General features: G+C 39.2%; 1 protein-coding gene across 1 annotated transcript; it reads right to left on the bottom strand.

Moving 5' to 3' along the window:
- Positions 1-23567: 23567 nt before the first annotated feature.
- LOC110739398 (ribosome-binding ATPase YchF-like) lies at positions 23568-51715 on the bottom strand. Its single transcript, XM_021919858.1, has 11 exons — positions 51404-51715; positions 49584-49772; positions 49409-49462; positions 48264-48374; positions 44785-44847; positions 44429-44683; positions 43605-43751; positions 43490-43517; positions 30820-30890; positions 25190-25249; positions 23568-23915 (listed from the first exon to the last, which is right to left on the bottom strand). Exons 1-11 carry the CDS (start codon positions 51632-51634, stop codon positions 23847-23849), a joined length of 1278 nt encoding a protein of 425 aa, XP_021775550.1. The 5' UTR covers positions 51635-51715; the 3' UTR covers positions 23568-23846.
- Positions 51716-72089: the final 20374 nt, after the last annotated feature.

Below are 72089 nucleotides of genomic sequence, written 5' to 3'. Positions count from 1 at the left end.
TCCTTTGTGGGAAGGTCTTAGAAGCATCTCTATTCAGCATTCTCCTTGGCTTTGTGCTGGTGACTATAACTTTGTTCTTCATACTTCAGATAGGCTTCATGGTACTGATGTTACTGATTATGAGACTAGAGATTTCCAGAGTCTGGTTGATGATTTGGACCTCACTAAGATCAAGAGCAAAGGAGCCATCTACTCTTGGTCAAATAAGGCTCACACTGGTCCTAAAACTCTTTCTAGGATTGATAGAGTCTTTGGTAACCAAGCTTGGCTGGCCTCTCATGGGCATGTTGAGACTGTCTATCTCCCCCCTCTTTATCTGATCATAGTCTAGTTTTGTTGGATGTATGTTCTGCCCTTGCTGGGAGAGGTAGACCATTCAGGTTTCTAAACTGTATTGCTAATCACCCTGATTTTCTTGATACTGTTTCTCTTGGGGTTCCGGTAGTTCTGTTTGGCAGAAGCTTAATTCTGTGATGTCTAGTATTAAGTCTCTTAATAGCAAGCAGTTTGGCAACATTGAGGAAAAGATTGATCAAGCTAATATTGAGCTTTCTGGAATTCAGAATTTAATGGCTCAGAATCCTGATGATTTGGATCTTTATGCTAAAGAATCTGATGCTATTAAGGTTGTCAAACACTGGAATGATATTCAGGAAAGCATCTTCAAACAAAAATCTAGGATCAATTGGATTAAGCTTGGAGATGGCAATTCTCATTATTTCTTCTCTGTGATGAAGAGTAGACAAGCAAGGAATAGAATTGACTCCATCTTTAATTCTAATCAGGTGTTGCTCAAGGAGCCGGATGCTATTTCTCATGAAATTATTTCTTTCTATAAGTCTCTTTTAGGGACTCAGGCGCCTTGGCTCCCTACTGTTGACCTTGTCACTATGAGGAGGGGTAAGCAGCTTAGCTCTGCTGCTCAGAGCTATCTCATTAGGCCTATTTCTCATGATGAAATTGATCCTGCCCTTAAGGGAATTGATAACACTAAAGCTCCTGGTATTGATGTCTTTAACTCCCTTTTCTTTTAGAGAGCTTGGCATATTGTGAAAGATGATATTTATGCTAGTGTTATTGATTTCTTCACTAAAGGGACCTTACCTAAGCAATGGAATTGTACAAATATCACTCTTGTTCCTAAAATCCCTAATGCTTCTCAGGTTAAGGATTTTAGACCTATAGCTTGTTGTACTGTGGTTTATAAGCTCATTTCTAAGATCATAACTGCTAGACTTGATGCTATCATTGGCGAGGTGATTGATGATGCTCAGGCAGGGTTCATTCCAGGCAAGCACATTGGTGACAATATCCTTCTTGAAACTGAATTGATCAAAGGCTATGATCACAAATTTATCTCTCCTAGATGCATGGTTAAGGTGGATTTGAAGAAAGCCTATGATTCAGCTGAGTGGGGATTCTTGATCACTGTTATGCAGGAGCTTGGTTTCCCTCAGAGATTTGTTAGCTGGATCTAGATTTGTCTCCTATTCTATTCTTATTAATGGTTTTCCTGCCCCTCCCTTTGAAGCTAAGAAAGGCTTAAGGCAAGGTGACCCTATATCTCCCTTTCTTTTTGCTATTGGTATGGAATACCTCTCCAGATGCCTTGATGAGCTTAGGTTAACTCCTGATTTCAACTTTCATCCTAGATGTAAAAAGTTAAACCTAACTCACATGATGTTTGCTGATGATCTACTGATGTTTTCTAGAGCTGATAGTGTTTCTGATAAGCTCCTCTTCCAAGCCTTCTTGAAATTCTCAGGTGCCTTTGGGCTTTCTGCTAATCTTGATAAAAGTGAATTCTATTTTGGAGGAGTTCCTATTAATGTTCAGACAGAGCTGAGGGAGCTTCTTGGTGTTTCTCAAGGTACTATCCCTTTTAGGTATCTTGGGGTCCCTCTTTCTTCCTAGAAACTTACTATTGCGCAGTGTAGGCCTTTGGTGGAGAAGATGACTGCTAGAATCCAAGGGTGGATGGCTAAACACTTGTCTTATGCTGGGAGGCTTCAGTTGGTGAAGAGTGTAGTGTTTGGTATTCAGACATATTGGGCTCAAATTTTCATCTTACCAAAGAAAATTTTAAAAGAGGTTGAGGCTAGATTCAGATGCTTTCTTTGGACAAGTTCCTCTGCCCCTGCTAAAAAATCTTTGGTGGCTTGGAATAATGTATGTCTCCCTAAAGTTTGTGGTGGCTAGAACTTGTTGTCACTTCCTGAATGGAATAAAGCAGCTGTCACTAAGTTACTTTGGGATATTGCTCACAAGGCTGATAATCTTTGGGTTAAGTGGGTCCATATCTATTACTTCAAGCATAGAGATTGTTGAACCACCCCTACCCCTGCTAAATGCTCTTGGTTCTTGAAGAAGATTCTGAGTTGTAAAGATGTTGTGAATGATCAAGGGGGATGGGATGGTTTCATGCAGGGCAACAAAGTGAAAATCAAGAAGCTTTATGCTGCTATTAGACCTCAAGTCCCTAAGGTTCCTTGGAAGAGAGTCATTTGTCATAACTTGGTAACTCCTAAAAGTGTTTTTATCTTGTGGCTAGCTTTGTGCAATAGGCTTGTCACTAAGGATAGGTTGCTCCAATGGAACATTGCTTGTGATCCAAGGTGCTTCTTGTGTTTGAATAGCAATGAAAGTGTTCAACATCTATTCTTTGATTGTGAATACTCTAGACAGGTTTGGAACAAGGTGTTGGGTATTTTACATGTTTCCAGGCCCGTTCAGCAGTTTAGTGATGAGATTGATTGGATGAAGAAAATCTACAAAAGTTCCAGATTGAAAAACAAAGTGATCCATGTAGCCTTCACTGAAACAGTTTATGGTATATGGATTCAGAGGAATGCAGTCCTGTTTACTGGGTGCTGCAAATCTGTTGATGCCCTAGTTAGGGATATTGTCTTTCATTCAGTCTGTAGAATCCCGGCGGGAAGCAAATTTTTTATTGTTTAGGAGCTGCTTCTGCTTCTCTGGTTTTCTAGTGTTGTTACTGGTTCTTGATGTTTCTGATTCCTAATTTCTGAGTGTTGATTTTTAGTTTTGGGATTTGTTTTTGCTGGTTTTGCTTTTGTTGCTCTTTTGGGTTATTGAGTGCTTTGTTGTTGCTGCTGGTTTGCTCTTTGATGCTATTTGTTTCAGTCTAAAAAAAAAAAAAGCTGCTTGCTGCTGCTACTCTGCTACTGCTACACTGCTACTGCTACTGCCCTGCTATTTTGATGCTCTACTACTGACTGCTGCTGCTCTGCTATTTCTGTTGTCCTGCTGCTCTGCTGTTCTGTTGCTTTGCTGCAGGTTGCTGCTACTTTTCTGCTGTTGTTGCCCTGCTGCTTTGCTGCTGCTGCTGCTGCCCTGTTGTGCTGCTGCTGCTGCTCAGTTGCTGTTGCTGCTCAGCTGCTGTTGTTGTTGCTGTTTTCTTACCCTGTCTGTTAAGCTGCTGTGATGGTCAGCAGCTGGTCTGCTGTTGCTGCATTCTTGCTAGCTGCATGTTGTTAAACTGATGTGTTGCTGCTGCTTAGTTGCTGTTGCTTACCCTGTTGCTGATTTTACTGTTCTGGCAGCAGGTGTTGCTGCTGTTGTTGGAGTTGTTGTTGTGTGTTGTGCTGTTTGTGCTGCAAGCCTGTGTTGCTGCTTTTTGCTGCTTCTGTCTGTGGTGCAAAGTGATGTCTGTTTTGAGTTCTGGTTTTTGTGTTGTTTTGTTGTTGTCCCTAGTTTGGTGTTTTTACCCTCTTTTGTCTAGTCCTGTTGATTTTGCAATTGAGTCTAGGAGGAGGTTTGTTTTGTAAAGTTTACGGGGGTGGTGTTGTTGCTCTTTGCTTGTCTCTGTGTTCTTGGGCCTTGTTTCCAGAATCCTTCCTAGAAGGTGGTTGGAAGCTTGTGTTCATGATGTTCTTGTCTCTTTATCCTGTGCCCTTTCTAGAAGGTAGTAGGAGATAGAGCTTGAACTGTTTGGTGTTGGGTTGGCTGGTTTGTTTGGTCTTGTGGTTTTGGTGTTTGTTATAACTTAGTTTTGTAAGTTGTAACTTTTCCTTTTGGTAAAAAAATTTCTCTTATTTTCCAAAAAAAAAAAAAAAAAAAAAAAAAAAAAAAGAAGCTAATCAAAACAATAAAATAAGACATGATGGAAGAATTAAAGAAAATAACTGAAATTAAAAGAGAAGAAATTGTTACCAAAAATAATCTGGATTAAGGAATGGAATTAAAAACAAAGTTGAGAGAATTTTAGAGAGAAAATATTCTAAGAAGAGAGAGAAAGTCTAAAAGAGAAGGTAATCAAAATTACGTACAAAAATCGTACTTAAACATCCCTAAAGCAAATCCTAATTGAAAACAAAAATCTCGGCAATCAGATGCCTCCAAAAACACGCGCCCGATTGGGCAAAGGGCCGCTCGATCGGGCCCACCTTTTTCTTCAAGGTCTTCCTGGGCAGCCGCGCCCGGTCGAGCTAATTGCTCACCCGATCAGGCGCGCCTTTTGCTGGTGCCCTCTTCTACACGCCTGCCCGATCGGGCGCAAGCTTGCCCGATCGGGCCCGGTCTCTTCCTCGAGGCTTGGACTTCGATTAAGCTTGATTCTTCATCCCAATCCGGATTTCCTCTTCGGGTCTTGAATACTTTGTCCAAATTCCCCGGTATCACACACCAAGCCCTTAATCACCGTATCTAACCAGTCTTGGGCTTCAAAGATGGTCGTGTCCTCTCAATGTTCGTAGTTGCTCCATGAAAAACCCGGAAAACGCTCCAAATGTGCAATCTCCTACAAAACTCAAGCAAAACTACAAAAACACTAGAAAACAACAATTAGTAATAAAAGTGGCTCTAAAGATCCAAAAACACTACTAATTATGACCAAGGGACGGGGGTAAAACACTATATAAATTGGACACATCAGCTTCCAACGTGGCGGCTTCCACTTGGCGTTTTTCCATGTGTGCTGCCACATGGCACACACCTATTGGGCGCACTTTCTTAGCCTTTCGCGTGGCTAGGATTTTACTTGTTACTTGAAGCATTTTCCCGTCTCGCCAATTCATAAATTTTGGCTCGACATTTGAGATTCTCCGACGCTCGGTTTTGACGCTCCAAACTCGAATTTCCGACGTCTAAATATTTAACACTCAAGCGACGAATTAATTTCTTCCGAATCAATTCGTCGAGTCGGTTCGTATATTTGCTTGGGTGTGACCCGAAGGGTTCAGTAAAGATTAAGTTGTAATATTAATTATACATTAATATTACTGATCTGAAGCGGCCTCCACCCAGGCATTCCGATCACTTGACCTTACTGAATATATTAGCTTTCTAATAATTCTGAACCCGCTAACGGAATAGTACACTTGTTCAAAGGACACCATTCCTTTCATATTGATGTTTCCGAAAGGAGGCATGGGGTTTATCTTTTATTGATGTTCCAAATGGAACATGGGTTGGACAACCTTGTCTATTGCTAAATCCAATGAAATAAATAAATGAGTTAGTTAATATTAACAAGTGAAGTCTTAATAAATTTGATAGTTGAGTCATGTGTTGAGTCTGCAATTTAATGATGCGTATGCTTGATTGTTAGTAGCATGTTAGGTATTTCTTAATTTATTTCGCAGCTTTTATGTACTCAGTTTTGCTGATTGGGTGCTTTTGTGCATGTCTTTCTTTAGTCATGGCCTTCGCCTTTCAATGATCTTGTGACGATCCAATTTTTACACTTGTAATATTGGGGAGCAGATTAACCACAGGTTCTTACACATGCAACCTCTGTTTCTAGATGGTGGGATCTTGAGTGGAGAGTTGGTTACTTTTCTTATTTTTGTTGCTATTTACATTTAAAGCTACTTAAACTCAACTTTACTTTCATACTATTTCTATTGGTTTAAGTTTCGAATAAGGGCCTTAAGGGTTCCAAGTTGTAAGATTTAATTTGGTTTTGGTTATTGATTTTGAAACTTATATATATTTGTTTTAGTTTTTCCGCTGCTATTTTCTGAAAAAGCCTTAACGTTTGATCACGTAGCGATAGCACTTCAGTAATTCTCTTGGAATTTTTCAGGTTATTCGCAAATTTTTAAGAGAGAATTATTGGGGTGTTACCTACGACCCCTATTTATAGAAAAAATAGCACCGTATCAAAGAAAATCATATTTGGAATAAAATATCTCCTCTCGCAAACGACAGGAGTCAACGCCAGACAACAAGCTCGTCGCCAGACGACAAAGGTCAACGCCTGGCGATAACTCTGTCGTCTCGCGTTGATTAAAATATACAACGCGCTTTTACACGCGTAATTACCTTTAAAATCGATTACAAGTAATTATGCATCTAAGCAGTTTTAAATTCAGATTTTATATATTTTATTCAAAATAAAACATCTTTAAAAAAATATAATTATCAATCCTAACCTCATTAGAATTAAAGAGAACCTTCTAGATATTCCTAAAAGACTAAAATCGATCCTAATCACTTTAGGAATAATAATTAATAGGCCCTCCTCTAGATCATTAGGCCTAATTTAATTTAATCCATAATTTCCTCATAATTCATCGGAATTGGACTTATAATATATCATTGGAAAGCTCTTTTCGAGACCAATCCAACAAAACTATTATTAGACCCTTATCATGAACCAAAACAAATTAGAATGGCTATTTTCCATGAATTAGAGTAAGAAAAGAAATATTTTTGAAAACAGAAAGAGAAATATTTTAATAAAAACATCCTCATTACTAGACTTTCCACACTTTCACTTTGTTCGATAATCAAATGACGTGAAAGGTATTCATCACTGGGTTTGGCTTTAGGGAGACACATTTGGGTGTCTACAATGGTGATGATGAGGATTTTGGTGGGTTGATGAAGAAGTGTATGGAAGGGGTCAATGGCTATTTCATGGTGCAAGAAGGCTTCCTTTTCAAGGGAAACAAGATTTGTGTTCCGAAATGTTCTCATCGACAGTTACTTGTTAAAGAAGCTCATCAAGGAGGCCTAGCCGGAACTTTGTGGTTACAGCTTAATCCTAGCTTTACTTTGTGTTAGCTTGATTAAGAATCCCCTATTTCTTTTATCTTGGTGATTGTTGAGGTAGGTTTATCTTGTTTTTTTATTTTGAAGTTGTGGTTACTTGAATATTCCCCCTTTTTCTTGTTTTCCTTGGTTTTTTCATATCATTTGGCAAAGGCTTGTGTGTCTCAACCTTTGATACACAAGGAATTTTTAAAGAAGAACTTAAGTTGGATGTTCTGAAAGCTTCTTTTAATGAGCATGGTGGTTGTTCAATGACTTCAAATTCTTATGAACATCTTAAGCTAGATTCTTGTTTACCATATGTTCATGTTGGTAAAAGTATTGCAAGACAACAATTTGAAAGGAATTGTTTATTCTATGGTGTGTTGATTGGTACATCTTCCATTGGTTCTACATTTAGTGTTGGATATTCCTTCAATGATGTTTTTCAATGTGATTCTACACTACTTGTTGGGTCATCATGTGTTGGGCAACCCCCATGGTTATCGTATTGCTCTTGTTTTGGGTGCTTGGGGTAAAAGAATCAATAATGTGAATGGTGATATTATTGTTCTCCTGTTGCTCTACACAATGGTTTACTTGATTTTAATCCTCATTTTGCTCAAGTTCGTCATCTTGAAGTTTGATCCGGGTAGATACATCGGTTGAATGAATTTTGTAAAAGCCAAGTAGGATTTATTTCTTTTAATAATGAAGTCATTATCCAAGGTTTAATTTGAGTTTTATGTCATCTCTAAGAATTGAGGTCAATTCCTTGAGAGAGGGTTTGATGCGGGAGCATCATTGAAAACTACGAGTTGTGTGACTATATGATCCATTTAGTGGCATTTATGGCTCCAATCTACTTTTTGGATAAATTCTCTACTTTATGACGTGACTTAAGTGAATAAAAGTAATCCTTGTGTCTTCATTTTACAATTGTTGATTGAAGATAAAGAATGGGAACAAGGATGAGAGGGAAGAAGCTTATCAATATGTGATGCAACTACTTCATTAAGCCATATCTCCTTTGTTACAAGGAATTTTAAGGTGATTCAATTCGGAGGTGAAAGTAGAGTTCAAGAGCTTTCCAACGACATCACATGCCAAATTTGAGCAAGAAACGAAGAAGTAATGAACATTTGAAGTTGAGCTATCCAGGTAATCGCGAGGAGCAGAGAAGTTCGAACGAACCGAGGCGAGTCCGACTGAACCTCCACGACAGTAGCAAACCAAATTTCAGCATTTTTGCAGGAGAGGTCGAACTCCAAAAGTTCGACCGAACCAAGAGCAGGGAAGTTCGACCGAACCTACCCAGTAGTCTGACCGAACCTACCCATTGTTCGACCGGACCTTTTCCCGTTTTCAGCCAGCTTTGTACGGACTATTTGAGTTCCTTTTTAGAACGTTTTGCACTTAACTTTTGATGAGATTTTTGCTTGATTTTGTAATCAAAGAGACTTTCTCTCTCTACCATAATCTTTGTGATTATTTGGTTTTCTTTGTGATTGCTACTTTGTAATCTTTGTGGTTACACCTTAATCCTAGATTTACTTTGTGTTAGCTTGATTAAGAAATTCCTATTTCATTTATCTTGGTGATTGTAGAGATAGGTTTATCTTGTTTTGTTGATTTTGAAGTTGTAGTTACTTGAATATTCCTCCTTTTTCTTGTTTTCCTTAGTTTTTTCATATCAATTTAAGTGATGAAAATGTCCCTCTTGTTGATGATTTTGATATTTTAAATTGGTGGAAGACAAATGCAAGCAAATATTCTATTCTTCAACAAATAGCAAGGGATATCATGTCCATTCTCGTTTCTACAGTCATATCTAAATCTGCTTTTAGTACTAGTAGAAGAGTTCTTGATCCATATGGTAGTCGACTTTTACCGAAAACAGTAGAAGCTTTGATGTGCACTCAACATTGGATTTGGTCCAATTATAAACGTAATTATTTGGCATATCATATTTTATAATTGTATAACATATGAAAATTACTAATATGAGTTATATATAATTTTTTAGGTGAGTTGAAGGAAGTGCATCATCAATGGTTGGAGGAACTAGAAGATGGCAGTGATACCAAAGTAACCGTAGTGACTGATTAATTTTTCATTTGTTTAGAACTTTATAACTTTGCATAATTTAATGGACTTGGATTTGTGAATTTTTTTAAGTATGAAACTATTTAATTAACGAGTTTGTAATTTTTTGGTGGACTTTGTAGTGTTAAAATAGTCGTTAGTGTTGTATAATTGCAATTTTTGTGAAATCACACATCATTTATGACAGCAGGTTTGGGGTGGGTATGGATATCAAAGTAGGTGGTGGGGCGGGGATGATGGATCCTACAATGTACCCGGCAGGGCAGGTATGGGTGTGGGTATTAGACCCGCCATGGGTGATTGGGTGGTGTGGCGGGGATGAGTATAAAACTTTTAGGCGGGTACGGGTGTGGAGGTACCATCCTCCGCATCTCGCCCCGTTGTCATCCCTAGTATTATTCAATGAATAATAATATGTAAAATACAATTGCACTCTACATTTTTGTTATAAAGTAAAATTGCTAAGCTATTGAACTGTGCAAATTAATATCCATTTTCATTTGTTGGAGTGGTCGATCATGATGTCATATTAGTTTTAGCGCACGAGATATTTGTATCTATGGAGAGTTGTCGATAATATACTTTTTTTTTAGTTTAGTTTTACACCCTCCTTTTTTTTAGAGATATCATCATATTATATATAACTAATATATAAAGCTAAACTTTTAGCAAGGTCACGAGATAGTGACACTTGGAATTGTAATTTTTCTCCAAGTGTCACGCCACGTAGGAGACCATTAGTTATCAGTATAACACATAGTATTTATTTGTATATATTTTTTAAAAAAAGATTAAAAAAAATTGGATAGATATATAAGGATAAAAAGAAGTTATTTATTTTTTTATTTTCAATAAAATTTAGATAGATTTAGTAGCCTAAAAAATTATTTTAGAATTTTTTTTAATAAAATTTTTGGTTTAGAATTTTATTTCTATAACGTACCAATATTTCTATAGAAATGGCAGATACAAAGTGGTACAAGGGGAATATATATATATATATATATATATATATATATATATATATATATATACTCCCTCCGTGTTTTTTTAAGTGTTGCAATTTAACCGGCACATAATTTAAGCAATTTTATTGACTCAAATAAAATAAGAGGCATGTAGGGTAGTTGGAGTATTAAAAAATTGTAAAAGAAAAATACATAAAAAGTAATGAATGTGTGAGGAAATATATAATAAAAAAAATAGTAGTGGGTTTAGGTGGGGACCATGAGAGGAGAGATATATAATATTTTAATGTAGCTTTTTGCCAAAAAAAGGAAGTGTAACACTTAAAAAAACACGGCCGGAAATGGAAAGTGTAACACTAAAATAAAACATGGAGGGAGTATCATAAAGACATGTACTAAGTTGAATTAAAACGTTCTCTTACTTAAGTCTTAACATGCAACCAACCTTACTCTAGATGTTCAGAGAAAATAAAAAGAGATCATAGTTTTAGACAACCGTTCTTTTTAGTTGTACATTATTACTTCTACATCCCTACATTACACTTATGCCAAACTCGGCTTTTTACTTTAATATTTACTTTCTTTAAATTACTATGTATAGCTTTATTTAAAAATAAAAAATGTTAAATAATAAATTTCAATAATCACAAATTTTTATATGTGGTTAGCCATATGTAAGGATTAGTGATTAGTGTTACAGATGTTACTTAGTTAGTGTTATAGGGGTTACTTAGTTAGTTCTTTAGTTTAATCAGTCAATGTATATGGTTTACTTGGTTAGCATTAAAGGGGTTGATTTGGGTATTTTTATACCCGACCAGGTGGCCCAATCAGAAGCCGCCACGTGTCATTGGTAGAGGTGCCACCTAGACCTTTGAGATGGTGACACGTGCTAGGCAGACATTCCTCCGTTCTGGGATGATTGATGATCCAACATGGACCATTAAGAGGGCGACATGTGTCACCTTAAGAGATGCCCAAAAGCCTTTTGGGCTCAGTGACACGTGTCACTCAGACATTGCTTCTAGAATGGCGGCCTTCAAGGGCCCAAACCTTGAGGCGCCGTTTTACGGCGTGACCTAATCCCTAGGTCACCAGATCTTAAGGAGGGCACACTTTTCAAAAAGACCCTATAAATAGGGACAGTTCCTACATTTATGGGAGGAATACACTGAATACGAGACAACACGTCACTTTCACAGTTATTATAGAGCTGTTGTTTTCCGGAAACAGACAACACCTTACATGAGCTTGGAATCCGAGCAGATAACTTTATTTCCGCACGTTTTACTCCGAATACTTACTAACTTAATCTTCGGAGGCGGATCACCGACCAACCAGCGGTCCGGTTGCTTTGCAGGTACAGGCGCCCTTTGCTGAATCCAGTCTTAGTGTTGTAACTCTCCCAAGGGACAAAAACCCCTGAAACATTTGGCGCCGTCTGTGGGGAGAGTACCTCTGAGATGGCTTAACAAGTCCCTGTACCGAATCCTGAGACCAATCGGCCTCCAGAAGACATAGTGGTCCAGACGAACCATGACTCAGGGGACGACGCTGACGTCGAAACCTATGTGGATCCTAACGGGTCCCTCATCACAAGACGCATCCGTAGTAGGGAAAAACGGGAGTGTCACACTGATCAGGTGGGGCCAAGCAAAACTGTTGGTCAGCCAAAAAAGCCCTCGGTGCGGATGGGTGATCCTTCCCAGGCGGTAGGATCGACTCCCGTCACTCGAGATGAACTAATGAAACTCCTGAGCAGTCTTAGGGGTGAAATCAAACAAATCGCCTCCAAGAGGTCGCCTACTCCTAGAAAGGAGCAGTCGGCCAAGAAGCCAGCCCAGACTGGCAAACAGAAGTCGGTCAGGGACCGCCAGCCGACTCCTCATCCTGCCCCTACGGAGAAGGCCCGGACCCAATTCGACCTCACCAGGCTCCGTTTCCCAGAAACAGGCACAAGAAAAGCCATCCGGCACATACAGCCGGATGGTAGCAAGAAAACATTCTCTGATGCTCGACATTACATTGAGCAGAAGAAAACCCAGCTATCAGAGTCGGCTTCAACGTCGACCTACCATGATAGCTTTCGGAATACCTCTATGAGGTATTCCAAGTATGTACATGAGACCCTAACAAGCAGCCCACGGGTTCACTCTAGCCCTCATATGATCCAGTCGGCCCAGTACATGGCTCCGCCATTGTACCAGTCACTGACTTTACCTTACATGCAGTCTGCCCTCTTTGGAGGACAGGCGGCATACGGTTATCAGCCGATGGACTGGCAGCTCAGGCTGCAACACCTTGGAGATCAACCCTCTGCCTTCTCCAGGGAAATAACCGAAGCCGAACAGCCGAGCAAGGTTAAAAATGTTCTGGTTGGAACCTATGATGGGACCTCCAACCCAGAAGACCACCTGCTAGCATACACCCACCTCATGTATTTACAAGGGTTGGATGATGCTGCATGGTGTCGCTGTTTTCCAGCCACCCTGAAGGGCATAGCCTAACAGTGGTTCTGCAATCTGCCGGCTGGTTGTATTAATAGCATCAAGACGCTTGCGTTCTTGTTCGCTTCAAACTTCTGTATGAACATCCCTGCAAAAAAGACAAGCCTTGATTTGGGCAATGTACAACAGGGAGATAAAGAAGGCCTACGTTCCTATGTCAGGCGGTTCAATCTGGTATGAATCCAGATTCATGGACTGTCTAATGAGGTCGCCTTCACAGACTTCTTTAAGGGTCTGAAGGACGGGTCTACTTTTAAGTATGAACTCGTCCACAAATAAATTTTCACTCTGCAGGGAGCCTTACGACAGGCGGAAGCCTATATACAGGCGACCGAACTCTGCTCCTCCAATAAGTTGTCGGACCCTAAGAAGTCCGACCGATAGAAGGAGAGTCGGCATACTCAGCCAGCTCCTAAGCCAGAAGAGAGAAAAAAGAAAAAACAAATTTGGGCCATTGATAACTCTGATCTACCGGCCCAGAAGAAGAAAAAAGAGTGGAAACCGTACGTTCCAAGGTACGAGTTCCACAAGGACTGCTGCTCCATCCTCTTGGAAATTAAGGATCGACTGACTCTTGAGAAGCCGACCCCTATGAAAGGTTCCGCTGAAAATCGGAACAAAAACAAGCATTGCGATTTCCATGAGGATGTCGGCCATGACACGAACGACTGCTTCAGTCTCAAGCGGGAGCTCGACCGTCTGGCCGACAAAGGACAGCTGAAATCCTATGTGAAGTCCAAAGTGACTTCAAAGGCAAATCCAGGGCAGTTTAAGAAAAAAATTCCCCAGCCTGCTGTGAGTGCCGAAACTGATGAAGATCCGGTATACACCATAGCAAGCGGATTTGCCGGGGGTGGCCCGACCATTCGGGGCACCAAGGACCATCTGAGAAAGATGGTCAACTCTGTTGAAGAAGGAGAGGAGGCAGGCACATCCACCTTCCCTAAAGTTGTCATCACCGAGCAAGACAGAGGCAAAGTCCATCGCCCGCATGATGCCCTGTGGTCATTGAATGCAAGGTGGCCAACCAGCTGGTTGGTCGAATTTTGATTAACACATGAAGCTCCTCGGACCTCATCAGCCTCAAATGCTTATCCAATCTCAAATACAAACCGAATATCATGATTGAGGTCTCTCACACCCTTGTTGGGTTTGGAGGAGGACTTGTGCACCCAGTCGGACGAATTGACATACCTGTCCGCCTGGGGAGCAGGGGAGACGGTCGACACATGACCATCCGTTTCCTAGTTGTTAAAGAGCTCATAGCTTACAACCTCATCTTCGGCCGACCCACTCTAAATGAGTGTAAGGCCGTCATCATCCCTGCTCTCATGCTGCTCAAGTATGAGAAGGATGATGGAACAGTCGGTTCCCTCAATGGGGACCAGAAGACGGCTCGAGAGTGTTATCTCTCGGACGTCAACCCCACGGCCGCAGCATTCGGCCGGGGCAAGCAGACAATCGACCTCGACGATGTCGAGGAAGAACAGTCGGCCCCACCAGCCGGAAAGAAAAGAAAGACTGATCAGCTGGTGGTGGTCAAAAAATTAAAGAAAAACAATAGAAATCACTGACCGGGGAACGGTCAGATGATCTCCGTCCCCAGCCTGCTGGCGAACACATTGATATCCCTCTGGACGACAGCCGCCCAGAGCGAACGGTTAAGGTGGGGACGGTTGCATTTGCTAAGCTGGGTGAGAGCCTGCACCAGCTGTTGAGAGAATTCAAAGACATCTTTGCCTTTGAAGTGGAAGAGATGCTAGGCATCAGCCCGAATCTCGCTGTCCACAAACTCGACGTGGATCTTAAAAAGAAGCTCATCCGGTAAAAGAAAAGAAACCATGGCGAGGAAAAAAGATCCTCCTGTGGAAAAAAGATCAAGAAAAGACGGCATTCGTCACTGATCAGGGGTTGTTCTGTTATATGGTGATGTCGTTCGGTTTAAAGAATGCGCCTGCTACTTTCCAACGAATGATTAATACGGTCTTCATTAATCAAATCGGAAGGAATGTAGAGGCGTACATTGACGACATGATAGTCAAATCCAAACAACAGGCGGATCATCTTGCTAATCTCCGAGAAACATTCACCACACTCAGGCGGCACAAGGTCATGCTAAACCTAAAAAAGTGTGTCTTTGGTGTTGAGTCTGAGAAGTTTCTCGGATTTTTGATTGACCAAAGGGGAATAGAGGCCAACCTTGAGAAAATACAGGTGGTAATCGACATGCAGTCGCCCCGTACTGTGAAGGAAGTGCAAAAGTTAACATGTTGCCTGGCGACCTTGGAGAGATTCCTCAGCCGGTCAGGTGATAAGTGTCTCTACTTATTCCAGGCAATAAAAAAGAAGACCAACTTTGAATGGGGGGACGATGCAGAGGTGGCCTTTCAAAAGCTGAAAACTCATTTGCACTCTTTGCCGAGGCTTGTTAGCCCTTTTCCCAAAGAGAAGCTATTCATGTATTTAGCCGTCTCTGATCATTCCCTCAGTGTCGTTCTCTTAGCTGAAAGAGACGGCATCCAGCTCCCGGTGTATTTCATTAGCCATGTTCTTAGGAACGCAGAACTTCGGTACCCCATGGTTGAAAATTTTGGCCTTGCCCTTTACATGGCCATCAAGAAGCTAAAACCCTACTTATTGGCGCATGCGGTAGAGGTCTATACTGACCAACCAAACAAGCGGCCACTCACAACCTTGGAGTCTTCTGGACGAATGCTCAAATGGGCGATTGAAATGCAAGGATTAGAAATCACTTACGAACCAAGGAAGGCAATAAAGGGGCAAGCATTCGCCGACTTTATTGTTGAAATGACAAGGCCGGTTGCACCGGATAATACTGACTAGGTTTGGAAAGTCTATGTGGACGGGAGCTCCACTACGAGCGGCTGCGGTGCAGGGATTATCTGTCAATCTCCTGAGGGAGATAAGTACGAATATGCATTGCGATTCAAGTTCCAGGTCTCTAACAATGAGGCCGAATATGAGGCCCTGCTAGCCGGCATTTGGTATTGCAAGGCGGCAGGGGCAAAGAAAATTGACGCCTGCTCCGATTCTCAACTGGTCGTACTCCAGGTCAATGGAACGTACGAGGCCACTCATCCGGCCATGATAAAATATTTGTATGCGGTCAAAAATGAAGTCGGGACACTTGAGGAGTTTCAACTAACCCAAGTGCCCAGATCTTCAAACAATAAGGCGGATGCTTTGTCGAAACTGGCATCATCCGCCTCCTGTGAAATGCCTCGGTCAGTTTTCTGGGAGTTCATGGAAAAGAGAAGTATATCTAATGAAGACCCCATTGGAATTACTTGGGGCATGGACATACTTGGGCCTTACACAGCAGCACTAGGCGGAAAGCACTACATATTGGGGCATGGACATACTTGCGCCTTACACAGCAGCACCAGGCGGCAAGCGCTACATATTGGTAGCTGTGGATTACTTTACCAAGTGGGTAGAGGCGGAGGCGGTCAAAAACATCAAGGCAAAAGATGTCATTTCCTTTATCTGGAGGAATATTATCACTCGTTTCGGGGTGCCAATGTCTATGGTTTTTGACAATGGTCCTCAATTGGAGAAGCCTCAACTCAAGACTTGGCTGGGAGACCAAGGGGTCTCAAGCTTCTTTGCATCAATCGGCCGGCCTCAAGCAAACGGCCAAGTCGAAGCCTTCAACAAGCTAATCTCATACGGGATTAAAAAGAAAATTGAACGGGCAGTGACCTTTGGGCGGATGAATTACCACACGTCCTCTGGTCCATCAGAACGACTGCTAAAGGTTCGACTGGAGAAACCCCATTCCTCATGGTGTATGGTGCAGAAGCTGTCCTGCCCATTGAACACTATGAACCGACTCTTCGAGTCATGTTATATGACGAATAAGTAAACTGGGAGGCCATGCGGCTGGCATTGGACTCACTTCCAGAGCGCAGGGGCAATGTTGCCTTGTGCCATGAGATTTTTACCTTCTGAGAATCACACGGGCTTACAACAAAAGAGTACACAAGCGTCCTCTCAAAGTGGGGTACTTTGTGCTACGGAAAATGGAGGCAGTCGGTAGGGCGAATGAGCAGGGAAAGCTAACCCCAAATTGGGAAGGCCCCTACCAAATATATGAGGAAGTAAGAGACGGCACTTACCGCCTTGAAGAACCAGATGGCAGGCAGCTGCCTAGAACTTGGAGTGTAGACAACTTGAAAAAGTACTATTTCTAAGTACGAATGTAAATACCTCAAATTTTGTCATCTCAAATTTTGTTAATGAGAATATGGCATCATTTCCCAACTTGTCTTTTTTATTAACGTTGCCTGTACAAAATACAGTCGACCAATGTATTTGGAAAGCGTCTGCCCCAACAGTAGACGCCCTAATCTCTCTGAAGAAGCCGACTGCTTTAAAGCAGTCGTTCCTACGAAATTCTTTAAATTTATGACAACACTTAACGAATATTTGCTTAATTCTTTAAAGGCCTAAGGCCAGATAAAATCATAATGAGGCCAATGGCCGGATATTAATAAACAAATAGAGGCCAAATGGTCACAGTCTGCTCCAACATGAGTATGACCGTCTGCTCCAACATGAGTCAGATAACCGGCGACGTCCATTCGGGTGAATTCGTCGAGGAGAAGCATCTCCCATTTGGGTGGCACATTGCTCTACGAATACATCAGGCGGCCCTACCTAATGATAAGGCAGCATTCGCAGTCGTTTGATTTAATCGAAAGTGAAATCTAAAAGGTTAGAATTTTCTAACCGTTCTAGCACAGTCGGAAAAGGGTCACTGTTTCATAAGTAGAGGCTATTGAGGCACTAAGCCGGATGCGCCTGTTTTTTCTCTAGGGCAAGACATGCGGAAAATTTTTGCTAATCTACAAGCTAAGTTAACTTATGAGGCCTTTGGCCAGATACGCCTGTTTCTGCTCAAACGCAGGACAGGCGGACTATTACTTACGAAGAAAACGAGCTAAAATACTTATCAGATTACAAAGAGACCTGTGGGTTGGATGCGCCTGTTCTTTGCTCTTGGGGCAAGACAGACAAATTATTCTTCTTAAGTAAAATTAAGCAAAGTTAAAACTTAGCATCCTATCTCGACGAGGCCTATGGTCGGATGCGCCTGTTTTTAGCTCTTGGGGTAAAACAGGCGGAGGTTTTCTTTTTAGCAAATTTACTAAGTCAATAATTTTGTATCTCGTTTGTGCCAATGGTCGAATGAAAACAATTATTCATAAGCTCTAGATGGCCGTCTGTCGCGTGGTTTGGAGCAATCACCATAGTGATTGATTGACTTAGAAACCATGCATACTCTTCTAAGTATCAATAATTTCTAAGTCAATCAATCCAATCAACCGAAACCTCTCGACATCCGTCCAGGGGCAAGAACATTCGCATGGTATACAGGTTATAATACTTAGCCAAAAAACATGCATTGAAAAAGTTTAAAGGAAAACAATATGAATAACTTCAGCCAAACGACCGAATGTTTTTGAATTAAAAAGCCCAATCGCCACCAGACGACTGGGTAAGATTATTTGCTGGCAAAGCCTAAGAAATTTTTAGTTTACCCGACCCCTCGGTCGGTAAAGATACACATTTACTCGGCACGCAGGCCGGAGAGATAAATGGCCATTCGGCCGCAGAAAGAACTTATAAAAAGCTTAAGGGGCTGGGGAGTTATCAACATTAGCAGCCGCATCATCACCCGTCGGCTGCTCCGCATTTTCATCATTCTCCTCGTCCCCCTCCTCGTCCCCAGAAGAGCCTGATGAGTAACCGGCCTCTTCGCCCTCAACATCAGCCTTGTTTGCCTCCTCTTGAGATTGGCGAAGAAGTTCAGCATTGAAATCCTCGTTAGCTTGATCAAACTTGGATTTCCAGGTGCTATAGTCAGCACCCGGCTGTATCGCCTCCCATGCCATCCGCATGATGGCCTCATAGTCCTCCATCATGATTTCCAGGTGCTCGGGACTGGAACTTGGCCTTCAGCTGCTTCTCCTGGTTCGCCAGGCGCACCTCCAGGCGGCCAACCCGCTCCTTGGCCCTCTCGGCCTCTTTCTTGGCCTCTTGAAGAGGCTCAAGCTTTTCCTTAAGACCTTTAATTTCGGCCTTAAGGTCAATGATTTTGGAGCGAGCCGAATCCAGGTCCTTCTTTACCTGCAGGTTGGCATCCGCCTAGGAATACATCATATCAAGGGTCACTAGCTCATTCTGAGAAATTTCAAATTGAGCTCGGTCTAAGGTGGACTCGACTCGAGCTTTAGCGGTTGTTACCTCTTTGGACTTCTCCTGGATTGGCCTTCTTAGCCCCTGGATGCGCAGCATAGCCTGAAAATGAGAAAAGAGTCGAATGGTCAAGACCAATCGGATATGTGCTTAAACAATAAGAAAATTAAGCTAACTTTTTACCTCACAGAGGTTCCCCAAGATGGCATCCAAGTTAAGGGTGCCGACTCCTCTCACGGACGCCTTGTCCTCTAGATCAAGCGCCCTCAGCATCTCCTTGGCCATCTGGACGACAGTCGGCCTTTGCACAGGAGATGCAAAATTAAGTTAGTCAAGAAAATTCTAAGAAACTATCTTGATGTTGAAATTCAATGAAGATGCGGTTTATACCGTCCGTTTGAACCTCCTCCTCCTTCCCATGACGCATTTTCTCTCTAGCTGAGCTAACAGCAGTAGTGGGTTGCTTAAAGCCACCCTTCGATGCCTGAGTAGCATCCGGTTTGCTGACCTCCCTGTCAGCTTCGAGAGTAGAGTCGTCCCCTTTCTTGGGCTTGTGAGCAATGTGCTTCCGGTTCTCGCCGGATGCACTCACATCACCAGCCCCAGTCTTCTGGATTTTGGGTTGGGATTTCTTGGAGGGAGAGGGCCTAGTGGAACCACTCTACATTAGCAAAAAGAAAGGCGTCAGAAAAACAGGCGGGAAAAAATTAACCTTTGTTGAAAAATATACCAAGTGTTATAAACAGCTACCTTAGGAGTCCCGACTGTTTTCTGCTCGTCACTCGCTCGATTAAGGACGTTCGAGCGATATTTTGCTGCAGAGATAGCAGTCAGCTTCCTTGTTGCCGAGACCTTTTCCATATCTTTGTCTGCACCAAAATCAGGAGTTAGACTTTATAAACAAACATTGAAAAGCAATTTAAAGGTTGTATAAAATCAGACGGCCGACTACCTCTCGGCATCTTAGAGCTTAGCCCAAAGCGGCCAAGAACACCCCATCTTCCAGCCACTTGTAAAGGGGAATGTAGCTCTGGGGGACGACTATTTTCTCCCCCTGCTCATTTGTCCGAACGGACACTTTGAACAAACCCCGATCAAAAATTTCCTCCGGGGCCCGCCTAGGGAGAGGGGGCAAGGCACTCTTGCCAGCCAGGAGGGGCGGATCCTTGTTCCACCTATTGTATTTCTGGTTCAGTCGGCTATCAGAGGAATGGACTATGTAGAACTTTGTTCTCCAGTCCTTCCACTTGTTCTCCTTGCCGACTGCCATCATGTACCCCTTCCAGGTGGACAAGGTGTACCAGCCTTCGCCGCCCTTAACAGGCGCTCGGCTGAGATAATGCATGTGGGCGAATGCCTCAAAGCTGGGATCCACCTCCAGCATTTCACATGCGGCAACGTACCTGATGATATTAATCCATGAATTCGGGACAAGTTACCAGATACCCAGTTTGTATCCGTCCAGTATTCTCTCACGGCCGGATGGAGAGGGAAGCGTAGACCAGCCTGGAGGACCGCCTCGTAGCAGCCGAATGCTTGGTCCTTATAGCTGGCCAAGGTCGGCCAGGTTATCATATCATCCTTGTTGGGAACGGACAAGGAAAAGCCATGACCCATTGCAGTCTTGCGCTTCAAATTGGCAAGACCGAATATCATAGAAGTCCGCTTACTTTGCGGGACATGGTGATAGTAGGGGGCACGTTCCAAGCGCCTAGAAGCACTCGGCTCCGCCCAACCTTCCCCCTTTTCCACTAACAAGGATTCCCTTGTAGTGCTTATCTTTGCTCTGGCCTCCTCTGAAGTAACGGAGGCATTTTCAGAAGATGACGAGGCCAAATCGTCATCAGAGCTCTCCCTAGAGCTAGGGGACTGTCGGCTGGGGCCAAGAGGTTCCTCCCCTAGACTCTCCTCCGACGCCTGTTCTGAAGGCTCGGCCTGGTATTGACTGTCGGCTTCCCGCAGTATAGTATCACTGGGGATGCCGCTTGAAGAAGGGGAAGAGTAATAAGTTGGAGTTTGGGGAAGGTCAGAAGAAGGGTTTGGGGGGTTCTCAGAAATTTCACTAGCAAGCACCCTAATGGAGCCATCAGAGTTGATAGTCTCACTGTCCGAATGGTAAAAGGAACCATTCGCCCTATATCTCCTCGTTGTCTGCTTTGTTCTGGCCATCGTGTCCTGCAGATGCACAGATACTGTCGGATTTGGAGATGTACTTAAAGGAAAGTTCTCGAACGAGAATTCGGCACTCCTAGTTCTAGATTCAGCCGTCCCCGGTGACCGGCTGATCGCTAACCTAAGCCGTGCCGTGTGCGTTTGGGAAACCATTTGATAAAGTAAAAAATGCAAGAAAAAATAAGTAAAAAAGGAAAGCAGGCGTTACCTTAGAAGAAGGTACTATGAGACGCCTGGGTTGCTGAAACAGACGGACTGAAAGCCGAGCGCCGGATGCTTGATAAGTTTAAGTCTTTGAGAGTCTTTGAAAGTCAAAAGTCTAAAGATTCTCCAAGATTCGCAAAGGTGTGAAAACAAAAGGAGGGTCAAACCCTTCTATTTATAGAAGGGGTAAACCCTAATTTTTCCCCCAAAAATATAATTTGAAAATCCGGCCAGTCGGATGTTGACACCTGTCACAGGTGTCATGTGCAATGCGCATGACCCCTGTGAGGGGCAAATGATTTGGGTATTTTTATACCCGGCCAGGTGGCCCAATCAGAAGCCGCCACGTGTCATTGGTAGAGGTGCCACCTGGACCTTTGAGATGGTGACACGTGGTAGGCAGACATTCCTCCGTTCTGGGATGATTGATGATCCAGCATGGACCATTAAGAGGGCGACACGTGTCACCTTAAGAGATGCCCAAAAGCCTTTTGGGCTCAGTGACACGTGTCACTCAGACATTACTTCTAGAATGGCGGCCTTCAAGGGCCCGAACCTTGAGGCGCCGTTTTACGGCGTGACCTAATCCCTAGGTCACCAGATCTTAAGGAGGGCACACTTTTCAAAAAGACCCTATAAATAGGGACAGTTCCTGCATTTATGGGAGGAATACACTGAATACGAGACAACACGTCACTTTCACATTTATTACAGAGCTTTCGTTTTCCGGAAACAGACAACACCTTACCTGAGCTTGGAATCCGAACAGATAACTTTATTTCCGCACGTTTACTCCGAATACTTACTAACTTAATCTTCGGAGGCGGACCACTGACCAACCGGCAGTCCGTTTGCTTTGCAGGTACAGGCGTCCTTTGCTGAATCCAGTCTTAGTGTTGTAACTCTTCCAAGGGACAAAATCCCCGAAACAGGGGTTACTTTGTCAGTGTTAAAGAGGTTGCTCGGTCAATGTTACAAGGATTATTTAGTGTTACTTGGCCAGTGTTACAAGAATTATTTTGTCAGTGTTATAGGGATTACTCGATTAGTGTTATTTGAAGGCTTTGGAGGAAATCATACATAATAATTATTAATTCATATAGATCTCCCATCTAGCTAAAATTAAAGACATTAAAATCACAGCTTATTTTTAAACTTTCTCCAATAATATGAAAATAAGTGCAACTTCAAACTGATTTTTTCTAATTACTCTAACCATGCTACTTGCGTCACTTTCAAGAACTACCAACCCAACTCTTTCTTATAACCACGCGGTATTTAGTAGAGTTTTTATTTTACAAGTAGGATTGTCAAATGGGATTATTAATCCATGAGTAGAAAATTCAAATAACATATATGTTTTAGATAAAAAGTTTTATCTTAAAATTCAATTAACAACTCGAGCTTCGCACGGGACAAAACTAGTTACAAAAATAAACTAATAAAAAATATGTTAGTGAATCATAAAGTTACACTTGTTAGCTGCACATTGATCTGCTTGTCTTATAATAAAATATATATACCAAAATTATCATGTTGGAATGTAACCCATTATTTAGAATCAATCAAAGTAATAAAATTAATTTTGAAATCAATATAATTTTTATAGTAGAATCAAGTATTTCTTTTTAGAAATAACATTACAAAAATAAGACAAGCAAATCCGCTCCACATTATCCCCTTATCTAAGGCCCTGTTAACTTCACCTTATTTTTGCTGAACTTTTTTTACTTTACTGAAATCAATTTTTATTGAACTAAAATTATTTTTGCTGAACTAAAATAATTTTTTTTCATTTTACTATTGTAATTCTTCTATAATGTTAATTTTATAGAATCGAAATTATTTTTACTAAACTGAAATTGTTTTCTAAAGCTGAAATTATTTTTACTGAATATAAATATGAAAAATGTAACAAATGTTAGCTCATTCACCAAAAAAAAGTAAAAGAAAATAAAAGAATTTTTTTCAACTATACACATGAAAAAAGAAATATATCAAAATTAGATTTTTTTTTTTACTTTTTTTCTTTGAAACCATAATTTTTTAAAAAACAATTTAATTGGAAAATGCAAAGAACACAAGGGATCAAAGGGAGTAACCACTATTCCAACTAAGGGTCTTTTCACATTTACGTACTTTCAGTTCAATTCAACTCCAATCAATTCATTTCAGTTTAGCTCCTAATTTCCCTCTCATAAAATATTCATTTCAGCTCAGCTCAATTCAATTCAACTCCAATTAATTCATTTCCAATTAGTTCAGTTCAGCTCAGTAAATGTGAACAGACTCATGAACAAGAATTATGGGCTAAAATCATAGTTTTTAGCTTTTTTTTTTTTTTTTAATGCTGCTTTTCTTTATAAACTATCTTTCAGCATGCAATACGATATAGAAAATTAGTAGCATTCTATATTTAATTATTCTATCTTCCTTGGATCAATAATCCAATTATCTCTGGCCTTTATACATGAAATAAGTATAGACTGATGAACGAATCAATTGCTTCTTTGACAAAATTTGGTGATTACTCGATGAATCTTCCTCACTTTTGAGGTCAGGCTCCCACAGTTCAAGAATATAGTGATGTGCTTGTACAACTTGTCAGCAATGTCGTTTTTTTTGCTGTAACTGACAGGTAACAAATCCTTCTGCTCCAGGGATACTGTAATCAAACATTGAAGCGAAACAACATGACATCTCCTTCTTGTACAACATATTCCTTCCCTTCAGATCTCAACTGCAATACATGAAAGCAATAAACCAATGAGTAACATCTCTCAGTCTCTCACCATCAAGGATTTTATAATAAAATCCAATTTCACCATGTTGATGGAGAAACTATTTAATCACTAGATTAAGATCAATTACCAAGCAAGGCTTGGTTTAGTTGGTGAAGAATTCACCTTGTAACCTTGAGGTAACAAGGTTGAATTCTTCGAACTGCAGTACTTGAGAGTGAGAGGATCTCTTACCCTTCCCCCTCACTTTCAAGTACTTGACCCGCAAAAACTGGACCAAAAAAACTATGAGAGTTGAACAGGATGTGTAATAGTGTAGCACATCACTGTAGTTGTGGTATAGTATAACCTATGAAGCAAGATATCAACATGAATGTTACATGCTATACAAACCTCCCTACAACTGCACAAATTTATAGGTATTCATTTATTATCGATTACAATTCGTCTAGAACACGGTATGTATTCTAATAAAGTTTCCATTACATATGGAATTGACTCAAATGCTATGGGATAGAACAGACCTCAATACATGATAGTAAAGATGGGAGCCCAACACGTTCAAATTGGATCAAAGGGGAAAAAGGTCCTCAACTAGGATTATTGACTGCCCTTGAAACTGTGCTTTGATACAATGCAAATATACAAATGTGTGTGGGTCTGTTTGCTTGAGCTCATGTGTATCAGTACTACCTTGGGAGAAGGGGTAAGCTGAGGGCTCGAAGAAAGGGAAGGATGGACACTCAGCAAATGCGCTAATGGAGTTTACGCTACAAGAATTTGCTATGAAACTACTTCAATAAGAAATAATTGAAATTTAAGGTTTACTGGCACAAGAACTACCATTGGAGCGTCTGATGATTGATAAGGAGAAAAGATAATGTCAGTTTCATAAATCAAAGGAACTTGTATGAAAGCATCAAGGGAGATTATATATGTGTTTTATTTAGTAGTTGATGCCATACAGGGGAATAGGCCAAGGAAATATTATGAGAGAATGAGAGCTTTAGTGAAACAAGACTCATAATGTCAAGGAAAGCAGGCAATATACTTTTTGTCTAGATCAGTTCACATAATTTATAGAAAAATTACATCACTAGCTGTCTGTGCATAGATCTTCAAACTGAATAACATTTTTGATGTGCAAAATATTAACCACCAATTTATTGGTATTCAGTATATTTGATTGCAAGTATTTCACATGTTAGTTATGAAAAATGATTAATGTAAAGAAGCATCAAGTTAAATTTCTTGCTCAAAGTAATGTACTAACCAGTCCTTTCTCCCTTGCAGCCGCAAGTGAACCAGCAGCAACGAAATCATCATATGCAACCTGAAGAATTAAAAGATGAGATTATAGGATGCGGAATAGACCTTAACACAAAAGATTGGAAGTACAGTAGAGCACAACAAAGGATGTTATGTAGACTTGTCAATAGAGACTTTCTCTTTCTGCAAACACTTTTAAGGTGCCTTTAAAAACTGGTATTGTTTATGAAAGAAATAAAAAATCTCTAATAGATTAACAATTCAACTCAACAGACAGTAGTGGTTAATGAAAACAATTGTTTTTTTCTTAATTTTGCCAACAAAAAATATATACAACGGTATTACACCGTGGATACCCCAATAATAAAAATAGTACACTCCTGACTAGATTACAGGCCAAGCCTAGGCCTAGTATTTGTCAACAGCACAACCCAGCCCATGACTTGCAAAATGGCACATATATTATATTAAGCTTCGCTACACAAGCCTAGCTCATAATTCTAGGCGAAAAATTTGTTGCTTTGACTTACCCATTACATCTTATCTCCTATCAACAACCACTAGAAGCAATGATGCCTAGAGCATCGTGTCTGAGGATCATCCACAGACTTTGGGGAATAATTGCTTCCTCCATAAGACATATACTTATCCATGTTTGAGCCAATTGATGCAAGTAAGAATCAGAATTTCAAAGGAAAAAAAAATTAGGGGATTTGTATTTGATTTTTGCGGGAAAAATGTAGGAATATGAACATCTAGATCAGATGCTAACACAATATAAAGTAACCTCCATCCAAGATTTCAAGAGCGTTGTTCAATTTATAACACAAGGCCATGACAAATGAGCTCAGAAAAACAATAACCACAAAGGATTTAGAAGATGAAACAAAATCAAAGAACTAGATACTGTAGACCAGTTAAGAGAGCACTAAAAACAATCCTTGAGCTGAATATCTCATCTACATCATCCAAAGCTAATAAGCAAGCCCCTAATTATGAGGGATAAATCACTGAAAAGCTCAGACTATACTTCCTCAACCAAGCGGTTTTACCTTCATATAATAAATTAACCAATTGTTCAAAGATGGCCCCTGTGCAGGGCCCTAACTGCTGATCTGAATTCGTCTCATTTCTACCCAAATGAGCCTGTTTAAGCCTGTTTGCTTCCAGTCAAAAGGCCTCGAAGTAGCTATAGCCATTGTGATGAACCGGGTTGGTGGGCTTTGGTTGGCCACCAAATCAGCCACCTATATGCAAGTTTATACTCGAAGGAGGAGGCACCTTGAGACACAAGACAAAAAGGAGCAGCAGCCAGCACTAAGTGACAAAGAAGTTTAATGAAGCACTATGACACTATGGAGATTGGCTACAATTTGCATCGTGACAACTGAGACACGGTCCATGATCAACGCATCATATCCGCACCCGACACTCGTGACACCACAATTATTCCCATAATCACAACCAAAATCGTATTTTCAAACCATATTCTATGTTTTTTTTTTTTTTTTTTTTTTTGTAACAAAATGTTTTTTAATTCACACCTATTTTATTCCAAAATTTATATATTTTCAACAAAATAAGAAACTTTGTAAATAACCACCTCTCAAAACACCCTAGTATCCACCCCTTTTTTCGAATATTTTAAATTACCAGTCCTTGAAATGATATCACCACCCATTGATTGAGTCCAACAAATTTTCCGACCTAAGGCCTATATAAAGGCTAGTTTCTTCTTTTTGAAAAACATTTGCCTCGATTTCATTGATTTTCTGCAAAAAGTGGAGAATTTAGAGAATTTTTTGAATATTTGAAAAAAAAATTTAGGATCATTGGTAGGTAAAAATGAAGTGAGGAAAAAAAATGAGGCAAAGGGTTTATAAAAAGATGAAACTAGCCAGTGTAGGCTCCACGGTCGGAAAACTGGCCAGGCTATAACAATGGATGGTAATCTAAGACATTTGAAAAAAGGGACTTTTAAACGAGGTATTTTGAGGGGTGGTTATTTACAAAATTTCAAAACAAATAATATTTTACAACAATTTCAAACTCCCAGCCATGAACCTCCCACACCAATTAATCTCTCATTTTTTTTCAAATATTTTAAATGATTTCATACACCAAAAAATGTTTACACTAAAATCTACCAAGATTTTTCAAATATTTAAATAATCTCCCAGAAATTATACTCCCTTCGTTCTTTTATGTTCTAATCGGTTACTATAAATACGTAACATACAAAAATATTGAAGAATGAAGATAAACTAGGATAATGACTTAGTGTGAGAAAGTAAAAGGTGGGTTTGTTTCAAAGGTGAATAAAGTAAATAAAGAGTATGGAAAGGTGCAATTATTGTGGTTGAAGACGTAAGATGATAAAATAAAAATAAATAAAAAATAAAAAAAAGGGGCGCCAATAATAGTAAAATTAAAGCGAGTAGAACAAAATAGAGCGACCAGAAAAAGATATTGAGTAGAACAAAAAAGAACGACCCAAAATGGAAATGAGTACAGCAAAAACGAATGGAGCCTATATATTCTTTAAAAATACAGAATTATATTCTGAATCCTTACAAAAAAAAATTATAAAAATTTCTAGATTACTTAGTGAAGGGTTGCAATTAACAATTAAGAGAAGTTCCTGTTCTCATTCTTTTATTAAAGGCTCTTAATCTCATACTTAATAACATTTTATATAGTAATTTGTCTATTATTTTATTTCTTTACTAATTAAATTATTTTTTTAGTTATTTAAATATAAAAAAAAAACGGTCGAGATTAGTTAGTTATTAGTTACAAGAATTTGATAATTGTTTATTGTTCATATTTGAAAATTACTCCCTATGTTTCCTAGTGATCTTAATTCGTTGTATCACAAGGAGAAAATTTGTGAAAAGTGGTCTTTTATTTTCTTTTACCTTTTGAGTAGGAAAGAGAAAGTTAAGATTTATGTGTTGTAAAATAACATAAGTAAACCCATGGAAACTTGATTGGGGAAGAAAGGGGAAAAGAGAACTGTATTGTCATAGAAGGAATAAAGAAAAAGATTTAAAATTAGTAAGGAACATCCCTACCCAAAAAGTAAAAGAAAATGACAAACAGAGGGAGGAATTATTAATAACGGCGAACAAATTATAGTCAAAGATTTTAATGGAAAACAAAGTTGGGCACACCTCCACTTCATCCCTAATTTCACAAACATCATTTTATCTTCCTTTGAACTCAATTTCTCTAACCACAGCTTAGTCCAAATTGGTAAGACTAATGTGACCTATATCAACTTTCTCGTTTCACCAATTCACTTCCTTCGTACATACTCAATCCCAAGAGTTTCAAACCCAAATGATGTATAGTTGATAATAGAAATTTTGACTTATACACGTAGGATGAGTGAAATACAGCCTAATTTGTTTTAAACAAAAATTGGAAAAATGTAGGTGTAAACATGTGGTCGAATATTCAAGACAAAAGGTGAAAGATATTTCAAAAAGGCAATTCATTAAAAAAAATTTATAAAGCAAGCCCTTAGAATAAGTGATACTTTTAATTGGCCAACTTTAGTCCTTTAATGACATTCTAAATGTTCATTCAAAAGTTAGTTTTAATTGCCAAAAGTGATACTTTTAAACATTATCTTCATGCTACATCATAGCCCAATGTAAGAGAACTGTGAGAAAAAGTTCTTGCTTGGGTGCAATGAGGTTATAATTACTATATGAACAAAGATGAAAGAATAAACTATCAAGCTATAATTGTAATGTCCCATACTAATGGTTCAAAAATGTATACAGAATTTTAAGATTTTGAATTACCCAAACATTTGTGTAACTGTTGCTGTTTTGCACCACCTTATTAGGTAAGTTAATTTTACTTATAAGATTATGATTGTAACTATTGATAAAAAATCTTTAGTGAATATCAATGCTTTTGAATAAGCAAAATGAGTGATATCTTGCTAGATAGATAGTTAATTCATGTTAGATGTGACATGTCATGTTTTAAATTTATGTGTAAAAGGTATTAATGAAATTGGCGCATACTGTTATGAAATTTTTATCTAGTTTGTGTATTATGGTAGCAATAGAGTACAAATGAGCCTTAGAAACTTTTTAATTTAGAGGAAAAAGATTCAGATGGGTATAAAATATTATGCAACTCGACTTAGAGGTTAGATAATGTTGAAAGTAGTAATAAATTATAAATTACTGTTCCATTGCCAAGTTTTGAATTTTAAACTCTAAATGCTGATAGAATACCTAGTGATGGTATGAATAGATAATGCTCAGTTAAAACATGATGTGTATACAATTTAGTGTTAGAATTGAATTAGAAGATACAGGAAGAAATGGATTCCTAGAAGTTTGCAATTGTTTGTTATGTGATTGGCGTAAATTCACCTTAGATTCTAATGCAAGGATTTATGAGGAGAATATGGAAAATTCTGGTGTAGATAAGATTGCTGTAATTTTCAGGGGAGTGTTCATTGCCAAACTTAAAACTGTTGAGAATAGAGAGAATTTTGGCCGCTAGTTATCATTTTTCTTGTCAATTGAATAATGGCAATCAAAGCATGCACCTAACATTGAATTAAAGAAGAAGCTGTAAAGTCATGTCAATTTGGGTACAATATCCTAAATTAGATTTGGGTAGCCCACATGTGACTCTGAGAGTGTCACCTTGTGGCATTCAAGGAGTGTTGTAGGTCTACGACAACCAGCGTCAAAACTTGGTCATATCTTATGGACATAATTTAAATATTGTGAGGGCATTCTCTTCTCAGTGACGCGCTGGTGTAGTTTAAGATATGCAAGAAGTTCTAGGTAATCGTCCAGAAGCAACACACCATCCCAGTGCTTGGGGGTGGTGTCAAATATGCAAGGATTCCCTCAAGACAGACGAATGCAGATAAAGTCATAATGAAGCTGGCAGTAGAATGTCTTTGGACGTGAAATATCGGCTCTTTGATTGGAGGTTAGTTGAACTAGTAGAGGTCATAAAGAGAAGGAGAATTAACATAATTGTCTACACAAGACCAAGTGGGTCGGATACAAGGCGAGAGAAAAGGCACCATGGGGTTATAAGCTTTAGTACTTGGAAAGGGATAAGGGTAAGAATGGAGTTGCTATCCTCATTAATATGGGACAGGGTGGTAAGAAGTTGATCTCAATGAACATGTGGGTTGTATGCAGGATATTATGACATGCTGAGGCATTAAGAAGATAAATACTGACCATCGTTTCAAGATTCAGCTGAAATCCTAAATTACAGTTGAATGGAGATGTATTCATGAGATGATAATTGCTTTGGTTTTTCCTACACAATTTGTTGATAAGATTATGTGCTGCTTTACTTCACCTAAGTTCTCAATTATGTTAAATGTCTCTCTTCATGGCTTCAACAATCTATGTTACTTCTAACTATTTTCAATTGATTTCCATGTTTAGGTTGCCAAAACTCATATATTCATCAAGATTATCCAAAATTATTGTTGCATCAAGAAGAAGAGTGGATCTGGTATTTACTAAGCTTCCCTACTCTAAGTCTCTTAATGTAGGAATACAAACCTCTCATATTTCTAAGCATAGTTTAGCAAAGCAAATTTTCCTTGAGACGAAGAATATCATGAATGCTTACCGTCTCAGCACGAATAAAACCTTTTTCAAAGTCAGAATGGATAACTCCAGCAGCTTGAGGGGCAGTCATCCCTGGAAATAAGAAAATACTTTAGAGAATAAACTAGCTATAGACTAAGATGAAAAGTTGGCCAATAAAACAACGCTACCAACCTCATAAGTCATACAGGTTCACTATGTAATTACAAAAATGGAAATACTAATAGTTATAGCATCCGCTTAAGGATTCCTTTTAAAATACCCATCAATAAATCGCCACCATGACCTTCATAACGCTCAAAACATGTTAGCTGATGTTGATGCCAAGTGAAAAAATGTACATATCAAACTATGAAGATAAATTTCACAAAAAGCCCTTATGGTTCTTGTACTCAACTAGGGCTGAGCAAAATTATCTTATAACCCGAAAATCTGATCCGCATCCAACCCGAAAATTTAGGATAACCGATCCAAAAAAAAATTACGGATCGGATATCCGATCCGAAAATTACTTTTTTTTTTTTAACCATATTTCAATTTTCAAATTTCATTCATATGCCCAAAAGACAAAAACTCAGCTTACCCTAATTTCAATATTTTGTCCCTCACACTCACATGTCCGCCTCTCTCTTCTCTCTCCTCCCTTCTCTCTCCTCTCTTTTCTCTGATCTCCGGAATCTCTCTTCTCTCTTCTCTATGAGAAACCCCCATATTTCACCGTCGTTCAAAGCGGCTTCCCTCACTCCTCTATTAGAAGCGGTGACTTTCCTCGCGGTGACTTTCCTCACTCCACCAAAAGCGGCTTCCCACACTCCTCCACCAGAGGCGGCAGCTTTCCTCACTCCACCAGAAGTGGCGGCTTCCCTCACTCCTCCACCAGAAACAGCGGATTCCCTCACTCCTCCACCAGAAGCAGCGTGTCCCTCACTCCTCCAACAGAAGCGGCGACTTCCCTCACTTCTCAGATCTTCGGCAAGTGCTAGATTTTTCTCTTGAATTAGTTTGCATTTTGCAGGTTGTGTAATGCGTATAATTTTATTATTTTGTAATTTCTGAAAATTGGTTGTTAGACAAAATTTCAACTCTATTTTAGCTTTCTTTCACTCTTTGTTCAGGTTATAAAGTAATTGTCTACATAGTTATTAGTTAAAAAGGTCCACAAGTCAATAACATGAGGGGAAAAAAAGGGTAAAAAAAAATCAATTTTGCCATTCAAAAACCCTTGTAGTAAAGTATTCGGATGGATGTCCGGACTATCCGATCCGAAAATTTCAGATATCCGAATTTTTCAGATATTCGAAATTTACGGATCGGATACGGATATCATCCGAAATCCAATTTTGGATCGGATATCTAATCCGTGATCAGCCCTATATTCACTATAAGTAAACTAATTTCCAAATCAATTCCAATTAATAATTTTGGGCTGTCTTGGAACCTGGTGTGATGCCTAATGTTCTTAACAAACACCAAAATGAATAACCAACATGCAAAACTGTTGTCATATTGTATTATTATGTCCTTTCAATTGCTCGCATATAAGATGTTGTAAGAACTATTAAGCTGTAAAGAAACCAGCTTATATTAAGATATTATAATGTGCAATAAAAATGTTGATTCAAGCTTTAAGATATATAAAATTCTAAGAATAGTGTTCTGATATGTCCACTTTATATAGTATTTTACCCCCGCCCCTTGGTCATAATTAGTAGTATTTTTGGCTATTTAGAGCCACTTTTATTACTAATTGGTGTTTTCTAGTGTTTTCGTAGTTTTGGTTGACTTTTGTAGGGATTTGCACCTTTGGAGCATTTTCCAGGTATTTTTATGGAGCAACTACGAGTATTGGAGGAGCACGACCAGTTTTTATAGCCCAGGGCCGGTTAGAGTCATCGAACCGGTGGTTAAGGGCTTAGCATTTGAGATTCCGAGGCATTTGGACCGAGCAGGAAATCCGGATTGGGCCGAAGAATCGGAGCCCAATCAAAAAGTCTAAACTTGCCCAAGTATCCGGCCCGGCCAAGTAAGCTCCTGCCCGAAGGCGCGCCCGGCCGGGCGAGGAAGAGTAGTTCACAACCGAGCTCACGCCCGGCCGGGCGCGAGAGATGGCCATAATGGGAAAAAGGCGGGCCCAATCGGGCGCCCTTCGCCCGATCGGGCGCGAGGTTTTTAGGAGCTGATTTCGGCTATTTATCTTAGTTTTAATTAGGAGTAATTATTTTAAGTATAAATACGATTTTAATGCTTTAGATTAGTACCTCTCTTCTCTTAGACTTTCTCTCTCTACATAGTTTTAGATTAGTTTCTCTCTCTACAACTTTGTTCTCTATTTTGTTCTTAATTCAACTCCTTAATTTCGATTACTTTGGTAACGATTTTTTCTACTTTAATTTCAGCTATTTAGTTTATTTCTTTCATCATGTCTTGTTTAATTGCTTTGATTAGTTTGGTTTTAATTATATCTCAGTAGTTTAATTCTAGGGTTTATGGGGATCTATAATTAATATGAAGGGATAATTTATTGTTGTTAATTGTTAATGCTAGATTAATTTCCTATTGATTGATTTAATGCTGTGACTGTGACTAGATTAGGCCTGATCTTTATTTGGTGCCGGGGAAACAGCTTTATTTTTATTTCTTATTGTTTTCTGTAGTCTAGGTTATTTCTTCTTGTCATATTTGCTTTTAAGTTCTTTGTTTATGCCCAGGTGTTCCATTTTAAGTTATATCCCATTCGATCCTGAGATCGAACGCTCTTTCCATAGACAAAAGAATTTTTACAGGCAAATCCTGGCGGGTGTTGGTGATAACAATAATCGCTGAGACCCTCCACTGATTCTAGTGATTCTAAAGATTCAGAATCAGAGATTGCGGTACCTAAGAAGCTCAGTGATTATTCGCAGCCGACGCTTACAGATTTTCCACACCTTACTCCCACTCCGGCTCTTGATGGGGTACAATTTGAGATTAAACCCCAATTTATCACGATGATAGAAAGGAAGCAATTCGGTGGAGCTAAGGGTGAAGACCCAAATCTTCATATTGTAGACTATTGTCAATATTGTAATACCATCAGGGGTCACACAGGACTTAATCAGGGGATTCTCTTTCCTTTATCTTTATGTGGAAAAGTCAAATTATGGTATAATGGATTAAATAGAACTGCACTTGGTATAACTAACTGGGAGACTCTTGTTTTAAATTTTTATAATAAATATTACCCTGCAGAGAGGACAGCTTTACTAAGAAGTGCAATTCAAAACTTTGCCCAAGAGCTAGATGAGACTTTGTATGAGGCTTAGGAAAAATTCAAGGATCTGCAGAGGGAGTGTCCCCACCATAATTTAGCACAGTGGCAGTTAATCCAAGCCTTTTACAATGGGATTGGAAATTCATCAGAAGATATGGCAATCCATAATCCCCAATATGGGTATCCTAGAGGCTTTGCTAACAAGGGGAAACATAGTGTAGACTCTGTATCCTTTTTACAAGCTCAATTAACCTCTATTTGCCAAAAATTAGATAATCTTAGTGCTGCAAATATAGCTAATGTTTCTGCAATTAATAATAATTCTAATGAGGCTTTATGTGAAAATTGTGGAATTATAGGTCATTGGGAGCAAGATTGCAGAAATTCCGTGGAGCAAGTCAATGCCTTTCAAGCTTATAGGCAGAATGACCCATACTCCATCACCTATAATCCTGGATTCCGGAATCATCCATATCTTTCTTACCAGAGCATCAATGTTCAAAATCCGCCACCTCCACAACAATCATAGGTAACATAACAAACACAGCAGAAATATTACCACGCTTTAGCAGAAATTAGAGCGATGCCGGCTAGTATGCAAAAGCACATGGAGAGTAGAGATGCCCAAATTGATTCGATCATAGCACATAATAAAATTGTAGATAATCAAATTACGCAGATTTCTTCTACTCTACAAGCCCGTCAACAGGCCAGCATAGTTCCATTCACAGAACTAATTACACAAATTCCTAGATTCATGAAGGAAATATTAACTAGAAACAAATCTATTAGTGAGGTAGAGACAGTCGCTTTTACTGCAGAATGTAATGTCGTACTACAAAATAAATCTGCACCTAAACTGAAAGATCCGGGTAGTTTTTCTATCCCTTGTCATATTGGCAATCTAATGATTGATAATACATTATATGATTTGGGTGCTAGTGTTAGTGTAATGCCATTATCTATGTGTTCCAAGCTGAATATGGGTAAATTAAAAGCTACTAATATTACTCTACAAATGGCCGACCGTTCTTTTAAATACCCCTTAGGTGTTTTAGAGGATGTCCTTGTTAGAGTAGGTAAATTTTATATAACTGTGGATTTTGTTGTTTTTGATATGGCTGAGGATATGCAAATCCCAATTATTTTGGGTAGACCATTCCTTAACACTGCAGGAGCAATTATAGATGTGAAATGTGGCAAATTGACACTATTAGTAAAGGACGATAAAATTACTTTCAATTTGAATAATACCCCTAAAAGCCCCATGATAGAGGAGAAGTGTTTTAGTGTTAATGTGGTGAATAATTGTTCTAATAAGCCCCAAGCTCTTGTAAAAGATCCCTCGGAGGCGGTATCTTGTGTTGCATCTTCTACAAATGAAATAGACAAATGGCAAAAGGAAGTTGATGTAATAGAAAGAGCCTTCTATACTGTCGGTCTTGGCTTTGAAGATGAGAAGGTGAAAATAAACAAGCAAGTTGTGGAAATTGAGCCTACGGTAAGTGTTCCACCAAATCGAGTTGCAATTGCTCAATCCAGTGATAATTTGAAGCAACCATCGGTCAAAAAGGGTCTCTTGTGAGTAGTAGTAAGGAACCCCCAGTTCATGACAAGGAGGATCCACCGGATAAGGTGAATTGGCGTCCCACAGGATATGTCAGGAAACCGCGTCGTGGTCTAAACACCGCTCAACCGGGAAACCACCCGATCAAGCGGTAGGCCAAGGATCCTAATTTTTTATCTTGGTAAGAGGGTCGTACGGGACCTAGATAAATCAGCGCTGTGCGGGAGGCAACCCGTATTTTCCTGCTTTTTAGTCTACCTTTCTTTCTTTTTCTTGGGAGAGGAGAGAGGAGGGAGTTTAATGTGTTTATTGAGTTTTCGTACAGGTTTAAAGGAGAAAAAGAGTTAGTTAAATTTAGAGAAAAGAAAATAAATTCTCTCGTACCAAGTATACTCTCGGGCCTGACCGGGTGAAGCAACGCCCGACCGGGCGCGAGACTAAGGGTAAAAATTTAAGACTAAGGGCGCGAGAATTGACGAAGTACGAAACTTTTGATCGCCCGATCGGGTGAAGGGCGCCCGACCGGGCTCGAGAGTCGAAGAAAATTCGAGCATTTTTTCGCCTAACCGGGCGAACGGCGCTTGTCAGGGCGCGAGAGTTATGCATTTTCAGAAATTTAGATCACCCGAACGGGGGAGAGCCCACCCGACCGGGCGCGAATATCTCCACCAATGCTTTTCTTCTTCTTCCTTCTTTCTTTTCTCACTTCTTTCTCTTTCCACCATTTTTTCTCTCTCTAAAACCTTAAACTCTCTAACTTCTCTCTAAGATCTCTTCTCCATTTCTCACCCAAATTCAATAATTTTTACATATTTCTAACCCTCTCTTCATCCTCTACATTTCCATACCAAAATCCCCAAATTCCAATCCGAACAAAATCATACCCATTTTTGAAATATGGCATCAAAGAGGTCAAGGACGATTCTAGGGAGGAGTTCTAGCTCAAGTCAACAATACGATCCGGAATTGCAATTTCCGCAATGGCCGGCCATCAGAATTGCTACCCCGGAGCAAAGAGAACGGCTTGAGCAACTCTATGGGCGTGAGGTAATCCCTTCACAGTGGTTACACCGCCCTACTCTTGAATCCTATGGTTTATTTGATTATATTTAACGTTTTTTTAACGATATAGGAATGAGAAAATTTGTAAATATGCACTACCCTACTTATCGTGAATTAACGTGTGAATTCCTTTCCTCTTTGTCTATTGTAAATAGCAAAAATGGTCCGAAATTGATGTTTAGGTTAAATAATAGAAATATTGTTTTAACCTTTGTTGATTTTTGTAAGATTTTTTATTTAAATTCTGAACTACCCATTCAATGGCATGAGCAATATAAAATGGAAGACATATATCATGTTTTGACTGGTTTACCGGCGCCTAACGCCCAACATGCTAGTGCCAAACCTATCCATCACCCTATTCCTAAAATCTGGCAAAGATTTGCAGGTGTATGTTTTTTAGGTAGGAATGAGCCGCATAACGCCCTAACAATGAATTAGCTGTAATTGGACATTATGTGTTTGAGTACGGTAAACTAAACATTGCTAGATACATCATCTTTCACCTTGGTAGACATGCCTCGGCTAGTAGGCTAGTAACCATGCTGGTACCCCCGATTCGTCTAGGAGGCCTCATTACCACAGTTAAGAAGGCCGGGTTTGTTAAGAGTGGACCTCACGGTCTCACTAAGTGTGGACCAGACACTTACATGAATGCTAGGTACCTAGAGGATTTGGGTTGGATACGTTTGGATAGCAGAGAGTCCCCCACTGGTGCATTAGGATAGGGTCGGAGCAACCATTGCCTATCTTTCCCCTGCCTAATCCCAAGTTGACCGCTTTTTACAGATATGACCTTTTAGTTGCCCGCGCTAGGGGGCAAGCACCACCAGTTCCACCACCACCCCGGCCTGAGCCCGAGGTAGTGCTTTTACCACCTCACATGTCTCATCCAGCCCCACCCTCTCCCCATAGCGACTCCAGACAGTTTGGGATCTTCAGAGTATAGGTCAGGCCATAAGACGCATAGAGTATTCACATAGCGACCTTAGGAGGATGGTAGGCTCCCTTGACCAGCGATTAGGGTACCTTGAGAGGAACCAGGGTAGAGCCTTGTATCCTATGTACGATGATTATGCTCGTTGGGGCAATATTCCCGACGATTCTATTTACCCTGATTGGTTTTAGCCCCCACCCCAAGGAAACGATAGAGATCCCACCGCCCATGGTATTTATACTGACTATTCACGGGTACGGTCAGGACATACCTTTTGGGGACCGGCTGGGGGGTTTTAGGCCTAACTATTTTGGTGGTAGCTCTTATGGCGGTGCAGGTGGTAGCGGTAGAGGATTCGGCTCCATAGATGAGGAGCTAATGAGAACATTGTTTGATTCTGGTTTGGGGGGAGATTTTTGGATTTGGTATCTTTCTTTTTCCCTTTTCTTTTATTCTTGGTGTGTTTTCTTAGATTAGATTTATTGCTTTCTAGTATAGTTTGTTGCTTTCTAATATGAAAAATACAAAAAAATTAGAAAATAAAAAAAAAATCCAAAAATACATTCCAATGGATTGTAAATCATGCTTCCCTGTGCCCCATATTTAGAAAATATTGTTTTGATTCTTGGTATATGATGATAAGCATTGTGGATTTGTTGATCATGATTTGAAGTTTGATTGCTTGGATGCCCTAACATGCGTCAATTTTGCCAAACTACTCGTGAATATAGTGTTTGACTAGTTGATTTGGTTAGGAATTATGTGATAGTTCTTGGTATGTCAATGAATTTGAGTATTGATTTGCAAATATGAGTAATGTTTTCATGTCTGATTATTATACACATTGAGGAGGACGAAGGCATTTGTTCTTTTAGGTAGCCTTCAGATGATTTTAGATACTTTTGTTCCCTTCTTGCTACCCTTGTTGTTGCCTTGACCTTTTTGTTGTTTATTAGCCATTACAAGCCTATTTTGCCCCATTGGTTACTAGTCTCAAGCTTGGATTGAGGGAGCTATTAGTGAGTGAGGTGAGGGAGTTTTTATTATGCTTATTATTTGCACAATTTGGGTGGGCTTTGAGAAGTTATTTTGTTCTTGATAGTAGTCTATTTTTGATGAGCTTGAATGTTTAATCTTCTTAAGAAAAAAAATAAAGTACAATGTTATGGAAAAAAAAACAGAGAAGTTCAAGAAAAAAAAATGATGAAAAAAAATAAGTGAACTTCAAAAGAAAAAGAGCAAAAGAAAAAAAAAAATTGTTTAATGTTCAAATGTTCTAGTTGGAGGTTGATCAAAAGAAAAAAAAAAAGAAAAAAAAAAGAAAAAAAGTGAGTTTCAATGAAAATCAGAGTTTGGAAAGTAAAGTTTGTTATTCGCTTAAGTGTCACATTATTATATCTTTTGTGAGTGATATTGTAAGTGTTGGGATTGTTATGTTTGGAGTTATATTTTGTGAAATTCTGTTGGAGTTGAGTATGTTGGAGATGATTGGTCATTATTGATTTTTGACATTGGGTTTATTAGGTTTTGCTCCCTTAAGCATGGCTTTACTCTCACATTTTCCCAAATATTTCCTACCTTTTACCCTAGCCTTAAATTATAAGCTTTAAAAACCTTCCGACCTTGGGCATAGAGTTGTGTGAATGTGAAAGTGTTGTTTATCAATGCAAGGAATGACTTGACATATTCCGAGTCGACTATATAGGTTGAATGCTTATCTTTTTAAACACAGGAGAGTTGTGAGTTTGGGAGGGCATTGTTCACATAAAGGGGTTGGGATGGAGAGCGATCGAGTACATCTTTTACTCGCCACATAAATGAGAGTTGAGTGTGTGAGCACTAGTCTTGAATTCTATATGCTCTTGTGGTTTGCTCTATTTGACAATTGTTAGGGAGGAAGAGTAATTGGATGGATGAGATTGGTCGATGTTGAAGCATGTTTATTAGATTTGCCTTGAATTGTTTGTGCTTCATTTTGACTATTTAGGGTAAGGCGTGTAATTATTTATTCATTGATGAGATCTTTGCTTAGGGACAAGCAAAGGTTTGGCTTGGGGGGGGGGGGGTTTGATATGTCCACTTTATATAGTATTTTACCCTCGTCCCTTGAACATAATTAGTAGTGTTTTTTTTTGCTCTTTAGAGCCATTTTTATTACTAATTGGTGTTTTCTAGTGTTTTCATAGTTTTGGTTGACTTTTGTAGGGATTTGCACCTATGGAGAATTTTTCCAGTATTTTTATGGAGCAACTACGAACATTAGAGGAGCACGACCAGTTTTATAGCCCAGGGTCGGGATCGAACCGGTGGTTAAGGCTTAGCACTTGAGATTCTGAGGCATTTGGACCGAGCATTCAAGAGCCTAAGAGGAAATTCGGATTAGGCCGAAGAATCGGAGCCCAATCGAGAAGTCCAAACTTGCCCAAGTGTCCGGGCCCGACCAAGTGAGCTCCCGCCTGAAGGCGCGCCTGGTCGGGCGAGGAAGAGTAATTTGTGCCCAAGCTCGCGCCCGGCCGGGCACGAGAGACGGCCATAATGGGAAAAAGGCGGGCCCGATCGGGCGCGAGGTTTTTAGGAGCTGATTTCGGAGATATATCTTAGTTTTAATTAGGAGTAATTATTTTAAGTATAAATACGATTTTAATGCTTTCGATTAGTACCTCTCTTCTCTTAGACTCTCTCTCTACTTAGTTTTAGATTAGTTTCTCTCTCCACAACTTTGTTCTCTATTTTGTTCTTAATTCAACTCCTTAATTTCGATTACTTTGGTAACGATTTCTTTTTACTTTAATCTCAGCTATTTACTTTATTTCTTTCATCATGTCTTGTTTAATTGCTTTGATTAGTTTGGTTTTATTTATGTCTGAGTAGTTTAATTCTAGGGTTTATGGGGATCTATAATTAATATGAAGGGATAATTTGTTATTGTTGATTATTAATATTGCATGATAATTTCTTATTGAATTGTTTTAACGCTTTACAACCAGATTATGAATCGAGCAAATGCTATTTGCTTGTAAAAGTTTAGCAATATTGAATTAATGAATCGAGTAGATGTTAATTTAATATTAAAGGTTATTTTCAATAGGAACTTAGATCTAGTAATTTGCAAGAGTCAGGTAGATTATATGTTGATTAATAAATTGCGAGAGCCTGATAGTCATGTTGTTTGTGCAATGTTAATCATTGGTTGTTATGTTTTATCCTGGATTATTAATTATTGGTGTACCTATGCCCTAGGCCTTTATTCATTGATTTCTCCTTACTCTTAATCTTTGTAGTTTAGTTTCCTATCGAAATTATCAATTGGGTACTTAATAATTTAGATTGTTTTAATTAATTAGGAATAGAAAGACCAGTTTCCCTGTGGATTCGACCCTTCTTCCCTATCTGCATATTTAGAGGACTTAGGAATTATTTTTTATTAGGTGGTTACGACTTTAGCCTATTATGTTCCATCCTTAATTTCCCATAACCGATAGGTCCTCAATAGGATGTTAATTCTAGGATCACGTCATAAAATGAAAGACTGTTTAGAAGGCTCCAAGAAGCTTTTTTGTCTTAAGAGGGTGGATTAAGGTCTAGTTCAATACACCTTAAGAGAAGTATATAAATAAATTATAATAAGGGCCAATAAAAAATCCATGTAAGGACTGCTGAGTTGGAATCATAAGTTTAATTAAGATCAGATCATATCATTTTAGATCACAGATTTCTCGCCATTGAAAACGGCTTTCAACTTCCTTTTAGAACCATGTTTGAATTGAGAATCAATTAATAAAACAAGACGTTGCTAACATCAATGATGGACATTTGGAGATGTGTCGATTTTTCATCAGAAAAATTACTTACCAAATCTAATTTTGACGTCATCTTCTTCTTAATTTTCATTTCTTTGTTTTTAATCAAACCTGAAAAGTGTGTCTACCCATTCACCTAATAAATGATCATGCTCCCCCCACCCCACCCCACCCCATCCACACACCCCACAAAAAAAAAAAAAAAAAAAAAAAAAAAAAACAAAAAAAAAGAGGAAGAAAATAAAACTCTTTACCTTATTTTCCTCTTCCTCTTTTTGCCTATTGTGCCTCTTTCTCCCTAGAAAATTAACTTCTCCTTCATTATCATTTAATGTCTACATGAGACTACATCCTCCCCCTATATTCTTTCCCTTATGGTGTCTCTATATTTCATAATTTTTCTTCTCTGTTGTTTTGGAACAAATTGTTTCAATTAAATTTCGATTTTTAGCTTGAGGTAATTAAGAAGTTCGAATATCTAAAGTTCTTGAAGCAACATGAGTTCTTTTTACTACAAAAAAAAAAAATATAGAGTAAAAATACGTGATGGTATCATTCTCAGTTTTCTCTCTTATTCGAGCAAAATATTAATTTATTTGTTGATGCTGATAAGTTCATTTACTTTAAATTTTTTTGGGTTTCCTTAACTTTTAACTTCATGTTTTCCTTTGATTTCATCTTTTTATGTAGATTTTCAGTCTCCAATTCATATCATTGAACATGAATATATATTTAATTGTATATGAGTGCAAATTATAAAGGTTATATATAGAGCTAGTCATATACGATTTGTTTGGAGAGGGATAGAGGACGAAGGGGAGAGAAAGGGAAGAAAAAGGCGAGCTTCATTTTCCCTCCAAATCTCTCCAATTGTGAAGGAATTATGCTTATTAAAGGAAGAGGGAAAATAGATCCCTCCCTCTCCTTCCCTTTCCTTCCCCTAACTCTTTACCTAAACAAAAAAGATTTGTCCTCCTTCCTTTCCCTTCTCTTCTTTTCCTTCCATTTTCTTCTATCAAAACAAAGTGTTAATAAATTGGACCGGTCGGACTCTACAAAGAATGTAAGTCCGGTCCACCTTCCATTCAAATTCACACACTTTTTGTTAGACTCAGATTCATGCATTTTATTATTGAACTCGAAAGGAACTTTTTTCTTCGATTTGGACCAGATGCGTACTAAATTGCCATCTCTACACCACATGACTACATTTTTCTTTACATATACACCACAATATGTAGGTGAAAAAGAATGTGTTAATACAGTTAAAAGCCTTACAAATTGCACAATATATAAGGATTTGTTGCAGTATACTTCTTCCATTCTTTTATTTTCTACTCAATAGATACAAAATTAAAGAAAGTACTGAAGAATGTGAGGGGGTGTAAGATAAAGTAGGGTAGAGTAAGAGAGAGAATGTAAAAATTGTGTTAGAAAAACGGAAATTAAGTAAGAGATAGTGTGTGGGAAGAAGTAATTATTGTGAAGTTATAGTGTAAGATGGTATTAGAGGTAAACCAAAAATAAAATAGAGCAAAGTGAATTGAACAAAGAAGAGCTAAGTAATATGAAAATTGAGAATAATAAAAAACGATCAGAGGGATTAGGAAAAGAGAATGTGCAGGCTAAACATACATAAATGGCACAAAAGATTCCAAAAGGGTAGTTATTCATAGAATGACTTTAAACAGATGTTGAGATGTATGTTTAGGTTTTGAAAACATAAACATTTTCTAATTAACAAAGGCAGCTAACGCGCGGGATATGCATGCCATGGCTAGCCATGTCCAAGGAGCTCTTTTGGGTTTGCCTTGTGTCACAAATTTAGTTGTTGGCAAATGAGGGGAAATAGGTAAAAAAAACTATTATAGGGATATAAATATCGGCACACTGTTCTTAAGAGTTCAAAAAAAGAGGCATTTAACATTAATGAGGGAAAAAAAAAAGTAAATAAACATTTTAGAGGGTATAATTGTCCAAACAATATTCAGAAGAGTTATTTCAAACTTTATGAAAAGAAGGGGTAATGAAATGAACTTCCCCTGGTTTATGATTTTGAAAGACCAAAAATCTTACCTGAAAGAATTGTCCATGCTTTTGTTTCCTACATAAAAAAAGAAATAATTATTGAGCTTATTAGAAAAGATCTGGAACCCAAAAACATTATAGAAACCAAAATAATTTGCATTACCTTCTCTCCAGAAGTAAAATATGTTCGCAAACCCAAAAGGCTATATGTTGCTCTAATAAGATTTCCTAGACCACTTTCACTGACTCCAAGAGATTTTAAGTATTCTACTCTATCCTCAGATGGAAGTTCAGTAAGTTCTGCCTCAACCTACAAATATATCCCATGTTAGTTCATATCAGAATTGCAGAATTCCAAAGGATTATGAACGTGATGTACCCTGTAATTTCCAACCAAATATTACATGATAGTGGCAGATCTAAAAAAATATTTAACGGGATCAAAATTCATTTGATAAATTTTTATGGGGTCATTTGATTAAAAATATAAGCAATTTAAAAAAAAAATTAATTTGATAAGAAATCTTTTTTTATATTCAAGTGGGTTCAAGGGACCCTACTTAATATCCTTGCATCACATGACATATGGGTGATGGATCCATTTCCAGTTTTCCACCTTTACACTTATAATTAACCAATTATTGTAAAATACCAAGTATAAAGAAATACGTGCGTTATATCCAAAATAAACTAAAAAAACACAGTACTATAAGAGAGGTACATTTGACTGGGATCCCTCTTACAAAAGGGCGTACTTTGTAAACTTTATGCCAACAATAGATTGTAAATTATGGAGTTAGGAGAGAGAAAGTTATGAAACAACACCTTAATCTAGTGGAATTATTTGTTTTGGCGATATATAAATGAACCAAAAGAACATGTACCAACTCAGGCTTAACAGTGTTCAGGAACTATCATCAATATAATATCTACATCATCCTTGCAGATATATCAACTTAAAGATGCTTTTTTACTGGTTTACTAAACCTGTGCTGAGACAGTCACCACTCCTGATTGCAAGTTCGATGCAAGCTTTGTTACTTCTTGGACAAAAGGATTCTTTTCAGGATCAGCCACTTCAGACTCTGCTACATTTGCAACATAAATTACCGGTTTCATCGTAAGCAAACAAAGGTGCTTTATAGCATCCTTTTCAGGATCTGACAAGTTAACTGATCGTGCTGGTTTTCCATCCATAAGCACCTGTTGAATCTTTTCCAGCGCAGATCTTTCTGCTTCCTCCTGAATGTACCAAAAGTTGGAGCAAATATTCGATCAGCTTCTCTATTAAACAAAAAAGTAATTGTACAGCTTGATAATTATGTAATTACAATTTTAATTACCTTTGCTTTTGTTTGTGAATCTTTTGCCTTGCTTTTTTTAAGTTTATCCAATCTTTTTTCAATCTGCATTCAGAAAATTATTCAACATCCAGAGATGCAAGTTAGATCCATCATAATTCCCTGGTCTTTTTTATAGACAGAGAGACCTGAGTCGTCTTAAGTTGTAATAATGCCTTTTAGATTAATTAAATTAGTGTAAACCATTATGATCAGTAAGAGGACTTAGATCCAACATAAGCACTGTAACAAGCTAACAACTAAAGATCCAATCAGATTATCCAACATAAGCACTGAGCAACTAAGTCCAATCAGATTAACAAGTAATGCAAAATAGCCTATTCACAAATGTACGAGTACAACAGTTTAATCTAAAGTCTAAATTCCCTTACAACCACCTCTCCTTCCTTTTTTTTCTCAGACAACTACCATCCCAGAGTAAAGATACAAAACCAGCCCATACCAAATTACCAGATCTGGAATGCCCGATCTAAACCCAAAGTAACATGACCTCATTCTAATCAGCCTCTAACGAATCAACTCCTAAAACAGTATCACTTATACCTATTGAATGATCAACAAGTTAATTAACAACCGACTCAATAATAACCCAACCTTAAATTTCAATCAAACGGAATGGAACCAAACCAAACCAAATATCTCATCAAAATGCTTTCCAAATATTAACCCACCTTAATCGTTTTTCCACTCCTAGGAAAAAAAGAGGAAGTGGGGTTACAGTGTGGTGCATGATTAGTAGCAAGCAAAAAAATTTAGCAATGGGTAACAACCGGATGATTTTTCCTAGAATGGTGGTGACATAGTGCTTGAAACCTGTCCTAATTGATTCCAGTTTAAATTATTCTAACTGAAATAATTTCAGTTTCTATACCAAATCCATAATTATTGGATTTGAGACCTCATCTGGGATGGTCCAGTATCATTTTTGAAAACTATAATTCGTAGAGTTTATCTAACCTTAAGAATAAAATGATACAGTTTGGGAAAAGTTGACAAAAAGAAAAAAAAGAAAAAGGGAGCGGGTTCATTTAAATCAACTAAAAATACATTTTCTTCAATATAATTATATAAAATCTTGTTCTCAAGTAAGCAAAAGTATCTGGGTACCTCATGCCACAACCAGTTTTAGACTAGCTCCAAGCAAAGTATATCATGATTAAGGTTGAAATCATAGTAAGGAGTAAAAATCTCACATCACTAAAAAAAAACAAAAAAAAAGAAAAAAAAAAAGAAAAAAAAAAAAAAAACTAAACAATTTATGTAAATGGTAAAGATTGATGTAGCATGATATCAGTTTTACTTTCTACAGGTCAACACATGACAGCCCTTTACAAGTCGAATAAGTAATGCATGTAACAACTGCTGAGTGCTGACTGATGCATTAAGAAACCAGTATCAACTAGTATTGAGTGGTATCCAGTATCTTTGCGAACTGGTTCCAAAATTATGAACCTGTTCTCTAACTGAATATGAGCTATAATCCTAAATACTACGTATTAGCTGACTACAAAGTCCTAGGCCACTACTATTTATGGTATATCTGTATATGCCATCATAAGAATGATTGTCTCGAACAATGTTCACTGCCAATAATGAGAGACTTCAAGGAAAAATAATGACAGGTTAATTATTTACGATTACCTGGAGAGGGGGGAGGGGGTAGGCTTTAATTTCTTTACCAATTAAGTCTTTACAGCTCAAGTGTCCTTTGCCCTAGGACAAATCTTCGAGGAAGGAATCTCCAAAGGAAAAGTAAGCTAAGAAATATGACAGCTAATTCAACATAATTCAATAGCTACTTTTCGCTTTTTAAGTATTTAGAATTGGCTGTATAAATTCGGTGAACCATTTTATATCGAGTACAAGCAAATTTTCCAATGATTCATACATGGATAGTTGGGAGTAAACAATAAATGGATGGAAAAGAATCACTAGCTACAGCCTTCAATGTGATTGCATCTTTTAGAAGTGCAGTGACCATACTAAAAGCCTTAACAGAAAGATCAATTTGAGAATACCACATAATTATGTTAAACAAGCTTAAAACTGAAGAGATGGTAATGATGTTATAGGGGATGATTTGAGAGGACCTGTTCACCTAATAGTGTTGTATATATGATTCTTGATCCATTTCTGGTATTCATTCATGGTATTATTTGATTATATTCGTGTTGTTTGATCTAGTTCTTTATTTAAATATTTCTTACAACACCAAAACAAGTCCCTTTTGCATAGTCTATCCTTTTATTTGACATCCATAGGATAATTATCTCCTCATGGTTCGACTCTCACATCCTTATCTATAGTATTACGTGGACGTGGACGTGTGTTTCGGGGTTTTTTGGAATCCCTCAGGATACTAGTCACGCTTTGCTGGCAGTGAGACTCGGACACCTGCATAAACACGGAACTTCGGTGGCCGAAGATCCGCCTCCAACGATCAAGTTAGTGATCGGAAAACGGATTTAACAAGAGAAAGAAAGTAGAGAGAATTTGGAGCTATTTAGTGCTTTATTGAATGTTATGTCACAATCCACCGCTCCCATCATCAATGATTGGGGTATTTATAGGGGTGGGGATTTGTGCCAGAGGGTAAGTGACCTAAGATTCAGGGTCCTGATTAGCTGCGCAATCAAGGAAGGACACGTGGCCAATTTGGGGGCGCCGTTTTGCGGCTTTCTAGGAGTTTGGGCCTCCTGATGTAAGAAGGCCTTTTGTCATTCTCTTTATTTTAGGTGCTCTCTTGCTCTTTTGTATGTGTCATCTTCCTATGGTGACACGTGTCACCCGTTGATTGGGCCACGTGTCATCACAAGATTGGACCACGTACTAGGGTATTTTTTACCCTAAACAACGTGGACCTTAAGTTATCTTTGATTATGTATGCAATTAGCCTGCCAGTAACTATCTTAGTGAACATAAATCCAAATAAAATTAGCACTAAATCAAAGAATTTTCCCCAGCATTAACTATATAAGCACTCTTGACAATCTGGAAAACATTGCTAATAATTCAATTAATATATCTTTGATACAGACTTTTAAAGATCATTGTTAATTTATAGTATAACAGCAAACACAAGAATAGTTAACAGTGACACTGAGTCAAACAGATTCGGAAGCTACTTGAGAGCAGAATAGCCTAAACCTTTGCCAGGAATTTGTCTAGAATCAAACTTGATGACTTAAAACAAGGACACCTAGTTTCTAGGCCCATAATACCCTTTGCTCTGAATACAAGATTAAGGAAAATTACAAAAACACCAAAGACATAAGACCAATATGAAGGCAGGAAGATAAATTCATTACAAAAATAAAATATTTCATCAGACATATTAATTAGGAAAATCTTGTCATTTCTCTAAACCTCTACACCCACGCAGTAGCCCTAAAAGCAGTAATGATATAAATTTAATTCAAGCATTAATAATCTATACATTATATAACAGCCACACAATGTACCTGATCCAAATCTGAGAAGATTAACTCTAGATTGATGACATCAATGTCAGACTTTGGTTCAACACGTCCATTTACGTGAATAATATCATTATCCTCAAAACATCGTACAACCTAAACACATTAACAGTCAGAACCAATTGTATTATATATAGTAAAGAATAAAAACTAACTTTATTGTCTATGATTCAGAAGAGAAGAACTTTACATTTGGCACCAAAATAATGATGACATTAATCTGACACTTACAGCTTATAAAATGCATTGTAGCAATGACTAATACCTCACAATGGAAAGACTGAAACAGTAGATCATGCAGCTCATGTATTAATTTGTGTGTTGTATTAGGCCCAAGAGTTTCAGGGAATTTAATATAAAGATCCCAAAGTTTACTATTATACTTTGAGCGGGATTTTTTTTTTTTTTCTATATAGACCTAGAAGGGAAAGTAACACACATGGACAAAAAGCTTTTTATGAGTAAGATCAAGGATCATTCATCCAAAATCAAGTGCTTCATTTTCTACATTATATAAAAATGGGAGGCATAAGTGACACCAAATCAGCCTCTTTAGCCATCACCATTAGTCTCCCATTTAATTTACATTCTGTGTAGCAATTATCCCAACAAGGACTCCAATTACAATTTTTAACTTTTTCTTCTCTGCAATTCTTAATTCTGATAATTTTTCACAAACATTAATTACAAAATACAAAAAATAAAATAACATTATCGTATAAATGTAGACAACTATGAAATAATAACTCAGGTGGTGTACTCAATCATATACCCTATATGGTCAAACCCACATTCATCTATATGGTCATTGGGCACCATGACAAAGGCTTCACATTTCTCAAAATTCTATGATGCAAGTTGGATCTTTGGATGGTATTGCATTATCTTTAAATCACTTAATATTTTTATAATTGAACCTTGTTTTTTGATATATAAATGATTTAGTAGATTTAAATCTACACACACAATACAATTGAGAAAAATAAAACTTCTTTACAGCAAAACTATACTCGCTATTGCACATCAAACATTCTCCTTACCCACTTTCATGTCACTGTGATTTACAGCCTTCCTTGGCTAAGGGGTCTATATAACTGAACTAAATTACTAGTAACATATATAATAAGCACCTGAAGTATGGAATCGACTTCACGAATATGAGATAAGAACTTATTCCCTAATCCCTGCAATTCGAACAACAGCAAATTAGAGTAGTGTGTATGAGGACATCAATCCTATAAGGGACACCAAAAAGAAGGAAATTAAACAAGGATATACACTTTCTATTAAAGTATATGTTCAAACCTCTCCCTGGCTGGCTCCCTTAACAAGTCCAGCAATATCCACAAATTCTACAGATGCAGGGACCATTTTCTGAGATTTACTTAAATCAGAAAGCACCTGTAACCTTGGGTCTGGAACAGCCACAGTCCCAACATTTGGTTCTATTGTGCAAAAAGGAAAATTAGCAGCTTGCGCCTTCCCATTTTCAACCTGTAAAGTTCTAATACACTTAATATGACAGTTGACATGCCATGGAGTAAAGAATTAAAAGTACATAAAAAAATTGCAATATTAAACATTTGCGGTAACAAAGTGCAACACTACTTTGGCATTGGATTCTACTGTTAAAAAGGGAAGTTGTCAAACAAAATAAGTAACGAAGAATCAGTCTCTAGTTATCTACACAAAGAAACATAATCACATACATCTAAGGAACATATTTACAAATTCAGCAGCCTCTGTGCTTGGAGAATTGAGGCTAAACACTTATAAATTAGTAATGAAAAGTCAGATTGTGATAGTTCTAAACTAAAAACTACAGCTAAGGAATTCATTTGAAGATCTTTTAAATAATTATACAAATAGATGTAAATACAAGTCACAAAAAGGAACTATCAGACCCAGCATGATGTTCCTAATAACTACTACTAAGGCCTCGTTTGTTTTTGTGTAAAATGTTATCATGGAAAATGACTTTCCCATTTTTTTCCCATTTTCCTTTGTTTTGTTTGTGAAGGGATGGAAAACAATTTTCCTAATGGTGTAAAATTGCATCCTAAATGATGGAAAAAAATTCCTTTCCAAAACAACAGAAGCCACATTTTCCTCCCTCCTCCTTACCTCTTTTTTACTTCTCTCGCATCCATCCTCACATTCCACTCTTATTTTTTATTTTTCTTGAACTTCTCTTGTATGCAACCAAACAAAGGAAAACTAATTTGCAATTGTGCTTTTCTTTGAAAATAGGTTTTCCCTGAAAACTAATATTTCATTGAAAATGTTTTACATCAAATCACACAGGACCTAAAAGTTTGCAAGGTCTTGTGATAGAGAAAAACAAACAGGACAACAACAATGGAGTTGAAAGTGAACCTTTATTGATGTGCTTATTATTTTATTACTGATTTGCCAAACTCCAAAGAAGGAATTAGAGGCCAAGAGATCTAGTATCCCCAACACACCAGATTTTTATCAAATACAACTCTATAGTTGAAACCTTAGAATCACTACCATGTAAATACATAACTAGCTCGTTCGCAGCCTATTGTCTGGCTTCCTATTTCAAGCCATTCTACTTGATTGTCCACTCCCCCTACAATATACTCTTATAGTTTACATGTGAATTATTTCCACCCCTTCATGTTAACAATGCCTCACCTTTCATTATTCTCGAGCTCTAGCTTCACCAATTAGGCATTCAAGTACAACAGAAGAGTGGAAAATAAAATAATTAAATAAATAAATAAATAAATAAATAACCTGCTAACAGATGAACATCAGATGAAACGACATCACCCAAATCTAAACAAATTGGCAGGATTTACAGTTGAAATTTCTATTGCCAATAACTAAAGTTAACCCCAAATTCAACATGCCGTAACTCGTTCATCACCACCAACAAAGAACACAAAGCTAACCTAACAGTGAACAACTTAATCAGATAAAACATTCACTAAACTACCCACAAAAAAAAAAAAAAAAAAAAAAAAAAAAAAATCATAAAAGTCAAGACATTTAATCGAAAATTAATAGCATAACTTATATAATCAAACACCTTTCAGGCATAAACCCAAATAGCAGCAATGTGAGTAGAATAGCGAGAAAGAGGAAGATGGGCTTACAACAGCATTGAAAAGAGTGGATTTTCCAACATTAGGGAGACCAACAATGCCAGCTTTCAAACTCATGGAAACTTTGAATGGTGAAGAAGATAAGCTTCGTTTGCTAAGGATTACATGGTTCGTTGTAATACAACGAGTGAGAGATGGGTCAGTAGAGAGAAAGGAAGACTTGAATGGCATTTGCAAACCAGATAGAGCAGGCCGCCATTGATGACAAGCTATTCTCGCCATTGATGCCTAATCTTTAAGGTTTGAGTTCTCCACACAATGGTGTTTTACGAAGATACGGGGTAATAGAATTGGTTACTTGCTCGAAAAATAACATTCGGTGGGATCCGGTGTACAATAAATTATTCTATACTCAAAATTTGACACTGTTTCAAATGATATAATCACATTCATATAATTACTTTTTTAGACGATATAATTATCTTTTTGTGAGTCATATATTGAATTATATAATCTTATATTAAACGATTTAATGAGATTATATAATTATCTTTAGGATGATAAAATTTAAAAATCTATCTTTTGAATGATGTAATTTACTATTTGATACTTTTTATAATGATAAATTTACTTTTTGAGTGATACATTTACATAATAATTTTAGGATGATATAATCACTTGTGTAGTAATATAATCACATTTCGTATGATATAATCACATTCGTATGGTACACTAGAAAGTTGGGTCTACAATAAGTTATTATAGACCGGGTCTATTTTAGTCTTTACCGAAAACCAATACCGAGTAGAGGAAGTAAAAACGAGTAAAATCAAATTTATCAAGCTGTTTTTTTTCCCCTTTAGAACGTACTTAAGCTGTTTGAGTGTTTGTAAATCAACCAACTTTTTTGTTTTTTTATTAGGAAAAAATAAAATAAAATAAAAGTCTATAAAGAGACACTTTTCACGATAATCCTCCAAAATCCAATACTTAACTCTATTAGTTTTTTTTTTAATAATAATAATAATAAAATGACTACCTATCCCACTATTTTATTTTCATTTATTTATTTTTATCATTTTTTAAAAAATTCAATAACTACCCATCCAATATTTCCTTTTTGTTTCTGTTTTTTTTTCAAGGAACTACTACTAACATTTCACTTTTTTTTTTTTTTTTTTTTGGTACGCAGTATAATATATGACATGCTAATATAGCACTCAAAATCTCCAACATTTCATTTTTTTAAACAATATGTACTAACATTTCAATTTGTTTTACGAATATTTTTTGGAACATAATATAATATATGTCATGCATTAACACGAGTATGCAGTTCCTTTATCAACAATTCACTATAGTACCCTAAATCCCCAACCCTTCAATTATATGCACTTTTTAGGTACTGCCATCTAAATAACTTCCCCTTCTCTAATCATCGAAACCAAAAAAATAAAAAAAATAAATGTATAACACGTTTTTGCGCAACTTGTCTCACCGAATAAATATTTGCAACAGATTAAAGTATATAACTCCTAAAGCAAGACACTAACTTGAGCAACCCGAGTAACCCCTATAACACTAAACCGGTAACCTGTATAACTTTGACAAAATAAACCCCATAATAGCTAGCTACATTGCGTTGCCACCGACATAAAAGAGTAAGACCCTATTTTTTGAGCTTCTAAGCAAAGCAGGGAATATCATATGCAGAGCAGGTGTCAGCACGACATAACAAGTGTCAGCACATTATTAATACGATTACTAATACTCACTAGAACAAAGCTAAGCAGAGTTCCATAAAGTTGACCAGTCCAAAACCGACCATTGCAGCCCAAGTATAAGGCCTCGTTCTCTTCACCTTATTTTACTGAAGTGAAATTGTTTTTACTGAAACAATATTATATCTGCTGAACTTAAATTATTTTTACTGAACTTAAATTAATTTTACTGAAATGAAATTATTTTTTATGAACTTAAATTATTTTTACTGAATTATTTGTTATAATTCTTCTTTAAGAAAACTTAATTTTACTAAATTGAACTTATTTTTACTGAACTGAAATTAATTTTACTAAACTGAATTTATTTTACTAAATTGAAACTATTTTTACTTAATATTATTTTTTTAAGGTGAAGAGAACAGGGCCTAAGTTACAACATCAAAATCAACTTGGATTTCCAAGATCCTTAAAAAAAAGGATTTATTTCCAAGATATCAAAAGAAAACTTTTAGATACTCTGATAATTGTTGTGTATATTATCTTTAAATTATGCGGGAATTTATAGCACCCCTACATGAACGATGTTTGCTCGATATATTAAACATGTAGTGAAATGTCTAATCAAGCATGAGGTTCTGAGCGTCAATATATACTCTTGCATGGGAAGGTAAGCGGTGATATTTGGCAGTATTGTTAATCCGTTCATATTACACAGATAATGTGTAATACAACACTCCCCCTTGAACGGATTTCTATAGAATGACTCTTATCTAAAGTTTACATTTATGTAAAAACAAATATTACCGCTATTATACTTATATGTTTACTATCTCGTTAAAACCTTGCCAAGAGAAACCCTATGGGATAAAACTTGGACGAAGGAAAAAGAGTACAACACAACTAGGGATCCCCTAAGTTTAACATATATCACAAAGACAACGCATGCCGATCATATGCACGAGTTCTTGAAATTTGCTAGGTGGTAATGCCTTCATGAATATATCGGCTAAGTTGTTGCATGACTAGATCTGCTTGAGTTCGATCTTTCCTTCTTTTTCCAAGTCATGAGTAGAAAAGAACTTTGAGTCGATGTGTTTTGTTTTATCGCCTTTGATATAGCCTTCCTTAATTTGTGTAATGCAAGTAGTGTTGGCTTCAAATTTTGTAATTATGTCTTCTTCGGTTGTTTTGATGCCACTTTCTTTGAGTATATGTTGGGTCACAGATCGCAGCCATATACATTCTCTACCAGCTCCATAGAGGGCAATCAATTCAGCTTGGTTTGATGAAGTCGTTGTTAATGTTTTCTTAGTTGACTTCCATGAGATCGCTATATTTCCATAGCTGAAAAGATAACCTATTTATGATTTTGTTTATATTGAATTTTATAGGCAGCCTGCATCAGCATATCCCATGGGAGTAGGATTTCCATTTCTTGGATAGATGATATGTCCAATTTATATAGTGTTTTACCCCCGTCCCATGGTCATAATTAGTAGTGTTTTTGGCTCTTTAGGTCCACTTTTATTACTAATTTGTGTTTTCTAGTGTTTTTGTAGTTTTGCTTGAGTTTTGTAGGAAATTGCACACTTAGAGCGTTTTCAGGGTTTTTCATGAAGCAACTACAAGCGTTAGGAGGACACGACCATCCTTAAAGCCCAGGACCGGTGAGAGCCGGTGATTAAGGGCTCGGTATGTGATACCGGGGCAATTGGATCAAATAATCAAGACGCGATGAGGAAATCCTGATTGGGCCGAGGAATCGAGCCCAATCGAAATCCAAGCCTCGAAGAAGAAGCCAGGCCCGATCGGGCAAGCATACGCCCGATCGGGCGGGCGCGCGCAAAGCAGCCTCAAGGAAGAAGCCGCGCCCGATCGGGTGAGCGTAGGCTCGATCGGGCGCAGCACACCAGCAAGGGCGTAGTAAAAAATGCGGGCCCGATCGGGCGGCCCTTCGCCCGATCGGGCGCTGTAGGGAATAATTTCAAGCCTTAAAATCCCACTAGCTTGAACCCCACTATGATCATACACTAAAGTACGGTGGCGTCCAAAAGGGAAGAAGATAGAGCAAAAGAGTCGCCAACAAGTTTTTAAGGAACTTGTAAACCGTTCACGAGGTGAAGGTTACACCCCTTAACGATCCAAGAGATCGTCAACTCCATAAGGTCATGAACCAAATAAGGGTTCGGGGATGAAGGTACAAATCCAACCTAAAAGAGATTGAACCTGCCCTAATAATAGGCCTCTACTTTATTTTGATCGTATTCATGTGCACTTTTTAATTAACATGCAATCAATAGGATTAACCCTAAACCTGTTTAATCTATGTTGGTTGAATATAATGCACAAATAAATCTATTATTGGCGATCACTTGAATTATAATCAAAGTTAACCTAACAAGATTATTAATTATCTTATTAAGCGTGATTACAAGTACAAATTCCCTTTAACATGCATAAAAGGCGTGATCAAGCAATAACAATAAATAAATATCAAGCAACATAATAAATAATCATAACAATAAAAATATAATCATCATCAAAATAATAATAATCATAATATTCATAATCATTATAATCATTATAATCATAATCATATTCATGTTAATATTAAAGCATAATAAAAATAGCAAGATCCTAGACATGATACTAACAAGATTAATAACAAACCCTAGCATGTCACTAAGCGATAAAAATCAAATCTTTAACCCTAACATGATACTAGTAATCATAAATATTAGGAAGAACATAGGAAGTATCATCATATTTAATATTAAAATTACCCTAGACATGATACTAGGAATCATAATAATAATGTAAACATGATTTCTACATCATAATATCAATTAAAACCATTAAAGCACTTACTTTGATGCTTCGTACCTCTTTCTAATAACAAAATAAACACGTTAGTAACTTCAAGGAAAATAATAATCAAAACAATTAAATTAAATAATTGAAAGAGAGATTTGGGACCAAACCCTCAGAAATTAAACCTTTCACGTCTAGGGCGAAGGCAACTTCGAATATGGCTAGGTGTTTCTAGATCTTGTAAATGCGGAATTTTGTATGAAAAAGCAAAGTTTAGAAAAGAGAGATGAAAGAATATTAAAGAATTGATGAAAACTTGTGAATGAGGAGAATTCGTCAATTGGTATAAGAATTGATGAAATCTGGTGTATGAAAATGAAGTTTTTGATACGATATTTGTAGAGAAAATCAGCCAAAAAAGATAATTTAACAAAACAGAGTTTGAAGATCGCAAAACAGCATTGGCGCCAACCCTGGCTAGCTGGCGCCAGGCACCAGTGGCTAGCGCCAGGCGCCAATGGCTAGCGTCTGGCGCCAAGCCTGGTTCCAGGCGCCAAGGCCTGGGGTTGGACGCTAGTCTTGATTCTAACGCATTTTTGAAAATCCGATAAGTTTACCGTACTGGAGGATAAAATAATATAATTTCTTCGAAAATGCTATTTGATCTTGATTAAAACTCTGAAAAGTCAACAAAGTCAACTTATCAATGCTAATTGAATTAGGAATGAAAAGAACCTTCTAGAAGATTCTAGAAGACTAAAACCATTCCTAATTGCATTAGGAATGATAAATCATATTAGGCCCTCCCCTAGATCATTGGGCCGTACATAAAGCTCAAACCGGGCCCAGTTTAGTAAATTGGCCATAACTTCCTCAATATTCATCGGAATTGGGCTTATAATATATCGTTGGAAAGTTCATTGCAAGCCCCATCCAACTATACCACTATTGGACCCATATCATGGACCAACCAAACTGGATTGACTGTTTTCTTAAAATAAAGTTTTTCAAAACAGGGAGAAGAGAAAAGAAATTAAAACTATCCGCAACGCTAGACCTTTCCACAGTTTCGTTTCATTCGATTATGATTCGACGTGAAAGGTACTCATCACCGGGTTTGGTTTTTGGGAGACACAAATGGGTGTCTACAGAAGCCCCCACTTTGACTGAGTTTGGAGAAACGCAAGTTTCGAAAACGAAAGTCAAAGTATCGACAGGGACGGAGAATGATTCAGAACGTTCTGCGATCCTAAATCAATCTTGTAACGCCGATACCTGCAAAACTAGCATTAGTTAAACAGATAAAAGAGTTAAGAAACGTGTATCTTGCACCGTCGAGCACACGTCTCTGAAAGTAACCGATTTGTTTTGATGACCTCCTGCAAGCTAGAGAATGCCATCCCGCTTGAAAACTGCTACGCCTGTAACTGCTTCCAAATTAGAATATTGCTTCTCTTGAAACTATTCTCTCCATAATGATAATATTCCACATCCTAGGGAATACTATCGAAGATTGCTTCTCTTGAAACAACCCTCATCCGCATTGATAACATTCCACGTCCAAGGGAATACTATCGAAGATTGATTCTATTGAAACAATCCTCAGTTGTTTGTGACAACTCTCCACAATCTAGGGAACGCCACCTTGCTGTTTCAATGTTCACTCGTCTCTGAACAAAGGGCTTCTTCTTGATATGTTCACGCGCCTCTGAACAAAGAGCGTCTTTTTTTATATGATCTTCTGAATGAGGTGTCCACGCGTCTCTGAACGAAGAGTTTAATAATAGGATGCCCACGCGTCTCTAAGCAAAAGAGCTTGTAGGAAATGTCCACGCGTCTCTGGAGCAAAAGAGCTTTTGAATGATATGCCCATGCATCTCTGGAGCAAAAGAGCTTGATGGAAATGTTCACGCGTCTCTGAACAATAGAGCTTCAGTACTTGAACGTTTGTTGCGATAATGTCTTGAAGAAAAAAATTTCCGAAGACCAACGTTTGTCGATCTCTAAAGCTCGCCTGAACTTTATTCCGCTAAAACCAGTATGTCGATGTCTCCGTGATTAGGCGCTTTAAGCTAAGTGAGATGATCTTTCATCAGGTCGATCACTTATTGCAATTGTAATCAAACTGACTACTTAATCATGTCAAATTGCTTATAGGGGCTAACTGGCGTACCAAGGAACCCGAAATTGCTGTATGAAGTCAAAATCACCTTTCTGGGAGGCTTCGAGCTCTGTTATTGTTGAGATATTTCTGGAGCTAAGAATTGATTCTGTCGCCGAACGCTGTGATAGGGTCTTCCTTGTTCTGCTGCACCTGTATTTATTTTTTACTATAGAACTTTGCCAATTTTTCTTTAATTATCTTAGGGTTGACCTAAGGCTTAATGTTGCTTGACTCATCAGCTTGACACGACTCAAGGTATAAACTTGACTCGATATGATTGACTGACTCGAGGTTGACTCGACTCGAAGTGAAATGACACATGTGTTAGATTCATGACCCGTGTGTGCATAGTGTTGATTATGCGACTTGAAAAATGCAAAAAGCAAAAATTTCCGTCATTTTTATGGAGGGTACCGACTTTCTCCCGAAAAAGAAAGACGCGAAAAAAGAATCGAAGTTTGAAGATGCATGTTGAATGAGCTTAGTCAAATGACATTTGATACTATGTCTCAAGGTGCAAGGATTAATTCATCCTAGGCTATCTCAACTGTTGACTCCATGATGAAAGTATTTGGGTAACTTAGGCACGGAGGCTAAGCACTTCATACTTCGTGATGCAATGACAATTATGAGTGATTTTGACGAAGCAAGCTTCAGCGTTAAGATTTCATGACAAAGGGTTCCTAAGGGAAATATATTTGGTCATGTATGCGTGATGTGTGTGATAATGACACTATAGCTAGGCCACAAGAGCTAAGTGTGTGGAAAAACATATTGTTAGAAGAGCCAAATAATGGTGACTCTTAGGCTAGGTAAGCTAAGGATGTAAGGACCAAGCCCCCAAGTCTAGATCTAAGTGAAAAGGGATGAGCATTGGAGATCCCTTGATATGATCATGGTGTAAGTGTGTGAATGTGAATATGAATGCATTTTTATTACGGCCGCACCTCGATGTGAGGTTGCCTACGTGTCCGTTAGGAATTAGGCCGAACGTAGCTCTAGCCAAACCTCGCACAAGTGTGTGTATACCTCAAAAAGTTTTTTTAAGGGTTGTAACGTGGTTAGGCTAAAGGCTGAAGAAGAAGGGGATAAAGGCTCAAGACCCTAGATAAGCCCCCAAGGTGTGCAACCTCGCTTTTGAATCTTTATAATTTTATGCTTGAGTTTCTACTCTTTTTTAGCTCTTTTTGCTTTAGCATTTATTTAATTTTTATAAGTGTGGGCAATCCCAATCATGCGGTCTATCACTCACTTGGCATTCATGTTTCTCAGGCACGGTACCGAGCACTCGATAAGAGACGCAATTTGAGACATGTTCTTATCGAAGATACTTTCATATCAAAGACATTGGAACACTTACCCTTTTGTACACTTGTTTTCGTTTTTTATTATTGCTTATTTTTTGCTATTGCTTTCTTTTGAATTTGCTCAAGATTTCTTTAGAATTGCATAAGTTGCACGCCTTCCCATCCCAAGGTTAGGTAGATGTAGGTTGAAAAAAGAAGGGTCTATCGTTAGACGAGGCTCAAAGTGGTTTATGAAGAAAGGATTGTATAATTGAAGGGCGAAAGGAGATATGATGTGGCTACAAGGGGTGCCTCAAATCATTAATATACCATGTGCTTAATTCGACATGGTTTTTTTTTTTTTAATGCAATGTAATGAAATGATCATATGCAAGGAAATACATGCTCATTTTATTAAAAGGGGAAAAAGGAAAAATCTACAAAATTAATCTAAAAGAAAATAAAAGGTGCCTATGCTAGACTTATTGGGGAAGGGGTAAAATGAAAAAGAAATAGAAAAAGAGGTCATAAAATCTTGTCGTTGAAGCTCATCTCTTGTCTTGTGTTGGTTCCCTTATCATTACTCGCTCTTCTTGTTAACTGGAGGTATAGGAAGCTTGTTGTTATCAATCAAATGCTGGATGGCCTCCTTTAGCTTCCAACAACTCTCAGTAGTATGACCCCTACCTTGGTGGTACTTGCAGTGTTCGTCTGGATTCCAACTAGGCAATCTTTTCTTAAGTGGGGGATCTTTAATAGGTCCTATGTGAGTAATGATTCCCTTGGCATGGAGTCGATTGAAAGCATCATCGTAGCTAGTTCCAATAGGGGTAAATTCCCTTTTCGGTTGCTTTCGATTACCCATGGCTAGGATCTCACTAAGGTCGAAAGTACCAACACTATTACTAGAGTAGGTGTTTTCGGAAGAAGAAGGATAGTCGTTCTTCTTCCCTTTACAGCCACTGATACTATTTTTACTAATCTTCGCCTTCTTGTCGCGTGGAGGAACATGAAGGAGATTTGAATCAATGAGATCTTGAACACGATCTTTGAGGGCGAGACATACTTCGGTGGTGTGACCACGACCTCTATGGTATCGACAATAAGAATTTGGATCCTAATTGGGAAACCGTTTTTCAGGTGGAGGGTCTTGACTGGGACCAATGGGGTGGATAAGACCTTGATCGTGAAGGTAGTCGAAAGCTTCATTGTAAGTCATTCTTATTGGCGTGTATTCTTCAATGGTCCGTTTTGCTTGTGGCTTAGGAGCATTGAGTTCTTCATTAAACTCTTGGCGAGAATTTTGTTCAATGGCCATCACCCGATTTGCTAATCCTTCTACCACATTCAAGAGCACGACAATGACATCTTGCAGTTTTCGAATGTCCTCTTTTAGACTTGACGAGTCTTCCTTGGTAATATCTAAGAAAAGACTTTCATCCTCCTCAATTATGGCCACTTCATCGAGAGAGGTCATATAAGCTGTCTCGATCATAGGCTCTCCTAAAGGGGTGATAAGAAGTGATGGATCAAAGGATGCTTGGACATCTTCGATGGCTAGAATCTCGGGAGTTTCATTGTTATCGATCAGATCTTGAATGACTTCTGATTAGGGGATTTTGCTCCCACCAATCGGAATGCGCCACGTGGACCAATCAGGTCCTGCCAAGTGTCCCCCCAGTTGGAACAGTCAGGGCTTCCCACGTGGCACGCGCTTATTCGTCCACCTTGGACCTGTTATGTCAAGACATGTGGCATACTCCATGCCTAATTGAGAAGCCGGCCACCCAGGCCCAACTTCCGAGGGAAGCCCAATCGGCCCTAGGTTTACCTAAACCTAGGATGGGCACGTTTTCCAAGGTTATAAATACCTCCCTTAATCCTCATTAAGGGGGAGAACAGAAACATTACGGAAAAAAACACATTAATTACACACAGTAATAACCGGCTGATCTCGCTAACAAAGTAAATTACCTACATTAAACACTCTCACCTAGAGAGACCAAATCACTTTAATTTCCGCATTAATTACTCCTTAATCAGGTACTAACTTGACCGTTGGAGGCGGAGCTCACAGGAGTCTCCGTTATTTTGCAGGTACAGGCGTCCGGTTCCAGTCTCGGAATTGTAACTCTCCCGCAGGACATCAGAAAACCCCGAAACATTTGGCTCCCTAAGGGGAGATCAGAGGATGGCCCGAGAGTGCTATCTCTCGGATGTCAAGCCCACTTTTATGGCTACTGGGTCAAGCGGTGAAAAAGCAGACCTTGACAAGGAGAGTGCGCCTGTTCAAGAAGCAGACGGCAAAAAGAGAAAGGCATCCCAGACAAGGGCCGCAAGAAAAGAAAGAAAATAGCAATCATTGGCAGAGGAGCGGCCGGATGAGTTCCGCCCTCAGCCGGCTGGTGAGTATGCAGACCTGATCTTAGACGACTCACGTCCTGACCGAACAGTCAAAGTTGGGACGACTGCTCTGTGAAACCTTGGTGAAAACTTTCACAAACTATTGAAAGAATACAAGGACATCTTTGCATTCGAAGTCCATGAAATGCCAGGCATTAGTCCTGATCTGGCGGTACATAAACTGGCCGTGGATCCGAAAAAGAAGCCGGTACGGCAGAAGAAGCGGAACCATGGCAAAGAAAGAAGTCAGGCGGCAGCCGCCGAAGTTAAAAAATTACTTGATGCAGGGTTCATTCGGCAATGTTACTTCCCAGACTGGGTTGCAAATGTGGTGCTTGTTAAAAAGCCGAATGGCACCTGGCGAATGTGTGTAGACTACACAGACTTAAACAAGGCGTGCCCCAAAGACAGTTACCCTCTGCCTAAAATTGATAACCTGGTCGACTCAACAGCCGGCCATGCCTTGATGAGTTTTACGGACGCCTATTCTGGTTTCCATCAAATTCCTTTATGGAAGAAAGATCAGGAGAAGACGGCCTTCGTCACTGATCAGGGGTTATACTGTTACACGGTCATGCCGTTTGGTCTTAAGAATGCCCCGGCTACCTTCCAACGAATGATAAACACTGTGTTCTTTGATCAGATTGGGAGAAACGTCGAGGCATACATTGATGATATGATTGTCAAGACTAAACTTCAGAAAGATCATCTGTCGGACCTCCGAGAAACTTTCGCCACACTCAGGCGGCACCATGTCATGCTCAATCCTAAGAAATGTGTATATGGAGTTGAGTCTGGGAAATTTCTCGGATTCCTTATCAATCAGAGAGGAATAGAGGCGAACCCTGAGAAGGTGCAGGCGGTCATTGACATGCAGTCGCCTCGTACCGTCCGAGAGGTTCAGAAGTTAACAGGTTGTCTGGCGGCCTTGGGAAGATTTCTAAGCCGATCAGGCGACAAATGCCTATACTTTTTCCAGGCAATTAAGAAAAAGGCAAGGTTTGAATGGGGGCCGGATGCTGAGGCCGCCTTCCAGAAATTAAAAGTTCACTTGCATTCCTTGCCGAGGCTGGTCAGCCCTTTGCCCAAAGAGGTACTCTACATGTACCTGGCCGTCTCTGATCATGCGTTAAGCGCTGTTCTCCTTGCTGAAAGAGACGGCTGTCAGCTCACGGTCTACTTTGTCAGTCACGTACTGAAAAATGCCGAGTTGAGGTATCCCCTAGTGGAGAAATTTGGTCTTGCACTCTTCATGGCTGTTAAAAAATTGAAGCCCTACTTTTTGGCACATGCAGTCGTCGTGTATACAGACCAACCTATCAAGCGGCCACTTACCATCATGGAGTCGTCAGGCCGAATGATCAAATGGGCCATAGAAATACAGAGCCTCGAAGTTACATTCGAGCCTAGAAAAGCATTGAAGGGGCAAGCCTTTGCTGATTTTATTGTAGAGATGACTCGTCCTCCTGACTCTCAAGTTCCAGACCAAGTATGGAAGGTATATGTGGACGGAAGCTCTACTTCAAATGGTTGTGGAGCAGGCGTCATATGTTAGTCGCCAGAGGGCGACAGGTACGAGTATGCTCTACGCTTCAGTTTTCAGGCTTCAAACAATGAGGCAGAATATGAAGCTTTACTAGCCGGGATCCGCATGTGCAAGGCGGCAGGGGCAAGAAAAATAGACGCCTGTTCCGATTCACAATTGATAGTGAGTCAGTACAATGGCGAATACGAAGCAACCCATCCGGCCATGATCAAGTATTTACAGGCGGTCCGACAAGCAGTCGGCTCCCTTGAGGATTTCTATCTGATCCAAGTGCCGAGATCAGAAAACAACCAGGCGGATGCACTGTCAAAATTAGCATCATCCGCCTCCTCTGATACTCCTCGAACTGTTTTTTGGAAAGTAATGGAGAAGAGAAGCATCGAGGAAAACCCTATTGGAATCCTAGACAGAAGCTCAACCTGGATGGATTCAATCAGGGCATATCTGACAAACGGTACACTGCCGGATGATACTCAACAGGCGGCAGCACTGAAAAAACGAGCCACCTGTTTTGAAATGATAAAGGGAGAACTTCACAAAAAGGGGTACCTTCAACCCTTCTTAAAGTGTGTTACTCCAGAAAAGGGACGAGAGATACTAGACGATCTTCACTCTGGTTACTGTGCTTCTCATATAGGTGGTAGGATGCTTGCTCAAAGGGCAAGGCGGCAGGGCTACTTTTAGCCTACTTTGGAAGCAGATGCAATGGAGATGGTGAAAAAATGTGACAAGTGCCAAAGGTTTGGCAAACTAATTCACCGTCCGGCTACTGACCTCACTACCATTCACAGCCCACTACCGTTTGCTAAGTGGGGCATGGACATTCTGGGTCCATATACGCCTGCTACAGGCGGAAGGAGGTACATACTTGTTGCCGTCGACTACTTCACTAAATGGGTAGAGGCGGAGGCTGTAAAGGGAATCAGGACGAAAGATGTAATTTCATTCATTTGGAGAAATGTCATCACTCGGTTCGGGGTTCCCATGTCTATGGTTTTTGATAATGGTCCCCAATTTGAGACGCCTGTTCTCAAAAGCTGGTTGGGTGACCAAGGAATTGCAAACTACTTTGCATCTGTCGGCCGTCCACAAGCAAACGACCAGGTAGAAGCCTTTAATAAAATCATCTCAGACGGTCTCAAGAAAAAGATTGAACGAGCAGGCGGCCTATGGGCGGATGAACTACCACATGTTCTCTGGGCCATTAGGACGACTGAAAAAGGGGCGACTGGAGAGACTCCATTCCTCCTAACTTACGGTGCGGAAGCTGTTCTTCCAATAGAACACTACGAGCCGACTCTTCGAGTAATTCTATATGACGAAGAGGCAAACTGGGAAGCCATGCGCCTGGCATTAGACTCACTTCCTGAAAAGAGGGGCAATGGTGTCTTGCGCCATGAGATCTATCGCCTGAGAATGACTAGATCATACAACAAAAAAGTACACAGGCGTCCACTCAAAGTAGGGGACTTTGTACTTAGAAAAATGGAAGCAGTTGGTAGGGCTAATGAGTCTGGCAAGCTAACTCCCAACTGGGAAGGACCCTACCGAATCTATGAGGAAGTCAGGGACGGTACCTACCGTCTGGAAACACCAGACGGACAACCGTTGCCTCGAACTTGGAATGTACATAATCTTAAGAAATATTTCTTTTGAATGATGTAAATAGTCAAGAGCTACTTAATAAAACTGCACTTACTATTCAAATTTGTACTAAGAGGGGCACGCCTACTAACAAATAGTCGGCTACTCTCCATGTTTAATTTTACTTACGAGGGGCATGCCGTCTGTACCTTTACAGTCGGCTACTCTCCATTGAGTTTTTCACTCTATCTTCAGAGGGGCATGCCGTCTGTACCTTTACAGTCGGCTACTCTCCATTGAGTATTTTACTCACAATAGGGGCATGTCGTCTGGGCATATAGTCGGCTACTCTCCATAAGAAGATGGTCGACTGGTTCCAAACACATAGCCACCCCCCTAATACTTAGCTAAAAAGATTAGGGCCTGGCCGACCCTGTGCCTAACAGGCGGCTACCCTCCTTTTACTTAGCACCTACGTTCACCAAGAACTTACCAAGGCCACAGGCCGAATGATCAAACCAGGCGCCAAGCTAACTGATCAAATCTACAAAACTAATACGACCTGTCCCAACATCATAGCAGGCGTCCGACGGCATCCCTCCGGATGAAATTCGTCGCAGAGAGCAGCTCTCTTTTGGGTGAAACATTGTTCTATAAACTAATTACACGGCACCTATACGACTGTCCCTAAGGGCAACCACGTAGCCGTTTTTTTAGACAAGGATAACTCAATCACTAACCAAACCAGTGGTAGCAGTTGACATCTGAGTCAGATGACCGCCTGTATTACTTAGGACAAATGCAGGGGGTACCTCTTGAGTTAATAGCCAACAAACATTGGCGAATCAAGGGGTCTAGCCGGCCTCCGCCGCCTGGTACCTCTACTTCTCAAGCAAGAGTGACGGCGATTGAGTAACTCCAATGTTAACTCATAGTCACTCCCTCGAATTTGGTATGGAACCTAAAAGGTTTGAGTAGACCGCCTGTTTTTTTGGCAAACAGGGGCACTCAAACCCCTATTCCTACTAGGTAACCTATTGAGTTAATAGCCAACAAACATTGGCGAATCAAGGGGATCAGCCGGCCTCCGCCGCCTGGAACCTCTACTACTCAATCTAGTGTGACGGAGACTAAGTAACTCCTATGTTAACTTATAGTCACTCCCTCAAACTTAGTATGGAGCCTAACAGGTATGAGTCGTCCGCTTGTTTTAATCAAACAGGGGCTCTCAACCACTACTCCTGCTAAGTTAACAAATTACGAGTTAAAAGCCAACAAATATTGAATAAAGGGAAACAACCGGTACCCGCCGCTTGTTATCTCAACTACTCAGTTCCTTGGCGACTAGGTAACACTCATGTTTACTTGGTCAGACCACTTTCCTACTTGGTTAAATTTACAAAAGACAGGACCGCCTGCCTAGAAAGGATCCAGTCTTTAAAATAGTTCGAATACCGATTGGATAAATGGCCAACTGATCGTCTATCCTGGAAACAGACAACCAGTCGTCCAGGGGCATAGGCGGCGTGACTAACTTTCCGTACCTGTCTGCAACTATCGGCCAGGTAAAACAGTCGGTCTAGTGAACAATTGGATATTGGAATATTCAATACTTAGACAAATTTGAGGCAAAACAAAAATTCATTAAAAATAAGCCGGTCATTAAAGACCAGCAAAATATTCAAAGCCCCGGCCCCCTGGCCGGGTAAATACAAAGCAAACGGCACGCAGGCCGTGGAAAGAATATATAAAGCTTAAGAAGGGGGCAGTTCAGTATTAGCAGCTGCCGCCTGGTCAGCACTCTTCTTGCTGGACTCGGCTTCAGCTGCATCCTTTTTTGATGCCTTACCCCCAAGCGGCACAAGCGCCACTACCGGCTCCTCCTCCAACGCTTCCTCCAACGCCTCTTCTTCAGCAGCCGCCAGGATCTCTTGATTATATGTATCCGAACACTGGCGGTACGTTCTTTCCCAAGAGGCAAAGTTGGCACTGGGGAAGAGGCGGCCCCAGGTCATGCGCTGGATTTGAGCGGAGTCTTCCATCATCTCCCGGACCAGCTCTTTCTTCTCTTGCTCGGCCTTTTCCGAGAGCTCTTGGGTAAGACTCTTCTCCTGGGTCACCAGGCGTTCCTTTACGCTGGCCAAGGATTTCTCCATGGCTTCGTAAGAGTACATTTTCAGGCAAAGAGGTTTCAGCTCGGCCTTGAGATTTGTGATGGTCGCCTCCAGCTCGTCATTCTTCTTCTGGGCCGCCTCTAACTGAGCCCGAACAGCGGCGGTAGCCTGCGCCTGATAATAAAGAATATCAATGGTCAGTACTTCATTTTGGGCAATTTGAAACATTGCCTTATCACAGTCAGAGGCGGCCATAGCTTTTGCAGCCTTTACCTCTTTGTTCTTCCGATCAAGCGGCTTGCGAAGGCCGTTAACTCGGAGCAGGGCCTAAGTACAAAAAAACAAGCGTCAGTTTCCAAACAAAAAATAAAACAGGCGTCCAGAAATTCAAATACTCAAAAATATGCTAAGTATACCTCAGCAAGGACCCCTGCAATCCCGTCAAGGTCAAGGGTGCCGACACCCCTGACCGCCTCCCTTTCAGCTGGAGGAACTACCCTGATCATAGACTTGGCCATCTCTACCAAGTCAGGCTCCTGGGGGCCGGCTGCATCAAGCATAAACAAACGGATTAGACTTAGTAAAAAAGGGAGCAAGTCTAAAATTTACAAGGACAACTTCATACCTCTAGGCGGCCCAGTTGGAGTTTTAGAAGAAGTGGCCGGCTGTTTCTCAGCTGCCACCTGTTTCCTGGCAGAACCAGGAGAGCTCCCAACAGTCGTCTTCCGGGCCTTGGGGTCCGGCTGTTGGGAAGATGAAGCTCTTGGAGCACCCGTCTAAAACAGAAGAAAAAAGTCAGTATATGCATAAACACTCCAAAAAGAGGGTGAAAGGTTCGGAGCTCACCAAGGGTGCCCCCTTTTTGGGGGAGTCGGTTGAAGCTTGTTGCATAATAGAGGCCTGCAACATGGCCGCCGCAGTCTTGGAGGCGGTGATTTTGCTCATGGCGTCAGCTGCAAAAACAAACAACAAAGTTAATAAAAGATAAACAACAAATGTATGGAACAACAGAGTATTTGACAGGCCGACTACCTCTTGAGCACCGACTGCTGAGGCCGCAGGTGGCCAAAAAGTACTCGTCATAGAGCCACTTGAAGCTCGGGACGCAGTGCAGGGGTACTTGCTCTCGTACCCCTGAAGTAGAGTCGACCCTCGACTCTACTTTAAAGAGTCCTTTATCAAGGATCTCTTTCTTAGCCTTGGGGGGAACAGGCGGCATGCTACGGCCGCCTGCAAGAAGGGGCGGATTCCTGTTCCACCTATTGAAGCGCTTGTTCAGCTCAATGTCTGAACTCTCAATGATGAGGAAGGTGCTCCGCCAGTCCTTCCACTTGTTTGCTTTACCTCTTGTCATGAGGTAGCCCCTGTGGCTTGTCAATTGATACCAGCCGGTACCGCCTGTCTTAGGGGTCCGGCTGAGATAGTTCATATGGGCGAAAGCCTCGAAGCTCGGCTCCACCCCGTGCAGTTCGCACCCGGCCACATAGCCGAGTACGTTGACCCAGGAGTTTGGGGCTAACTTCCATAACCCCAACTCATACCCATCCAAAATCCGCTGAACAGCCGGATGTAATGGGAAGCGAAGCCCTGCCTTGATGGCCGCCTCGTAGCAGCCAAAGCAGGCGCTATCATAACTGGAACCAGCCGGCCAAACGACTGTGTCTTCTGGATCCGGCACAAACACTAGAAAATCGGGGCCCATGGTGTGGTTTGCAATAAAGCTCTCCACTTTCTCTTGCATGGCTGTGATTCGGCCCCGAGGTACCGTGCAGTAGTAGGGGGTATTTAGCTCTCGGTAAGAGGCGGATGGTTCCGCCCAATTGTCCCCCTTCTCAACTGCGTGAGAAAGTCTCGCCTCTTGCAGGCGGCTTTTTTTCTCTTCTGTACCCAAAGAAGCATGGCCAGCAGAGCTTGACTCGGAATCGTCCTCCGACGAGTCCGAAGAGGACGACTCCTCCCCTTTCCCGGAGGGGCCCGCCTTCTCTCTTTGAAAAGGAGCAGATTTGTTAACTGTTAAATGGGAAGGGGTCACTATGACTCCCCCCACAGAATTGCCGGCATCCAGGCCGCCTTGTTTCACTTCCACATCTGGCGCCTGGTCAGATGTTTCACTAAGCGGCACCCTGTGGGAGGAGCCGTCTGAATTTGAGATCCTAGCTGTCTTTTTCGTTCTGGCCATCCTGCTCTGCATAGACACAGATACAGTCGGACTTTGTATAAAGGGCAAAGATGGGTCCGGAAAAGGGAAGGCGGCACTCCTAGTCCTAGATTCAGCCGTCCTCGGTGACCGGCTGATTACTAACCTAGGTCGTGTCGTGTGCTTCCGTGGTGCCATTTCAGAAAATAAAAAGAAAATTAAGAGTAAGAGAACTGAGTTACCTGAACGAGTGACGGTTGACGAAGTTCTGAAAATCCTGTGCAGTCGGCTTATCAGAACAGGCGGTAGGCAGAAAAGGTCCAAAATGTCAGAGCAAGTTCAGGGGTCCGAATGTTCTCAAAAAGTTCTCAAAGTGTGAAAATGACTCAAGACAACACTACCTTATATAGGCGAAGTGAGAAGGCGAAGGGTCACTTTCAGAATTCAAAATTTGGGCGGGAAAATCTCTCGTCCTTTCGCCGACTGACACCTGTAGCAGGCCGTCGCCTGTTACAGTGCGACACCTGTCACAGGTAACACGTGACCAAGCACGTGCCACCTGTGAGGGGCAAATGATTAGGGGATTTTGCTCCCACCAATCGGAATGCGCCACGTGGACCAATCAGGTCCTGCCAAGTGTCCCCCAGTTGGAACAGTCAGGGCTTCCCACGTGGCACGCGCTTATTCGTCCACCTTGGACCTGTTATGTCAAGACATGTGGCATACTCCATGCCTAATGGAGAAGCCGGCCACCCAGGCCCAACTTCCGAGGGAAGCCCAATCGGCCCTAGGTTTACCTAAACCTAAGATGGGCACGTTTTCCAAGGTTATAAATACCTCCCTTAATCCTCATTAAGGGGGAGAACAGAAACATTACGGAAAAAAACACATTAATTACACACAGTAATAACCGGCTGATCTCGCTAACAAAGCAGATTACCTACATTAAACACTCTCACCTAGAGAGACCAAATCACTTTAATTTCCGCATTAATTACTCCTTAATCAGGTACTAACTTGACCGTTGGAGGCGGAGCTCACAGGAGTCTCCGTTATTTTGCAGGTACAGGCGTCCGGTTCCAGTCTCGGAATTGTAACTCTCCCGCAGGACATCAGAAAACCCCGAAACAACTTCTTTGAGTTTCCAACACTCTTCAGTGTCGTGACCCTTTCCTTGATGGTATTTGCAATGCTTATTAGGGTCCCACTTAGGTGGTCTAGCTTCTGGAACCGGATCTTTGATGGGCCCTATGGGCATGACTAGTCCTTTGTGATGTAGCTTCTCAAAAGTCGTTTCATAACTTATACCAAGTGGAGTGAACACGCTTTTTGATCTTTGGATTCGTGGTTTAGAGGTGTTTGTAGCATGTACCTCATTAATGGGAGAGGAAGAAGAAGGATGGTCGCTCTTCTTTCCTCTCGCACCATTGTCTTTCAGAAGGTCATATTCAATGTCAATGCCTATATTATAGACAACTTTGAAAGTATATAAATTGTCCTTTTTGAAAAGATAAGATTAGATAATTTGAGTTAAATAAAAACTTTCTTTTTTAAAACTTTCCTTTTTTTTAAGTCTTAATTCTATTCGAATTTAAAGATGTTTAAAGACAGTCAGATATTATTTTTGTGTACAATATTCTTTATCCAAATCTTATGTGATTGGATAGATCTTGAAATTATCTTTCCAATGATATATTATAATATTAAATCCGAGTTATAAAGAAAAAGATATGAATGGAATATGAAACTCTATCCAAAATTAATACCGTCCTACTATTTCGGTCATATCTTTTTATCTACAAAAGATTTTAATCGGATTCTAATTTGGTTGGAAATTATACTTCAATAGCTTTCTAACGACATAATATCTGCTTTATTTGGACTTCTTGATCAAAAGATATGGTAAAAACAAAACACGTGTGAAATTGATTATTAGCGCCTGACGACAAGCATTAGCGTCTGGCACTAAGGCTTGGATCCTGGCGCTAACCTTTATCCCTGGCGATAATGATTAGCGTCTGGCGCTAATTGTGTTTTATTCTCATTGAAACTCTATTTCGTTTTTCTATCCATTTGACTGATTTTCTCTATAAATACCCTCTTAAAATTCTGTTTTCAATCATCAATTCTCAACAATAATCAATTTCCATAAACCTCTCTAGTTTTCTAATTCTCTTCTCTCTCTAAGCTAAAGCTTATTTTCTCTCTCTCTTATTCTAAACCAACCCTTTTGCATACAAAATTTGGCATTTATAAGATCTAGAAACACCTAGCCAAGTTAAAAGTTGCCTTCGCCCTAGACATGAAAGGTTTTATTTATGAGGGTTTGGTCCCTAATCTCTATTTCAATTATTTAATTTAATTGTTTTGTTTTATATTTCCCTTGAAGTTACTAACGTGTGTATTTTGTTATTAGAAAGATGTACGCGGCATCCTAGTAAGTGCTTTAATTGATTTATTGATATTATGATATAGAAATCATGTCTAGATTGTTATTTTGATTCCTAGTATCATGTTAGGATGTTTTATTGATTCCTAATATCTTGTTTAGGATGTTCCTAGTATAATGTTAGGATGCTTACTTTAGTATGATATTTAGGGTGATTTGCTTATATCAATTATGATTTCTATGATGCTTTTATTTTGTTTCCTAATATTCATGTTAGTATCATGATAGGGCTAAAGATTTGATTTTTATTGCTTAGTGACATGTTAGGATTTGTTATTAATCTTGTAAGTATCATGCCTAAGATCTTGCTATTATGCTTTAACATGATGATGGTGATTATTGATTATAATTTTTATTATGATTATTTTTATAATTGTTATAATAATTGTTATGATCATTATTATGTTGCTTGATATTTTATTGTTATTGCTTGATCACACCTTTTATGCATGTTTAAAGGGAATTGGTACTTGTAATCACGCTTAATAAGATAATTAATAATCTTTTTTAGATTTAATT

Source organism: Chenopodium quinoa, unplaced genomic scaffold (assembly GCF_001683475.1).
Source record: "Chenopodium quinoa cultivar QQ74 unplaced genomic scaffold, ASM168347v1, whole genome shotgun sequence".
In the NCBI taxonomy this organism is placed as follows: domain Eukaryota; kingdom Viridiplantae; phylum Streptophyta; class Magnoliopsida; order Caryophyllales; family Amaranthaceae; genus Chenopodium; species Chenopodium quinoa.
The sequence above is the reverse complement of the archived record's forward strand: the minus strand, read 5'-3'. Positions and strand labels throughout refer to the sequence as shown.

Bases quoted from the DNA above. Each gene is read 5' to 3' on its own strand.
- LOC110739398 (XM_021919858.1), bottom strand. From the start codon at position 51,634: ATGGCGAGAATAGCTTGTCATCAATGGCGGCCTGCTCTATCTGGTTTG. The intron at 43,752-44,428 runs GTTTAGTAAACC...ATATATTTGTAG, and splicing joins TGGTGACTGTCTCAGCACAG to GTTGAGGCAGAACTTACTGA. The intron at 30,891-43,489 runs GTAAGATTTTTG...TCTTATTTCCAG, and splicing joins AGCATGGACAATTCTTTCAG to GGATGACTGCCCCTCAAGCT.